General features: G+C 38.3%; 6 protein-coding genes and 1 long non-coding RNA gene across 13 annotated transcripts in view; 5 read left to right on the top strand and 2 right to left on the bottom strand.

The window, feature by feature from the left end:
• Positions 1-4,441: 4,441 nt before the first annotated feature.
• LOC133743920 (DNA mismatch repair protein MSH4) lies at positions 4,442-14,278 on the top strand. 2 transcript variants are annotated; one of them, XM_062171995.1, is made up of 24 exons: positions 4,442-4,572; positions 5,497-5,700; positions 5,811-5,846; positions 5,943-6,055; positions 6,323-6,368; positions 6,641-6,687; positions 6,908-7,015; positions 7,155-7,230; positions 7,802-7,874; positions 7,974-8,119; positions 8,200-8,285; positions 9,069-9,208; positions 9,332-9,471; positions 9,581-9,631; positions 10,280-10,343; positions 11,174-11,317; positions 11,405-11,472; positions 11,619-11,677; positions 11,806-11,962; positions 12,054-12,106; positions 12,181-12,279; positions 12,713-12,827; positions 12,920-13,042; positions 13,450-14,278. In XM_062171995.1, the coding sequence occupies exons 1-24, from the start codon at positions 4,507-4,509 to the stop codon at positions 13,612-13,614; spliced, it is 2,379 nt and encodes a 792-aa protein (XP_062027979.1). In that variant the 5' UTR covers positions 4,442-4,506; the 3' UTR covers positions 13,615-14,278. The 2 variants fall into 2 exon arrangements, with proteins under 2 accessions (XP_062027979.1, XP_062027978.1); XM_062171994.1 differs by having other exon boundaries at positions 6,908-7,024.
• Positions 14,279-14,405: 127 nt separating this feature from the next.
• LOC133743921 (large ribosomal subunit protein eL15z) lies at positions 14,406-16,329 on the bottom strand. The gene is made up of 4 exons (XM_062171996.1): positions 16,190-16,329; positions 15,791-15,957; positions 14,931-15,128; positions 14,406-14,820 (listed from the first exon to the last, which is right to left on the bottom strand). The coding sequence occupies exons 1-4, from the start codon at positions 16,191-16,193 to the stop codon at positions 14,575-14,577; spliced, it is 615 nt and encodes a 204-aa protein (XP_062027980.1). The 5' UTR covers positions 16,194-16,329; the 3' UTR covers positions 14,406-14,574.
• Positions 16,330-21,129: 4,800 nt separating this feature from the next.
• On the top strand, positions 21,130-23,555 carry LOC133744818 (uncharacterized). Its single transcript, XM_062172861.1, has 3 exons — positions 21,130-22,977; positions 23,276-23,422; positions 23,523-23,555. Exons 1-3 carry the CDS (start codon positions 21,130-21,132, stop codon positions 23,553-23,555), a joined length of 2,028 nt encoding a protein of 675 aa, XP_062028845.1.
• Positions 23,556-24,548: 993 nt separating this feature from the next.
• LOC133746087 (uncharacterized) lies at positions 24,549-28,805 on the top strand. Of its 3 annotated transcripts, none has more exons than XR_009863941.1 (4): positions 24,549-25,380; positions 25,914-25,975; positions 27,036-27,122; positions 27,238-28,805. It is a non-coding gene; the product is annotated as an uncharacterized LOC133746087 (long non-coding RNA). The 3 variants fall into 3 exon arrangements; XR_009863940.1 differs by lacking the exon at positions 27,238-28,805 and having other exon boundaries at positions 24,555-24,782; positions 24,890-25,380; positions 27,036-27,203; XR_009863939.1 differs by lacking the exon at positions 27,238-28,805 and having other exon boundaries at positions 24,575-25,380; positions 27,036-27,203.
• A 692-nt stretch (positions 28,806-29,497) lies between these two features.
• LOC133743142 (3-isopropylmalate dehydratase small subunit 1-like) lies at positions 29,498-30,536 on the top strand. Its single transcript, XM_062170959.1, has one exon. The coding sequence runs from the start codon at positions 29,582-29,584 to the stop codon at positions 30,356-30,358; it is 777 nt and encodes a 258-aa protein (XP_062026943.1). The 5' UTR covers positions 29,498-29,581; the 3' UTR covers positions 30,359-30,536.
• A 21,447-nt stretch (positions 30,537-51,983) lies between these two features.
• LOC133706792 (E3 ubiquitin ligase PARAQUAT TOLERANCE 3) lies at positions 51,984-58,749 on the bottom strand. Of its 4 annotated transcripts, none has more exons than XM_062132334.1 (15): positions 57,832-58,749; positions 57,220-57,316; positions 56,901-56,976; positions 56,653-56,816; positions 56,479-56,555; positions 56,300-56,368; positions 56,045-56,201; positions 55,791-55,939; positions 55,419-55,583; positions 55,028-55,327; positions 54,850-54,891; positions 54,486-54,738; positions 53,962-54,099; positions 53,798-53,876; positions 51,984-52,972 (listed from the first exon to the last, which is right to left on the bottom strand). In XM_062132334.1, exons 1-15 carry the CDS (start codon positions 57,995-57,997, stop codon positions 52,226-52,228), a joined length of 2,679 nt encoding a protein of 892 aa, XP_061988318.1. In that variant the 5' UTR covers positions 57,998-58,749; the 3' UTR covers positions 51,984-52,225. The 4 variants fall into 4 exon arrangements, with proteins under 4 accessions (XP_061988318.1, XP_061988319.1, XP_061988320.1 ...); XM_062132335.1 differs by having other exon boundaries at positions 53,798-53,873; XM_062132336.1 differs by having other exon boundaries at positions 56,300-56,359.
• A 491-nt stretch (positions 58,750-59,240) lies between these two features.
• The window catches only part of LOC133744817 (cyclin-dependent kinase F-3-like), a 972-nt gene continuing 630 nt past the window's right edge, over positions 59,241-59,582 (top strand). The window contains exon 1 of the mRNA XM_062172860.1: positions 59,241-59,582. This exon is cut by the window's right edge and continues 630 nt beyond it. Coding sequence (XP_062028844.1) covers positions 59,241-59,582 — 342 coding nt within the window.

The following is a 59,582-nucleotide window of genomic DNA, read 5'->3' as shown; positions in this document are numbered from 1 at the left end:
CTCCCATCATCACTTTCCGGCTATCACGACGGAGGTCGAACGAGAACAAGAACCGATCTGGGGCTCTTTGCTGCACGGTAAAGCCTTGGTTCAATACCCAAACACGCCTGAAATGGCGCCTCAAGTCCATGGCTGTTGTCGGTTTCGAAGTGAGCGGCCTTGCAAGGAGATAGGACTGAGAGGTTCGCAGCGCGCCTCCCTCTGACATGGCAGAGATGTCAACCACATCATTGCTCGCAATGGCAAGCGACGTAGCAAAGCTTCTGGTGACAGAGTCAATATTAGACATTGTAGGCAGTGAGGTCGACGGAATTCCAGTAGCCTTGGTTGCAAAGAAGCCGACACAGAGGTCGGAGATAGGTGCTAGGGTTTCTAGGTTGTGCGGCGTGAGAGCCTTTAGGGTTGACAGACTAGTTTAATGAGCATGCATTACCCAAATCCTAACAATAATTGTTTGCAAATTATATGAGTGAGGTTATTTGAGGAAATTCAGTGAGGTTTAGTGAGTAAATTCAATATTTGAAAATTTAATAGGAGGTGTAAAAAGCATAGGAGGTCCAGTGAGTAAATTTGGAGGTTCCAATAGAAAAACTCAATTTTTTATGTGTAAATCACTTACAAGAAAATTTGGTAACCTTTGGCCCAATCAATGAAACGCCACATTAAGAAAAATATTTCGCTATTTGGTATTGCTAATAATTCGTTTTTGACGGAATTTTTTGTTGGTCTAAAATACCCTTTACGTTTCAAATGGTACGAATTAAATTTCATTTTTGAAGGCTGAATTAATTATAAAATAGGGTAGAAAGTGAACATGCTAGGGGTAGTCGTTGTCATAGCAGAAATATACCTGCATGCGTTGGATAACTTTCCATGTATGCCTAGATGCACCAGGCTAAATTAGTCGTATAAGAGAAGGCCAGATAAACCATGAAAATGCACCTACTTGCTCATCTAGATCTTCTCCAACAGACCATAGTGAGCTACACTCTCCCTCGTCTTGTTTGTTTTATTTGTTCTTTGCTTTTAGCTACTGAACTTGGTTAACATATATGTCATGGCATAATTTGTTAATCCTTTTGTTTTTGTGTGCAGGTAAAAGAAGTTCTGATCTTCCACTACGAATTGTGAATGGATTCAGAATCTGAAACGAATCCTTCATGGTGGTATGACTATGAGCCCTTTATTAACATGACTGAAGATCTAAATGATGAACAATCAGGAAACAACGAAACCCAAATTATTGAAGCACATGATGAGGCTTTAAACGCTGTGCCGGCAATGGGGTGGTGAGTTTGCTGTTTCATATTTATATTGTAGGTGCTAGTTAAGGCCCGTGATCAGTAATATTTTATGGTTTATATTATAGGAAGCTGATTTCTCTTTGGTGAACTATAGGAAGCTGATTTCAGTAGTTCTCATTTTTACCATATTTCATTTTTGTTTTTCTTTTTTAAGTTGTTGGATTTGCAAATATATCACCAAGCGAGCAACTGAGCGATTATCTAATTCTCCAAAGAAGAATCTAAAGAGAGTTGCAGATGTTGAGCAGGTACACGCAATCTATCAGTCATTGAAATATATACTTTCTTTTCGATTTGTTTGACACATGATTAGAATAAAGGTTGTGTATTGATTTGCTGAATTTTTATGTTTTTGACGGCCTATCAAAATGGTTTTTATTTTTAAATCTCAATATTGGTGAGAGGAAAGTTCTATAGTACATACTAGTATGTCATACCCACATTTACAAATTTGACAACAAATTTGTTGTCATTGTGGTAACTTGAGTCCTATTTTGTGTAATCTTAGTTCTATTAATAGTAATTACATCACCTACGACCTTGTTACAAATTTTTGAACAAATTTGTTGTCAATATTATAATTTTGGTTTAACTACATGTAAATAGTGTAAACGAATGTAGTAATAACTTTGTTCTCAATATTGTAATTTTGATTCATATAAATTGTAATTTTTGTTCAAATAGATGTAAAATCAATGTATGATAAACATCACAGTATCATAGCTTGTCTCGAGATGAGATTGTGTAGGTGATAACTCTTTCTATGATGCTGCTTGATCTAGGGGTGTGATATTATTTGCAATTTCACTCATTCTTAATACAATTGACATTTCATTTCAAAAAGAGATGCTCTACCCAAAGATTTTTAATTTTAATTTTAATTTTTTATGTATGTCTTAGGGCATCTCCAACACACTAGCTATTTCAATACAAAGTTAAAAATTTGGCTAATTTGAGATAGTTTAGCACTTCAGGCGCCAAATAGTTATATGAAATTCAAATTTGACTTTTGCTAAAATCTCTAGCTAAATTTAGCTAGGGAGGAGCGAGAAAATAACAAAAAGCTAAACACCCCACGTTCAATATTTTTTAGTTTAGCTAACACTGCTGGAGTAAAAGCTAAAAATTTACTAACTAATAAATTTAACTTTTAGATGATTTAGCTAAAAAAATAGTAACATATCCCCACAAGTAATTTGAAAAGAACAAAACGGATTGGTGCCATACAGTGTAATATCTCAAAAACCGTATGTTTTGGTTTAAGTAATAAATAATAATTGACAAAATAAAAAATTGATTTGATGATTTTGGCAAGATGGTACACAACTAAACGACCATAAATCAATCCTTGATGACTTGAAACCAGTACAGCAGTACTAACATGAAATTGTTATTTGACGTGTTAAAGCCACAAGCAGCTAAGCTGCAGCGTATTTCAGAAACAGACCACCCCACCAAATCGACGGAGAGCGTTCAAGTACCTGAGACTGAGGAGGCTTCCAAGGAAGGTATGCATAATGCAATCCCAAAGTAACTCCTAGATTTTGGTTATTTGTAATGGATTATATATGTGTGCGCGTAGTCATTAACTAGTATTGGATGATTTGCAGCTGAGTCTGTTGCACTTATGGCAGAGACAGATAGGCTGAGTGCGATCGATACGGCGCAGCAGCTGCAAAAAAATGGAAGTAGGATCCGCAACGATGGAGATGTCGACCATCCTATATATTCTGAATTGCCGGAAATTACTGCTCTGCCCAGCTCGAAGAAATAGATTGCTGATGCATGGGAGAAGAGTTTAAGAAAATAAAAACGTCTTTCGTTATGTGCAACTTATGTTGTTCTGTTCTTAACAATGCCTTAATAAGGATCGGCAGGAGCCTGATCCCAAAGGTGTTTTTGCTTCTTTGTTAATCGGTTTATGCTTTTAGTTTGAATTTCGGCAAGATAATCTTCTTCCCTCCTTTGAGTTGTACTAGTGCAAAGCCGCGTGATGCTGCGGGTTTCTTTGCTTACTGAATTTAATACATAATAAATTGTAATTGGATATGCAATCCAACAGAAGCTCTTATTATTTTATAGATTGCTGAATTTCCATATTTCAAAAACGGAAATTCTAAGTAGAGGTTAGTATTCTAACCAGACTTGTGTATCTACATTATTCAAAATGAATATTCTAACCAAAGTTGTTGTTTATATACAGATTACAAACCTGCTTAGTTCTAACAAAAAATCCTACTTCTTCAATTTGTACCAACTATTTTACATTAGTTCTTCTCATGTCCCATTAGTTGGTTCGTCTGCTAATGCTTCTTCACCTCATTTGTTATTTGATGCTAAGAGCTGTCACTAGAATGTGTAAAACATAAGTGAGGAATGTTGGATAGTAACAAATAGGCTACAATATGATAATAAAAGAAGAAGAAAAATGGATAAAGCTGTAGGTGTAATATGGTCTGTTAGCTGCTCAATTGTTTCTGCTAAATGGTTTTCCAGTTTGTCAACATATTGTATAATTGAGAAAACTGCATTCTGATTGCTTATAAAGAAAGCAAACAAACTGGACCAAGGAAGTGTTGGATATCATGTGAGATATCGGCCCACTAATCTCTTAACTACACTGATTCAACTACAATCGTATAAAGATGAACACAGATGCACAGAATAAAAGAGGCAAGAGAGAGAAAGTTGAGAGAACGGCTAAACGTTGCAGCCTTGTTCTATTCCTCAATTTCAGATCTCTACAATCTCTTGTTGGTGGTGGCTTAAGGATATAACTCTGATGCAACACCCTAAATGCAATCTCAGCCATACATGTGACATTTGATCAGACTACACACGTGTTTCATCCCTAATGCTCGATCAAATAATACACCACATTCGATCTATCTTTGCCAATTGCACCAGTACAGCTACTTCGAGTTACCATTTCCTCAAAAAATCACATAATACACACACACACACACAAAAAAAACAAACAGGATGCTCTTAAAATTTGTGTCTAAATTTACTTGTAGGAGCTTCTTTGTTTTTTTTTTTTTCCTATGAAAAGCTTTGTTTCTTTGGGCCTTGGTTTCTGCCTTTCTAGGCCCAGGCTCAGTCACATATAAATAGTAACAACACACTTCACTGAACCTGGCGCGGAATACAAAACTGGTTGAAGCAGAGTGACAGAGAGAGAGAGAGAGTGTGTTGGTAGCAAATGGAAGACGACGGAGGAGAGAGATCGAGCTTCGTCATCGGTCTCATCGAGAACAGAGCCAAGGAGGTACTCACACTCTTCCATCTCTCACATTTTCCACCTCCGAATTTCCTCTATCTTTTCCTTTCCCCCCAAAAAATACAGAAATGAAAGAAAATGGTAAAGAACTCAAACTTCCTGAGCTTAATTGCCTCACAATTTATATTCACTTTGTTAATCCGGAGATCGAAACCAGAAAACGCTGGATTTCGAGCTCTGTAGAAGCAATTGCATTGCTGGACTTGTGTTGATCAGGCTTCTAGTTTTTGTAGTTTTGGTTTTCAATTTCGTACAATTTCTAGGGTTAGGTTGAGGTTGAACTCTTTGATTTTCAATCACTGTTTGTATTTGAGCTGAAATTGTACTGGTACTTCTTTTTTTGCTCTCTCTATTTGTGGATGAAACTTGTAGGCTGTAGTGGTGGTAAATGTTAAGCTACTAAAAGAATGTTTTCGCGGTCTCGAAATAAGCTTTGATCGTTGGTTAAAAATTTGGTGTAGATGTGATATACGTTGATTAAGCGAGAGGATGTTCTGTTAAATTGATTAATCAAGTGTAACGAAGACTTACGTTTGTGCCGATTGGTATAATGAACTAGTGAGGCTTGATTTACTGGCCAAGTCAAGCTTTTGTCAGGCAAATGCGAATAGCAGAACCGATTCGGATAAACTTTGTCAATAGAAAGGAAAAAAAATTCTGTTTCTAAATGCAGGAACTTCTATCACATGCATCTCCCTATGGTTAAATACATAGTTCTCATTTATAAACGGTAGCAATTCAACAAAGTTTCTTTAGTTATATTTTCTAAATGGCTTGTTCTGTATGTTTGTGAACTGTGACTACTGAGAGTCGGAAATCATCTTTTACTTTGATTTATGTTGACATCTTAGTAAGGAATTTTCTAGGACCAAATAATTTGGAATACCTAACTGATGCCTTACATCCTGACAGGTTGGAGTGGCAGCATTTGATTTAAGGTCGGCTTCTCTACATCTATCTCAATATATTGAGACTAGTAGTTCATATCAGAATACAAAAACTTTGCTGCAATTCTACGATCCTATGGTGATTATTGTTTCCCCCAACAAACTGGCACCTGATGGGATGGTTGGAGTTTCAGAATTGGCAGATAGATTTTATGCTACAGTCAAGAAGGTCACGTTCCTTGTTTGTGGATGTACCTAAGCTACTGGATTTCTATGATGCTTGGTCACATATGATGTTCACTTGTTCTATCAACTGAATCCTTGTGCTGGTGTCTGCAGGTTGTAATGGCTCGTGGTTGCTTTGATGACACTACGGTAAATGTTGGATATTGCCAGTTATCTAGTGTTTGCATCAAAATGGGCGCCAACTCTTGAACCTCATAGCTTAGAATGTCATTCTTGGGTTTCCAGGGTGCTGTGTTGATTAAAAATCTAGCAGCCAAGGAACCTTCAGCACTAGGATTGGATACTTATTACAAGCAGTACTATCTCTGCTTGGCCGCTGCAGCAGCTACAATTAAGTGGTACTTTCAGAACTGAGATTTCTAACATTATGATGTAGGACGTTCACCATACTTGGGAATTGGGTTTTAAGAGTTTTCTTTAGGAAATAATTCAAAGAACATGACATGACTTATTACTGTCTTTGATGTTGTTTGGTCTTATTTTAGGTCTATCGAGTAAGATCACTTTTCACTCTTATATTGAATTTCTTATGAAACTTTTACTGTTATAGCATCTGTTGTCCTTGCCTTTTTCTTATGGTAATGATGCAGAGGTATGATGTGCAGGATAGAAGCAGAGAAAGGGGTCATTGTTACAAACCACTCATTGTCGGTACGAGTTCAATGATGCATGTTTCTTCACAAAATTCAACATGATTGTGGAAAAAAGTAGGCAGTTGTATATTACTAATATCGTGTCACTTAAACAAAGATATAAGTCGATGCCTCTAGGCAGAATGGCAGAGACAGAGAACAACAATATTATTCTTCTTTTGGCCTTTCTATTGGAGCTAAGTACTATCAGTCTGTGTCTACAATTGAACCCTGCTTTTGTTTTTCTGAGGAATTGAACATTTACTTCAATATTTATTCCTCCCTTGCCAGGTCACTTTTAATGGATCATTTGCCCATATGAATATCGATGCCACTAGGTACTTTTGCTTTCCTTTGAATTTATTTAGCAATGAGATCCCTTCATGGATCAAATACATGATGTTTTAGTAATGGTTTTACATGCTTGTTTAAGTACTTATGCATGCATACACATTAAGACAAGTTTAAAACATGTTGAGTTACATTTATAATGGCTAAGTTCATTTTTATTTTTAAAACTATGTGGTAATAACCTTTACAGTTGAAATTTTATGGCAGTGTTCAAAATTTGGAAATCGTTGACTCGCTTCATTCTACACTGGGGAGTACAAGCAATAAGAAGAGAAGTTTGTTGCATATGCTGAAGACGACAAAAACTGTAGGAGGGTATGTGTGGTAAATTCATCTTATCAATTATCAAGTTTGTCATATATTTTTATAGTTTTGATAGTCTCCAAATTTTCTACTGAACTTTTATATGTACTTGGTCCATAGATATCTAATATGCAGCAATTTATGACTTCAGGTCTAGGCTTCTTCGTGCCAATCTATTGCAGCCTTTAAAAGATATTGAAACTATAAATGCTCGTCTAGATTGCCTGGTTAGTTTTGAATTATTATTCTCAAATATCTCTTTTAGAGCTATGTAGAATTATATTAAGATACTTCTGAGGTTGTGAAATTTTGTTTCTTCCATTAATCCTTGAATCAATTTTTTCAATTATTTAAACTTTTAAAGACGAAAGTTTATGCTATGGGCTAATTTTTGTTATTGTTTAAAACATTGAAACAAGGCATTCCTAATAATAGCGGCATAATCCTGTTCATACATAAGACTTTGGTCTGTAAGTTTCGATGTCTGTAACAATTTGAATCTGTAAGACTTTATTTGAATGTAGTTTAGAGGTCTGGCTTAACAGCACCACATCTATTTTTAAGGATATAGCTGGATGTATTGACATGTTGGGTTGTCATAGACCATGAGTGGATTCTTTTAGCATCATTACAAATGTCAAAATAAAAATTTCAATGGTATTTGATGAATGTCACTTTGGGAAGTGATGTGTATGCTTTGGGACTTACAAGGCCCTGAATATTGAAGTTCCAGAACATGATACTGCATTTTGCAGCTATATCGCTTTTTATCCTCAGACCCCTTTTATTTTACTATAGGATGAGCTAATGAGCAACGAACAGCTATTCTTTGGACTCTCTCAGGTTCTGCGCAAATTCCCAAAAGAGAGTGGTAAGAGCGAAGAATAAATCAAAACAAAATTGAATCTCATTGGAATTAACTCATCTATTTATGACATAAACATCGACCTTGTTTATGCTTTTCATGCAGATAGAGTACTTTGCCACTTCTGCTTCAAGCCAAAGAAAATTACAAATAAAGTTATGGGTGTTGATAATGCTAGAAAAAGCCAGCTGTTGGTATCAAGCATTATTCTCCTCAAAACTGCTCTAGACGCTTTGCCTTTACTCTCAACGGTAAATTTATTTTCCTTGTATTCAGTTAAGGTTACTGTGCTACCTCTTCCAAAGTATAATTTGTTTTGTTGAATTCTCAGGCTCTCAAAGATGCAAAAAGTTCTCTTCTTGCTAATGTTTACAAGTCCGTGTGTGAAAATGAGAAATATGCTTCTATTAGGAAAAGGTTTGTTCCCAATTGGTAGTGCTGGTTGTTTCTATCCACATCCCTAACTAATTTTTAGTTTGCAATGGAATCTGGGTTTGTTGAGTTTTCTTATCCCAAGTGTTGTTAACTTTTTTCTTTTTGGCTAATTAATTGTTGAATTATCTGACCACGAAATGTTCGGGCATAACCTCAGAGCAACAAACCTAGCAGTCTGCCCTTAACACCCCCTTTAACAATACAGAAGTACAACTGATCTGCCCCTATTAAAAAAAAAAATAAGGAAAAAAATCCTTTATGCCGCTAATAAAGATATTGCCTCCTTTCTCCAATATTTTTTCTTTTAAGCTTTTCCTCTTGTATATGAATTATGAAGCATATTTTACTGGAATGACTTTTCAGATAGCCATATAGTCATTCACTGTGTATAATTGATCCAGATACCGGAGCTTAGTTTCTGGTTGACTACCCGATGTGGAACTTATTCTTAATCACTTAAAATTTTAAGAGAAATGCAACCAACCCGAAGTGGTAGGATTTAAATTACCTGATGAAATTGATCCAAAACTCCAAAAGTCTATGAGTAAAGTAGTTATCTTATTTAGGTTGAAGTACATATGATGTCAAAGTCAAAGCAATCGTTATTGTTTTTCATTTTAGTTTCAGTATCATCATATCACAAATTTCATGTTCTTAGTTTCTTACTGGCTGTGTTGAATATCACATACACATTATTTGTCAAAATAGTTTTTAATGAACTATGATGATACTGCTGATTCATACGGGAAGCTGTTTTTGCTTCAGGATTGGAGAGGTGATTGATGAAGATGTGCTTCATGCAAGGGTACCTTTTGTAGCCCGCACCCAGCAGTGTTTTGCTGTAAAGGCCGGAATCGATGGACTTTTGGATATTGCACGGAGATCATTTTGTGATACTAGTGAAGGTTTGTCTCCACTGCATAGTTAGTTTAATATGATGGTGTTTTTCCATTTTGTAATGTTCTGTTTGCCTTCTGTTCTCATATATTTGAGATAAAGTAATAAGCTTCTCAATGTCAAATTGACAGCTATACATAATCTTGCTAACAAGTACCGCGAAGATTTCAAGTTCCCCAATTTGAAGCTCACATTTAACAATAGGCAAGGTTTTTACTTCAGCATTCCACATAAGAGCATTCAGGGGAGGCTTCCTAGCCAGTTCATTCAGGTACAGGATCAACTTGCTCTAGAAGTAGTAAACATCTTACAACCAAAAAGAGAAAAAGCAGTAACATCTCTTTTCAGTTATCTCTGATTTTATTATAATTTTTATGTAGGTGTTGAAACACGGGAACAATATACATTGCTCAACTTTGGAGCTTGCTTCTGTGAGTACTCTGACGTCCAATTTGTAATGTACCAGTTAACTACTGAGTGTAATGATTGTTCTATCATTAAAACCAGTTCATCATCTTTTAGTGTAAATGTCTAATTTCAAGGTTCTATTTGCCTGCCTTTATTGTCTTTAGACTGAAGGAATGGCATGATCTCAACTACAGTGAGTGAATTTATGATTGTTTTCATATCAATTTTAGAACAGGGTGAACATGGTCATACATTTGATCGAGTTTGTAAGAACTTCAACTGTGAAGTAAACTGACTTACCAACATAAACCTTGGACTAGAGTTGCGTGAAGCAGTTTCATGGAGATTATCCTCAGATACAACCATTCCTTTTAGGAGGTGTAACTTCAGGGGATACATCTCTTGAAAGTACATAGCTACTCCAAGGGGAATGATCGGTAATATCATAGGAGACTAACTCAAACAACAATCTTAGATATAGGTTCCCTCTTTATGAAGGATGTTATTGGTGCTTATAATTGTTTTATGAATAAAACATGTGTGCATTATAATTTGCAAGGAGAAAGATATTTTGTCCCAAATAGATTTTCGTAAGTCAATTAATTGTGGCTTTCTGTTTAAAAGAAATCATGTCCTGACATTTATCTTGCTCCATTTCATTAAATTTGCAGCTAAACGTTAGAAATAAGTCTGCAGCTGCAGAATGCTACATACGGACTGAAGTTTGCCTGGAAGGTTTTGCTAACTTTATGATAAGCATTTTACATTTTCTGTACATATGCTTGTAATGTTTACTTTTCCTTACATCTGAATTGAGCATTTGGGTGACTCTGTGGTGATTAGGTGCTTAAATCTTAACCTCAATGAGCATGTTTTGTATATCAAGAAACTGCAATATTAGTGTTTTTGAGTGTGCTAATGATTTGGTAGAATGACATGTTGGTAGTTCAGTTATCACAGTTTATTGGCTAACCATCTTCCTTGTCAGGTATAAGTTTTTTTTATCTCCGAATAAGGTTTATTAGATCTCACTATCTCAGTAGTTAAGTGACCATCTTTTATGATGGTCTTCCAACCATGAGTACCAATTTTGCTAATAATATTTATACCTTGTAATTGGATGTCAGGAAAAAAAAAATATTCATTGCATGTTTTATATTGGGTTGTACCATGAAAAAGTACATCAATGTTAACTAATTCATGAAACCCCAAGTAACTTTTCAATAAATTATATTTTTATACAGGAAAGTTTTTCTTGTGCTGCTTTTTGTGGTACTTTGACATATGGAAGGTTCTTAGGATGGTCGCAGTTGTAAAAATCATTATTTCTTTATTTATTTACCACTGTTATGGATGGGTGACAGTATATTTAGACCAGCTTAGTGCTGTTGGCGCTCATTTTAAAAGTTATATTGATCATGCTGAACTTTGTGATCTTATTTCTCCATTGGCTTTAATCCCTTCTATAAGCTTGAGTATGTGATCATGTTCCTTTTGCCTGTTATGTTTCAACAGTTGCAATTCTGATGTAAAAATAGATCACTGATGTTGATATATTATTGCAGAATTAGTAGACGCCATACGAGAGGATGTTTCTGCACTCACACTACTTGCAGAGGCCTTGTGCCTTCTAGATATGATTGTTAACTCATTTGCACATACCATTTCCAATAAGCCTGCTGATCATTATACTAGACCAGAGTTTACAGGTAAGTTAATCTCTATTCAGGCATTTGTTCTCATGAATCAGGTTGTTCAATAAAGTAAAATGCTTGATTTCTGTCATGTACTTACAGATGATGGCCCAATGGCAATTGAAGCTGGAAGACACCCTATCCTTGAGAGCATACACAATGATTTTGTTGTACGTAATGATTTATTTTCTAGAATGCTGCTTATACAAGATTATATCATTAGGTCACATGTGTGAACCGCCGTTGTACTCTCTCCTCATGAAGTTGAAACTTTACAGATCATTAGAGCTAATATGTTTCCCTTTTTCCTTTTCAGCCCAACAACGTCTTTTTATCGGAGGCATCAAACATGGTGCTGATTGTGGGCCCAAACATGTAAGAAATGCTTTGTTCAAAATGGATCCTAATACGTGCAAATGTTGTTTTTTATGCATTGTGGGTTTCCTTGATATCCAGTCAAGGTAATCATTTTTCTTAGTTTAACTATTGACTGTTTCTGTCAGGAGTGGAAAGAGCACTTACCTTCAGCAAGTATGTCTTATAGTTATTCTTGCTCAGATCGGTTGTTATGTTCCTGCTCGCTTCTCAACTTTGAGGGTTGTTGATCGGATATTTACAAGGATGGGTACAGTGGACAATCTTGAATCCAACTCTAGTACGGTAAATTTTCTAAATTCAATGTCAGAAATATTGAGCTCTGATACAATATACAGCTTATTGCTATTTGATATGAATTTATCATCTGAAACAGTTCATGACAGAAATGAAAGAAACAGCTTTCATCATGCAAAATGTTTCCCAAAGGTAGTACACAAAATTTGTTTAACCTTTCAAATATAAAGATATATCCAGTAATATTTGGTTTACATTGGACATAGGAGTCTGGTTGTCATGGATGAACTTGGGAGGGCTACATCTTCCTCTGATGGATTTGCAATTGCATGGAGCTGCTGCGAATATTTGTTATCACTGAAAGCGTAACCTCTTTGCCAATTTTCATTTATCAAGATTCCAGTAGGTTTCCCGAGAGTAGATTTTTTAAGTTTTGAAAACTTGAGATGTGATTTTTAACAATTGGTTCATTTATACTTACGGTTTTCATTGTCTGAAACATCCAAATCTATTGGCTTCAAACATGTTATATATGTACGAACGAATATTGAATATTCTTAATTTTTTTTTCCTTGTAAAGACTGTATAGAAGTTAGATGCATTATTTAGTTCTATCTAGTTATGAGTTGTAGGAACTTATGTTGAAGGTTATGTGTTGATCCTGCTGTTACTGCTTATCAATTGTGATTGCTTAGTTTACATTTCCCATGCTGCTTTCATGTGAAATATGTGGTACAAATCCTAATGGCCAAATTTTATATACAGAAGCTAACTTACCGTCTTACAAATCTTTCTCAGGTATACTATATTTGCTACTCATATGGAGAACCTCTCCGAATTAGTAACTGTCTATCCAAATGTGAAAATACTTCACTTCGATGTTGACATTAAAAATAACCGTCTAGATTTCAAGGTATGATTTCTGAGATTTGATTCAAAGATTCTTTCACTCTAATCTTGGTTTTAAGCGAGTATTTCTGACAGAAATCTTGAGTACTTGTGTAGTTTCAACTCAAGGAAGGACCAAGACATGTTCCACATTATGGGCTTCTATTAGCAGAAGTGGCAGGATTACCAAGCTCGGTGACTGAGACAGCCAGAAACATCACATCCAGGATCACAGAAAAGGTGAGTTCTTCCGAGTCACCAAGCATTTTAAGTTACTAGTATTTACTGGATACATCTCTCCCTGAATACATAGCCTTCTGTTTATATTGATAACTTTATTGAAAGCAACAGGCATAATGATAGGCCCACACCTATGAGACGTTGATTAGAGTTTTAAAACTTACCCTCCAATTTTCAACTCAGAGTATGAATCAAGATATGATAGACAATTTCAAGAACACTGCTACCCCATGTCAAAACACGGAAATTGATTAATCTCATTAAAATCCATATTCATTTAATTACACTTTTGGCTTTCATTTATCACTGAATCCAAATTAACTTAAGAGAGGACATCAGTCCTGTATGCAATGAGAGTCCCTTCCTGATGAACTGTCAAATTGACAATTTACAAATTCAATCTTTAGGAAGTGAAGAGGATGGAAGTAAACTGCCTGCGATATCATCCGATCCAGATGGCTTACCATGTTGCTCAGCGTCTCATATGTTTGAAATATTCCAGCCAGGATGAGGATTCAATCAGAGAAGCACTGCATAACCTGAAAGAGAGCTACATTCATGGCAGGCTGTGACTTATGTGCCTTGCAAATCAATATATGCCCTTGGTAAATAAAATACAGAACTGCTAGGCTGACGAACCCAGAGAGCCTTGAGGTAATAACCTGGTAGATTTTCAATTCAGGCACTTTTCTTGTGTGCTTGATATGTATAAACAGAAAACTAGAATGTCATGAACAGCACAGATATATATGAATGAGTGCAGTTGTAGGCAGAAAGATGTGCCAGGAGGTAGCAAAGGTAACAAATGTCATGAATCTGGTGGCCTTAGCATGCACTTCCTTATTTCATTGTTACCTTTGAATCTCAATCAGATACAACATTGAGAGTTTTAGGTGCATCAGCTTGTTTCGAACAATTAATGGACGCTGATCTCGCTAACATTGGCAATTGATGTCATCAAAAAAACATTGGCTATTGATACCTTCACCACGCCTTTCAGTATATTTGTCACTGGTTGTCATGTTCTCAACTTCTTATCAGGATCAAAGGACACTTCTCATCAAACCACTAGAATCTGCTGTTTGTTTCCTTGAGAATTAAAGTGAATCCAATACCAATTTTTAAAGTCCAGAATTTCAAGAGTTTACATGCTTCTAATGACTACATGCCTACAGTTCATTATCCAAATCTGTTTCTATGATGTTACGGAATTCTGACCAAGTAACCAAGTCTAAGATGCTTGAATGTTTTTAGTTGATAACCGTGATTATATTAACCTCCCAAACACTAAACTCGGGGTTTTGAAAACCCTGTATTATAATCAGCTAAGATATCACTTCTATTCTACCAAAGCAATAACCACTCGAAGAAAATCCAACAGATGATAGTAAATCCTTAAAATGGAACACGATCCAAGTGATTCGCATACATAATTAAAGTTTCGAACTGCAAAATCCCAACTCATAACAAAATATTGTCTTGCTCAAAATACCAATAAAATAAAACCAAGACCTAAGACCGAAGGACCAAAATCAACGGTAGCGACGAAGGGAGAGGGTGTTGTTTCTCTTCCAGGTTGCCCTGCGAGAAGGACGATTCTTGTGGTAATTGTGGCCCTTTCCACGCAGTCCCCTGTATTTCTTCCCAGCAGATGTGAGACCACGAAGCTCTCTGTGCTTGTGAACAGGATTGACAATCCAGTTGATTCTTGGGTCTTTCTTGATAACTGTGTGAGCAACATCAACGAGAATAACCTCGAAGTACTTGTAGGTAGAATCCTGCATCCAGGTTGGTACAAATGTAAGCAGCATTATATAAAAAAACATCAACACCACCTCAAACAAAAAATAAAAAAATAAAACAGTATAGATTTGGTTCTGCAACAAACCTCATTGATCCAGTAGGAATTGAGAACCCTAAGGCCACCCAACTTACGCCCAGCACGCTCCTCAGCAACAGACCTCTTGCTGCGTTGGAACTTTAGTTGAGTAACTCCCTGGTTGGTGGGCTTACCATACACGATACCCTTGGCAACTGGCCTCTTGCGACCACCACGCCTCACACGGACACGGTAGATAACATATCCCTGGAACAAAGTTTTACAAGAACAGTCAAGCAGATGAACATCACCTAGATGCCTACAAAATAACCAAGTACCAAAGGAACAACAGAAACAAGAAAAGCATAACAAGATCACAGGTAAAAGCAGAAATATAACTGTATTGGATCGGGACAGAGGCGAGAACCAGGGAAAGGAAACCCGCTTGGTACAAGATCGACTACTTGGTTTAGTGTAGCTGGTCTCAGTAAGCATTCAATCACTGAATGCAAGCACCCTTGACAGGATGCTTAATCATCAGAATGCTGCTTAACCAGCATATGCACTGGATAACAGAAACAATGCAGGCCCACCAAATCAACTGTATCAGACTGGGACAGAGGCAAGAACTAGATACAGTACTCGCTCGATAAGATGATCAACATTTAGCTTTACCCTAAACCCTCATGCATCAGAATGCCGCTATACCAACACATGCACTACTAAATAATAACAAAAGGCCACAATACTCTCGACAATGAGAATCAATGAAAGCGCATGTTCATCTAGACCGATATCAACCATATCATGTTCGAGATATGCAAACAAACAAATCAATTGACAGTATTTATGTCTACTTCACAACTCGAATAACATGATTTGAGCAAAACAATTGTGTACGGGATTATAAAAAAGAAATCGTTGTAAACCTGCTTGGCCTTGTAGCCGAGACGGCGAGCCTTGTCAGGGCGGGTGGGCCTTGTGACTCGGACAATCGAAGGATGCTGACGGTAGTCCCAGCAGCGAACCCTCTGGACGAATCCCATCACATCAGATTGCTTCTTCCGCCATAGCTCCGACACATACTTGTAAGCTCCTAAAAAAAACAAACAAATTTCACGAGTTATAAGAGAGTATAAGCACAATAGCCATTGGAACATGCCAGTAGGTCCAAACTCAATGATTTAGAAGGTTTTGATTCGAAGGAAAACACAGTGAAGAAGAAATCAAATGCATTAAAAAGAAGATTTTGCAGAAAGCAATGAAATTGTGAGATTGGAGAACTGAATCTAGGGGGTGAGAAGAGGGAGAGGGAGAGAGAGAGGTACCCATGGTTGCAGAAATGAGGTGCGGCGCACAAGCTACGGCAGCGGGGCTGAGGTTTTCGACTAACACTTAGGGTTTGTGAAGAAACTCGAGTTTTATAAGGTGAGAATTAACTCTGGGCCGTCTATTTTTCTTAGAAAACCCTAGTCCTAATCTGACGCTACACGTGTCTTCTTGGGTCAGTGAGGTTTTAGAGTTTAGACTAATTTTGAGGTCTTTTTATTTTTGGGCCAGTGAGGTTTTTCATTTATTATTTTTCGTGGTGAAAGAAATTCCTTTTTGATACAATTTTTTTTTTTTTTGGGAGATAGACTGTGGGACTGCCTTCAAGTCGATTTATAAGGATTTTTTTCTTTTTAATAAAAGGCTAGTGCAGTTGCTCTCAGTCCCATACAAATTTTACATGAATTTTTTTTTTGTTTTTTTTCAAAAGACTGGTGTAGCTCCTCTCAAAACTTGATTAATGAAACTGCCGAATACAAGATGGGACATTGAGCTTAAACCACTGATTATAATAAGCATTTAGAGAACATCCTGAAATGATTTCAGCACTCTTTACCAAATAACTACATTCAACTAAGCACTAATTAGCAAAGAGTGATCTACTGGCTACTCTTTTTGCTTTGACATAGCGGTAATATAAAGAAAGTTAACTCGATTACAACAAAGCATAATTACCAAAAGCACAGTTTCCCAACTATGTTGCCGTCGAGGAATAAATCGAACGACACTTAGTTTCACCCTACCACTAGGAGGTAGCAACAATTTGACGAAGTAAGGAACTCGCCTCATTTTCAGAGCAGACAAGACACTTTAAGTGCATATACAGGCAAAAAGCCCGGCCAACTAGCCCTACATTACAAATGTAGGGACTTATTACTCACAAAAAGCACAACAAACTAACTAACATAAAAAAGTAAAAACTTGAACTAAAAAAACAACCTGGGTAGGGCCCAGGAAGTGAGCCCAAGCTCAGGTAGTAATGAGACCACATGCAACCAGCCAAGCCCAACCCAATTTTGCCACATCTCCTGCCTCGGGTCGCCACCACCTATACCGGAGCCCCACCTACATCGGAACTTCACAGCCTGCCTCATATCACCCCCAATTGCATCGAACCTCCCCCTGCATACGCTGCATACGGTCAACACTACCAGCACTCCTCCAACCCAATTGTCGCAAGGCCAAGCTTTATCGGCCACTCTTTTCAGAATGGATGCGGGAACTATACCATCAGCACCAATCTAGAATAGAGTAACCGACACAAACCATCCCCGTCCAACACTAGTTTCGAATGACCACCATAAATTCTGCCTCCGTCTTCCCTCCCAACCCAAACCACTGACACCAACCTGGTTCACTAGCACCCATCCGACCCGCGACTTCAACATGTAAAAATCGAGCCACAATAGACCAACGACTCCGATCTCACCTACCACCTAACACCTAACACTGATCCTATGGATCAAGAGCAAAACCACTCTAATTAAGGGAGTCACTCTCACCTTGCAATAGAGCTCGTCCAACAACAGCGTCCATGGATGCACTGTCGGACGGAGGCTACCCTTTCTTCAAAAACCCTAGCGCAATTTTACATGGACTTGAATTTTATAATAATAATAATAATAATAATAATAATAATTATTATTATTATTATTTTTCCCGGAAAATTACCTGCTGAGATAGAGCTAATTCATATTTTGTTGATCACATCTAAAACCTGCCACATGTCCGGTAAACATTTGAGAAAGACATCTCTGGTTTTGTAATGGAACTAAAAGACTTTCCCTTCCATTGATTAAATAGACAACAGAGACTGTCTTTTATAACTGGAAATCAGTAGGGGGCTCGGTCCATCAAGTTGTATTTTTCACTGGAAACATAAGAGGTGGTAGCCTGGTTGATTGTATGTGCCACACATGAAAGTATTGAGGATTATAGAAAATTGAATGATAAAACTAATGGCCGAATCGAAGTATGTTTTGGTATGGACAAAATTTTGAAAGTTCTTCTAAGCACCAACAGTGTAAGTGACCTAACACCTATTAGGTGATCTCAGCCCTTGATAAATGTAGTCAAATATTTTTTGTAATAACTAAAAGATGCAGTTGATGTTATCCAGTCGTCCATTCCCGTTGGTGAAAGCGCACATCGGTGCTCTGAATCACTTCCCAGTTAGATTATTTCACTCAATAGCATTTTTTAGAAATGCACATATTAATTTTGTAAAAATAGTGAGTGCTTCTCTCATGTCATAGCCGGACAATCTTTTCTCGGGGACTTAATCTGAGAAGCCTATGCCAAAAAACTACTTATTTTAAAAACCCAAAAACTACTCCATATTAATCCATCAATCTCATAGACATGTTATTCCATACTAATCCATCAAGCACCTCATAAACATACTACTCCATCGATCATTAAACAATCTAAATCAGAGACATACTAATCCATTTATTAATATATCAAGCACTAAACAATCTGAATCTAAGACACACTAATCTGTCAAGCACTCCTATCAAAAAAAATAAAATTTGTCAAGCACTTAAAGAAAGTAATACAAGAAATCTAAAATATGTATATCTATAGATATAGTGATACACACACGGTGTGATATGGGCCTTCAATATTAGCACTATTCAATTTAGCCCGTCCATTTTTGTATCTATAAATGCATGAGGGGAGACCAGGCTGCCAGAAACAACATGAAGATCGATAATTGCCCACCCGTTTGTCTTGAAACGGGATCTAAATGAAACTTTCCGTCGAGCCTCTCCTCTCACTGTTAGACTGGTAGCGTTGGTTGATTTGAAAATTACCGACTTCTCTCAACCCTAGTAACGATTAAACGATAAGTCATTTCTCGTTTAATATTCTCAATGAAGCAAGCTAATTTAAAGCTTGTTTTATTGATTTGAAAGAGCCTCCTAAAATGTAACTGAAATCCTGAATAAACATAAATTGAAGACCATTAATCATAACAAAGGTGTCTATAAAAAAAAAACAAACCTAACTCTCTCGGAGTTCCAAACCGCCTTTGAACCCTAGCTGGCTTCCAAGCGTTGCTCATCCGGGGTAGCTAGCATCTCTGCCGTTGTTGCTGCCGAACGGGGATGTTTTTCTAGGGACTCACTTGTGGCCTTTGGGGTTTGGTTGATTTGAAGTTTGATGGCAGCGGCGTTAGATTTAGGTTCGTTGTTGTGTTGAGGTATGGAGATCGACGGTGGTGTTGCAGCGACGGAGGCGGCAATTCGAGGGACGTCCAGGCAATGGTAGTGTGGCTTTTTGTGCTGGGGATCTATATCACTCAGATGAGTATACCTTTAATTAATATTTAGTTATTCATGTCTGAAGGTTACAATTGCAACTGTGTTATTGACACATAACAACAAGTCTAACAACTTGAGTTTGCCCTTATCAAATCAAACTTGGTGGATGTAATAGCAAGATGATCATTTATGAAAGAATTTTTTGTAGTTTGCTATTATTATCATTTAAAAAAAAAAATTGGGTCAGTATGGCTACCCTCAAGTCTTGATCATTAATGAATTTGCGTAATACATTTTTTTTTTTAGGGGGGGGTGAGGGGAAGAGATAGTGCCTGAACCCCAGATTATAATAAGCATCAAGAGAATATCTTGAGATAATAAAAGAAGTCTCAACTAAAAATATGTATTCTAACAAGCACTAATTAGCGAAGAGTGCATAGCTGACTACTCTGCTTTACAATTGTGGCGACACACTAGAAAGATATTGCACATCGGAGCCATAATTTTCTAATATTATTAGGTTTCCCACTATGTTGACATCGGAAAAATAATCAGGTAGCACTTAGTTTCATCCTGTTACTGAGAGGTTGCGACCATTTGACGAAATAAAGAAACTCGCCGCCTAACCAGAGCAGACAAGGCAACAAGGTGCACAGTCAGAGACAAAGCCCATGTTGCCTTACCACCATACTGTAATGATTTATTTCCGGCATAAAGCCACATCTAACTAAAAATAAAACTCACATAAATAAAAAAATAATAAAATTAAAATCACCCCAATCTGAGCCCAACGTCTTAGTTCAGGTCCGCAGTCTAACCAAAAGAGTAAAGATGGAGAAGCCCGCTGGCCCAACCCCTGTCGCCACCTTAAACCACAACCGTTGTTCGACCATTGTCTCCAGCGCCCCACCATCGGAATCAGGGCCGGCCCATGACCAAGGCAGACAAGGCAGTGGCCTTGGGCCTCAGTTTGGGGAAGGCCTCATCTCAAAATGCTCATTATATATATATAAGTTAAAAAAAAAAAACCCCAAAATAAATAAAAAGCAGAACGCAGTCTTCTACACTGAAGACGACGCGTGAGACCGATGAAGAAAGACCCGTGACTATATGAGGCCTCCAAATTTCCTCCTTTTCTTTTGTATTGGTAAGTGTTATTGGGTTAAACACCCCAAAATTTCCTCTTTCTTCATCATTCTGGGATTAGAAAAGAAGTTAACCAAAAACTGAACAAGGCTTCACCAATTTGGGCAAAGATGGAACGTTGGCTGTTGATTCAGAAATTTCTGATTCCCCTCTGCTTCTTTCAAAGACAAACGGTAATATTTCTTCATTTTATGTCTATTTAAACCATTGACAAACCGTCATAGATGCACAGAAGCAATATTTCTCTTCCTCAATTTCTGAGTTCCATTCTCTGTTCTAATTTTGTAATCAGAAAGGTGATACAATTGTAACAAGTTGTCGAGGCCTCAAGTCACAAAGTTTGTGGTTAATAAAACCAGGTTCTATTGTTCTTTATCTTTTTGGAAATGTTGAATTGTTCTCTTTATTTTTGGTTTGAATTTGCTTGTTTTGGTTGGAATCTGAAATGCTTGTTCGTTTTGTTTTTTATTGGAAGCCTTGAATAGTTGAATAGTTGTTTGATTTGTTTAATTGTTTTAGTACTAAATATGTCTACTAGGAAGTTTGAATGTGGATTTGATTTAAGGAGAAGGATAGAAAAGCTAATTCAATCCAAAAAAGGAGCACTAGATAAGTATGTTACTGTCAAAGAAAAAGCCACAGGATCAGTAGAAGAGACAGTAGCAAGTCCAGTAGAGAATTCAGTGCCAATTGTAGAAGAAGATGTAGTTGAAAATGTAAATGTAGCAGAGAGTGTTGAACCAAGTGTGGTAGAAAATCTAGCAGAGAGTGTTGAACCAAATGTAGTGGAAAATCTAGCAGAGAGTGTTGAACCAAGTGTGGAAGAAAATCTGGCAGAGAGTGTTGAACCAAATCTAGTAGAAAGGGTGCCACAATTCAACGATGTTAACACAAATATTTTTGATCCCAGCCAATGGAAAAACATTGATGCAAACTTAAGAAATTTATTAGTAGAAAAAGGTCCTATTAGGCACAAGGACTTAGATTTTCCCAAAGATGAAAAGTCTAGACATTTTGCTTCAAAACACTATACTTGCAGATCATTGAATGGTGAAATTCGTGAAAGAATATGGCTAGTCTATTCAAAAGATCTAGATAGAGTATTCTGTTTTTGTTGCAAGTTATTTAATGCAAAGAATAGTAGAAGTCAGTTAGCTAATGAAGGATTTAGAGATTGGCAAAATCTTAGTGACAGGCTTAAAGGTCATGAAAGAAGTATTCAACATGTCACTAATATGTGTAGTTGGTTTGAGTTAGAAGAGAGACTCTTAAAAAATAAGACGATTGATAGAGCTCTACAACAACAAGTTAACAAAGAAAAAGTTCATTGGAGAAAAGTATTGAAAAGAATTATTGCTGTTGTTAAAGGTCTTTCTAAAAACAATTTGGCATTTCGGGGAACAAATGAGAAGATAGGTGAGGACAACAATGAAATTTTTCTGAGTTTTATTGAGACAATTGGAGAGTTTGATCCAATAATGAAAGAACATCTTCAGCGTATAAAAGATGATGAAATTCATAGTCATTATCTTGGACCTAAAATACAAAATGAATTGATAGATCTCTTAGCTTCTGAAATTAAAACTGAAATCTTAAGAATAGTAAAAGAGGCAAAGTATTTTTCTATCATTCTTGATTGTACTCCTGACATTAGTAAAAGAGAACAAATGACTTTGATTTTGAGATGTGTGAATATATCAAAAACCCCAGCAAAATTAGAAGAATATTTCTTAGAGTTTTTAAGAGTAGATGACACCACTGGAAAAGGACTTTTTGATGAACTTATAAGTGTTATAGCCAAACTAGAACTTGATATTAATGATGCTAGAGGGCAGGGGTATGATAATGGTTCTAACATGAAGGGAAAACATCAAGGTGTCCAGAAAAGGTTGTTAGAAATTAATCCAAGAGCATTCTACACACCATGTGGCTCTCATAATCTGAACCTTGTGCTTTCTGACATGGCTAACTCTTGTCCTAAAGCTAAAACTTTTTTTGGAATTGTACAGAAAATATATGTATTATTTTCTTCTTCAACAAAGAGGTGGAAAATTTTAGAAGATAATGTAAGTGATTTAACTATCAAAGCATTGGCTACAACACGGTGGGAAAGTCGGGTAGAAAGTGTCAAGGCTATTAGATATCAAGCTCCACAAATTAGAGCTGCTTTACAACAATTAGCAAATGTAGATGACTTAGATGGTGCACTAAAATGTGAAGTTGAAATGTCAGCAGACTATGCTTTTGCAAACTTTGAATTTTTATTAGGCATGATTATCTTGTATGATATGCTATATGCTGTTGACTTGGTTAGTAAAAAGCTACAATCTAAAGACATGGATATTGGTGATGCTATTAAATTGTTAGAAGGCTTGGTTTTTTTTTTATGAAGTATAGAGAATATGGATTTACATCTGCTATGATTTCAGCTAGAGAGATTGCACTTGAAATGGAAATAGAACCTATATTTCGTGAAAAATGTAGGACTTGTAGAAAAAAGCAGTTTGATGAGAATGCAAATGATGAACCAACATATCTGTTGAAGATACTTTTAGGACTGAGTATTTTTTATATATAGTAGATCAAGCCATATCTTCCCTTCACAGTAGATTTGAACAATTTCAATTATATGAAAGTGTTTTTGGTTTTTTATGTGATGTGAAACAATTAAAGTCATTAGTTGATACTGATTTGAAAGTAAAGTGTCTCAAACTTGAAGAGTTTCTTACTCATGATAATGTTTCTGATATAGATGGTTCAGAGCTGCATTTAGAATTAAGATTGTTAACTGAAATGCTAAACAAAGATTTAGATCAAAAAGTAGAAACACCAATTGAAGTTCTGCACTTTGTTCAAAGATGTGATTGTTTCTCAAATACCATGATTGCTTATAGAATACTATTAACTATTCCTGTTACAGTTGCTTCTGCTGAAAGAAGCTTTTCAAAATTGAAACTAATAAAATCATATTTACGATCAACCATGTCACAAGAAAGATTGAATGGATTAGCCATGTTATCTATTGAAAGAAAATTGTTCAAAAAGTTTAAATACACTAACTTAATCAACATTTTTGCATCCCAAAAAGTAAGAAGAGTGACCTTCAAATGAAAATTTCTCTTCTTGTTTTTGTCGACATTATTACCTTTTAGCTTTTTTTTTTTGGAAGGAAAACCTCTCTAACTTTTGCCTTAGGCCTCACTTTGTCACGGGACGGCCCTGACTGGCATGTCCCACCTAACCAGATATGGAGCGTCCCACTCCCACCAGAGCCACGGACAAGGCAGGAATCAGAGTAGCTAGGCTTGGGCTCGGGTCGGGTCGGGCCTGAAATTTGGTGAGACTGAGACAGAGCCCGAATCAATCGGTCCAGGCCGGTTCAGGCTTTTTCAAAAATGGAAACCGATAGAAACCGACCCTAAATGGGCCGGTTCGGTCTTCGGGCTTTTCGGGCCCAAAATCTAGTTTCCCAGCTTTATGCAAGCTATACACAAAATTGGGTGAGAGGTGAGGTTTGAACCCCCGACCTCCTACACGAAAGCCTTGCTCCTAACCACTGAAGCACGAGATGCTGTCAATATAAATTGTGCAAAGTTTATATTTATTTCATCCTAGGCGGGAGAAATGAAGCAAAACAGAACCCCAGAAGTCCAAAATCCTCTTTCACTTTTTAGTTTCTACTCTCTCCAAGGCCCATATACAATTAAGAGGGAAGGAGACTTCCATCTAACTCCATGAATGGAGATAGAAAAAGGAAAGAAACACCCAGAAACAAAAACAAAATCAACAGACCACCGCCTGGTCCACAGTTTCACCAAAGGAGAAGCCCCACTACATAGCTGTATATTCAAACCCAACTCCAGCTTCCAATTTGTTCCCACTTGTCCTTTGTTCCTGCCTTACAAAACTCCAACCAAGAAGCAGCTTTATCTAATAATTCAACACCTTGCATCCCCCTTTGACCAAAAAGACTTTTGTTTCTATTATGTCACAAAAACCACGGCACCACTCCAAACCATTCGAATTCTTCTTCTTTGACCACAGAAGCAACATGATTAAACAAAACTAAACTCTTTTCCTTCCATGCCTTCTGCAGCTGATAGCAAAGACAGAGCCCAGCAGCGCAGCAGAGATGTTACATCCCGTATCTCAATTTACCAGTTTACTAGTCATTTGGACGGTAAACGACAATTACTTTCACTTTTTACTTTGTTTCGATACTTTTAGTGGCCCTAAAAGTTGACTTTTTGTTCGGGTCAAAATTTGAGAAAATTTCCTGCATGAAAGTTGTAGAGAACGTTAAACCGAGCGCGTGCATATGTGGTACGTAAAAATCGGAGTTCGTATGCGATAGTTATGGGCGAAAAACAAAAGTTATTGTAGATGGTAGAAAGTATAAATTCGATTTTCTACTGTGGCCGGGTAACTTTCTTTTCCTCTCTCTCTCTCTCTCTTCTCTCCCCTGCGTTTCCTCTCTGTCTCTCTTTTCTCCAGTTACTGTTCATCATCATCAAGCTCGCGTCCGGCCACCTGGGAGCGAGCTGCAACCACCATTGGATTCATCTCTCCGTCCTCGACTCGTCTGTGGTGGTGGAACGCAGTGTTGTGGCCGGAAAACGACGAATCGAACTGTTGAAGTTTACTGTAGCAGTGTGCCATTTTCCAGATTTCGGCCATTTCCGGCGGCTTTCCTGGACTTAATCGACTCGCCTGGCAACGGGGGTGGCATTCCTCCAAGCCTTGTTCCACGAATCGAAGGAAAAATCGACGAATCAAAGGTTTGAATTTCTTGACACTGTTCACGTTTCGGGTATAATCTTCTCCTTAATTATTGAGGTAGTTCTAGGCATTTTCTGGCTTTGATGTAGTTGAGAGAATTATTGGGCTAGATGAGTAGGTGGTGCTGCCTAAATTTGGTGGCCATCGGAGCTGGTGGAGGTGGCACGTGAATCCCACGCGCCGCCACTGTAACAGGCGCGTGGCGGCGCCTCCGGCTGCCATTTGACTTCAGTTTTTAGTCAATTTAATCCTATAATTTCTGTAGAGTTTGTATATGAAATTTGGTGAATTTTGGAGAAGCTTGGAATTAATTATGAATTTTTGAAGTTTAGGGTTTCGATTATCGAATTACGAGAATCCGACCGTCGGATATCTCTCGGTTCTGCCTTGGAACCTTTAAATTAACGAATTGGTATTAGTGGTATAATTTGGGTTGAATCCGAGAAGAAGTGGAGATGTAATTATAAGGAATTGATTTTAGGAATCATATTAATTTGTTGAATAGTTATTCACGGAATATAATTGTGTACAGGGTGACGTACCGAGCGATTGCTCGACGAAGGAACTCGTATGCGTGATCACCTGAATAGTACTGTGAGTGGACTTTTATTTTTAAAGAATGATGCATGCATTTATTTTTTCCCGAAATAATAATTCATTTATCATTTTATTATCGAGCATAATATTTTGCCTTGGATTAAAATTTTGGCATTGTTTTTCCATATGAATTTCAGATACGAATCTATTATGCTCAGATTTGGATTTTATGATTTGTTTTCGGAATATGATTAAATTTTCGGAGATTAATTATAATTTATTTTCAATTATGATTCGGGAATGGATTTTGAGCCTTTGATAAGTATCTCCGATATATGGCTTTTATTTGAAATCATGATTTAAGTGATTTTCGACGAATTACTTTCCGGAATTTATTAATATATTTTATTCGTCGATATTGAGATTTTTTGGAATATTTTTCGAAAATGGGATTTTCGATTGAATTATTTTATCGATTATTTCTCGCCTAATGGTTTATGAATTCTAGAATATTTTGGCGTGCGGGGCCACGTCATTGGAGTATATATTTTCTTGAGATTTTCCGAGTATGGATGGGATTCATACTCGTGTTTTGTTGCGAGGTTGGGGAAGCCTTACTGATTTACTGGTTTTCGATTGTTTTTCCTCACCATATTCGGGTCATTCGATTAGGTCTCCTCCTCACTTACTTTGTGTTTGTGAGTGGCAGTTGAGGTAGCTTATTCTCCTCCTCACGTGGGTGGCAGTCGAGGTTATTAGTTCTCCTCCTCACACAATCTATGTGTGAGTGGCAATCGAGGGTAGATAGAGCCTGAGGGGCTCCTTTACCAGTATGGTGAAATCTCTTCCCTATATCCTTTTATTGGTTACTTGACTAGCGGGGCTAGTCCAATTCTCTTAGCCAGCGGGGACTGATATGTTTTCACGAGACTTCGAGTTTTAAAAACATACGTTTTATAAACGTTGCATGCATCGAAGTTTTAAATAATTTAAATTCGTGGGGAAGTAATACAACTTGTTTTATTTAAATTATTTATTTAGTCGATTATTTTTGTCCACTCACTCTAACGTGTTTTTCAATTACTTTCCCCTGGGCCCTTCGGTTTCAAATGCCCAGTTTGCAGGCGAAATTAGTTGAGGTCGGGCGTACATTGGAGTTGAGGCATAGTCAACAGCATGGCTTCCGCATTTTTATTTGATTTAGGTTTTCCTTGATTTCCCTTGCTGTTAGAATTGCTCTGATTACCTAAGCAAATTAATGTTATTTAAGTTGTGATTTGTGTTATGTGATTTCTGGTTGATGTTGATTTGAGGAGCAGGGTGGCTCCAGGAGAATAAGGATGGGGGATTTAGAAGTGTAAATATGCTTTCTACAGGTTTTGGGTAGTCCATTTTAGGGGAAGTTCCGCCAAATTTTTGGTAGAATTTCTTCTAAGGTGGGCCCCGCAGGGCCACTTCGGATTTGGGGTGAAATCCGGGGCGGGTCCTGTCAAGAGAAGAACATGCCCAACACAACATGACAACAATCCCCCCCCCCCCAGTGACGGCGATGGGAGAATTGAAACGGCGGAGGAAAACTTCTGGAGCTTCGCATCTAATCAAGGACTCACTGGCGGAGGAGGATTTCGGAGACAGAGAGTGGTGCAGGAGTTGGTAATGGACAGAAAGAGAGAGAGAGAAGGGTGAGATCGTGAGGGAGGGACTGAGGGACATTTCAGCTGGTAATCTGGGGCTGAGAGCCTGAGATGGTATCGAGAAAGAGGGAGGTATGTGGCAACTAATACAAGATTCGGGTCTGTTCGGGCTTTCGGTCCCTCAAAATTTGAAGCTCGAGACCGAACCGATTATATGCATTCAGGTTGGGCTTTAGACCGAACCGAGAATTTCTATATCAAAACCGAACTGAATCGGGCTTTTTTCCTCGGTTCGGGTCGGGTCCTCGGTCTTTCGAGTCCGGACGCCCAGCCCTAAGAGTAGCCATAGCCACTGCGTCCCCAACCATAGACCATAACGAATCAGAACTTCGATCTTCCTCCACTGCGTCCCACTCCCACCAAAGCCATCGATCTAGACCTTCTCCTTGTGGGGCCCCAGATCAGATCAAATCGAAAAACCGATCCAAAAGATCACCACGCCCCCAATCTCACAACCGCCGCGGTGACAAAGTAACAACGATCCGTTCGGGCTACCACCAGTTGCCACTGCAACCCTCAAACCCATGCTTAGAACCTTGGACTTCTCATTGATGTTTTATGTGAAATTTGCTTATAGTGCTGGCTTGAGACATATCCCCTTCCCACCTCTAAATGGTAATTCATTTGGCATCTTCGGGTTCCTCCAAAAGATCAAGATTTTTTTTGCTTGTTTTCTCAATGTAAAATTTTTACCGATGAGCAAAGAAAAAGAAGAAATTTAACTAATGATTATTCATCCCCTTTTTGCATCGATCCTCTGGAGTCTTCACTTCACACCCTCTACAGTTGCCCTTAAGCAACGTTGACATAGAGCAGCATTCCCTCCCCTCCATTGCTCGCCATTCTTTTTCTTTCAACTTTGAGGATTCGTTATTTACAAATATGAGTTTGAAACCTGAATTCGAACTCTAATCTGTGGAAGGGCATATTTACTTATGCTTGTTGCATGTCTAAATGGAGATGTTTTGATGCTCAATTCGATCAAAACTCCTTTCAATACATAAAAAAATTTGAAGATTAGTTTTCGTGCCAATTAGTAGACATCCACGAGATCAAGTTGTTATGGCATGGCCTCCCCCTTGTGTTAGAGTCGCCAAAATTAATGTTGATGGTTTTCGACTTTTAGATTAGCTTCTTTTGGTGGAATTGAAGTTGGGGGATTACTCCAAAATAGTCATGGCATGGGGATTGGATATTAGGTTTCTCTAGGGCTAGGTACATGATAAATTTGGCAATGGAGCCATGGGCATTGTATTTTGGTTTAAGATCTCCGGTTTTAATTTTAATTGATTCATTGTGGAATCTAATTCTTCTCCTAGGACGAATTTGATGAAAATGCAGTGAGATGAGACTCATCCTCCTCATAGCTTATTATTGATTTACAAGACTAATTTTATTCAAGAAACCTAAAATTCAAATAAAACATGTATGCACGAAATGTAATATGGATTTCTATGCACATATTTTTCGTTAATCACTCAGTCAGCAGTGTCTAAAATTTACATTGGACCTGAACTAATTCCATCATCGTCAAAATTGTTAGCTCTAAACCTGAAATTCCACTGATAAGTGGAAGTTCAAGAAGAATTTCATCATAGAAGACATTAAGGCTCTTTTGTTCACCATGGACTCCTAATCCTAAAAGTATAACTATATACACGGACTTCCTAATCCTAAAAGTTTAACTCATTGTTTTGCTAAGTTCGCTCTCAATGAGCACCTGTATTGAATTTGTGTCAAAATGGATAAACAATAGTTATGATTTTCAATCAAAAAAAAAAAAAAAAAAAAATCACATAGGTCGTCGTTTAGATAGCGCACGACTTGTCAACCTGTATCAAGCAAAATCCAACCTAACCACTTCCGTCCAAACGACAAGTATTTTACAGAAGCTCACCCAGTGAGTGAGTCAGTACCCCTCATTCCACTTCCTCCAGCCGCCTCCATTTCCTCATTCTCAAAATTCCCGATGGCCGCCACCTCCCTCTCCATCTCCCCAAACCCTAGCTTCACCACCACCACCTCTCACAAACCCTCTCCCTCTCTCTCAACCCCAACCCACCTCAAATTCCCAACCACCACCACCACCTCTCCCATCCCCACCAAATCCTTATCCACCCAACACCTCTCCCAAACCCCAACCCCACGCGCCACCTTCTCCACACGCGCCTCCGCCGCAGCCTCCACCACTCCCTCCACCTCCTTCCACGGCCTCTGCTACGTCGTCGGCGACAACATCGACACTGACCAGATCATCCCCGCCGAGTACCTCACCCTCGTCCCCTCCAACCCCTCCGAGTACGAGAAGCTCGGCTCCTACGCCCTCTGCGGCCTCCCGGCGTCCTACTCCACGCGCTTCGTCGACCCCAACGAGACCAAGTCCAAGTACTCCATCGTCATCGGCGGCGCCAACTTCGGCTGCGGCTCGTCCCGCGAGCACGCGCCGGTGGCTCTCGGCGCGGCGGGAGTGGCGGCGGTGGTGGCGGAGTCGTACGCGCGCATCTTCTTCAGGAACTCGGTGGCCACCGGCGAGGTGTACCCGCTGGAATCGGAGACGAGGATTTGCGAGGAGTGCAGGACCGGTGATGTGGTGAGCATTGAGCTGAGCGAGAGCCGTCTGATCAATCACACGACTGGGAAAGAGTATGTGTTGAAGCCGATCGGGGATGCCGGTCCGGTTATCAGAGCCGGTGGCATATTTGCTTATGCCAGAGAGGCTGGGATGATTCCAACTTTGTCTGGTTAGATTTTTAACAATTTCGGTTATGTTATGATTCTCCTATGAATATTGATAGAATGCAATTCTCTTTGTGTTTAGGCTGCTTTTGTTTGCTCTATCACTTCTATGGTTTGTATCCTGGTGACTGTTGTATTATGCTATTTAAGAAATAAAAGGCAAATAGATTTTGCAAGTGCTTTTGATCTGTTTGTTGCAAATCTTGCTATCATGGCTGCAATGGTAACAGTTTCAATGTTTGAACTCGTTATGGGTTGGAAATGAATGGTGACAATATGTTACTTGAAAATCAGAAGATCATAACCGTGTATCATGAGCTCTAGCTCTTATTCTTTTTGTTGCCAGACCATGTTTTGGAATGATCTTATGTGATTATAGGCCATGGCAGTTATCTTCTATACCAATTTTGGGAAGCAGATGAGATATATAGGCAAAATACCACATGAGTATGCTACCAGTTCGGATGTACAAGATAGGTTTTAATTTTATTGAGATGAAGGTGACTTTGTTATATTGAAATTTGAAACTGTTAGTTATTCGGATTTGTACAAGAGTGAACCCGAAAGCTGAAAGCCGTCCCTAGATTGTAGTTCTAGAAGTTTTGATGTTCATGGTTGTTGAAAGGCAGACTTGGACGGAATGGTCCTATAGTTGGATATCTATAGATGATAACAATGCCACTGTTCTTAGAAGTGTCACTAGTATGCCTTACTGCTATTGTCTTGTTGAAATTGTGATTCACTACTGGCTTATCAGATGCATATTGGCATTGCATAGATAAAATATTTTACCTCCCTTCTTAGCAAGTATTCCCAAGTCTATCCTTTAAACTTCTACTCTGTAGTAGTCTTGTGCCTAGCTAGAGATCTGATGTGAAAAGAAAGTGATGGCAAGCGGGTCGAGTAGGTTAACCCTTGAAAGAGAGATTGCGATTGACTATTAGCTGATCATCTTAATTGACTGTTATGGAACTTTGAACCTAATTTTCATTTATGACTATTTTGCTCGTTGCATCAAAGTAAATGAGGTAGTTTATGGCATCACATTAGCCGGCCATCAATTTGAGGTCGGCTACTTTAATTCAGAGTCTGTTACCATCTAACATACAATATAACTGACTCAGTGACTATATCCAACATCTAGTTGATATGCAATGCCTTATCTCCTTTTTCTTATCTAATTAAGCTGAGGGCTCGGACTTCTCTTCTGCACATTGTAATTGCCAAGGAGTATATCATGTTATGGTAGCTGGATAAAAGTCTGGTTTGGCAATCGTGGGTTTCATTACTTTTCTTCAACTCCATCCTCCCAGAAGATTATGATTCACCAGCTTAACTCCCAAAGGACAAATATTGTGGTGTTCTAACATATGATTATGATTCACCAACTTCAAATCATTAATTTTAAAATGATTGAGGTTATTTTTAATACTTATGTGATACACATTTTATCAACTAACATTAAGTTGTACCTACTATAAATAAATGAATTTAGAAAAATGGAGCTCATTTACTATACTCAATCCTATCATGAAAAAGAATAGATGAAACCAAGTCTTATACCGTAAACTAGGTCTCTCTCTCTCTCTCTCTCTCCCTCCCTCCCTCCCTCCCTCCCCCCTCCCTCCCTCCTCCCTCCCTCCCTCCCTCCCTCCCTCCCTCTCTCTCTCTCCCTCTCTCTCTCTCTCTCTCTCTCTCTCTCTCTCTCTCCCTCCCTTTAAGAGAAACCCTAACTCGGCGGCGGCCAAAGTGCAAATCTCTCGCCCTCCCTCCCTCCCTCCCTTTAAGAGAAACCCTAACTCGGCGGCGGCCAAAGTGCAAATCTCTCGTCCGGCGGCGGCCCTGGCATCTCGGCTAGCCTTGGCCTCGCCGACGTCACGTGGTTCTGCTGCCGAACGGGGACTGAATGGGTCTGTTCGGGTAGTCTTTTTGTGATTGGGTTGCTCAAGTTTTCTAGCAGGTGAATTTGGTTTCGAGTTTCTAGCAGGAGATCTCTGGGAGGTGGCCGATCTCGTGTTGATGGAGGTTTGGATAGACAGCGCGATTTGAATTCGGTGGCGGCGTCGATCAGGGACGGTGAAATCGAGACGGGTTCGTGGTGATGCAGCTTGTGGCAGCGTGGTTCGTCGTGTTTTCTTGTGGCGGCGTGGTTCATCAGGTTTTCGGTCGTGGCGGATTGTGGTGGACTCGTGGCGGCGGGGACATGGCTGAACAGGCACAGGGGTGGAGCTGCGTTGGAAGTTGGGTGGTCTGGAGGTGGTGACTGAACCTAGGCCAAGCCAAGCCTGCTGGACCTTGAGTGGGCCTTCTTCTTGGGCTACTTTGGACTGCACAATTTTGGGCTAGGGTTTTTAGCCCTAGGCCCATCTTTATGTTTTTAATTAGTCTAATTACAATAATTTTCTTGTATTAGGAAGCTAAGCATTTGTGCGCACTTTATGTTTCTCTAGCGCCTCTGGAGTAGTACCAAAGGAGGATTCCCGCAATATCTACGTACATGAATAATTAATGATTAGGTCTATTTTTATGTACCACTGTGAGTACTACCACTATCTTCTTGTCTGTCTGTTGATGGCAACGGAATGGTATGTAACGACTTTTTCTGACTTTAGATGAATATATTACCACCCATATTTGAGTTCAAAAAAGAATAGATAAAACTAGAAATACTTTCATGTATAATTAGTAAAAAAGAATAGACCCAGAAGAAAATGAAAAGAGAAGTTTTATATACACACCCCTAATTATTTTTGGGTCCGGATCAAGGGACACCATATTTTACACAAATTTTGACACACTTTGTGAGCCATTAGATTTTAAAATGTTCAATAGTTCAGATTTATTGTTTGAATGATGTCAACACAACACCAAGTGATATGGAAATGACATGACATTATGTATTTCTGATATAAAATTAAACTTTTCTTCATTCAAAGAAAAAACACAATTAAAATTTAGAAAATCAAAATCAACAAAAACTAAAAAGAAATAAAAGAGGAAGACGAATAATAGAAAACTTTCGGCAAATCTTCTACCTCAGGGTTGAAAACTTTGATTTTTCTTATCCTCTATTGACCAATATTTGCGGCTGTGAACTGGAAGAATATGTTTAATTGCTCTTACCATCAAGAATCAAACATGCTTGAAATTAATTGTGTAATTCACTACTTCATAGATAGAAGGATATAGGCTCTAGAAGAGTCGGTGGGTCTCGTCTGCAGTGTGGGGCAGAAAAAAACAATGCCCCACTTTTTTAGATTTCATGTTAATTGATAGAAAAAATATGTCAATGGTGATAAGAACAATAAGTTCTTTTATCTCACTAGTCTTGTGAGAATGAGGAGAAATATTAGGGCTGGGAATTGCATACCGGAAAACCGAGACCGAATCCGACCGATCCGGGCCGATACCGATCGGCTCGGTCTGCAACTTCAATTCCACAGAATACCGACCCGACCCGAACCGAATAGCAGCTAAACGGGTCGGCCTCGGTATGGGTCAAATACATACCGTTTTGACCGACCCGACCCGATTTTCTTATGCGACGCACGACTTGTCGTTGATTTCAGCCCTAAAAGGCTAAACGCGTTCTACTTCTGGTCTTCTGCCGTTCTCAAACTCACCCAAACCCTAAAATCCTAAATCGAGCCTCTCTCCTCCATCGAAGACTCCCAGCCTCTCAGCCTCTCACTCTCGCAGTCTCACGCCTCTCTGCTCTCCTCCATCGAAGACTCTCAGCCTGTCAGCCTCTCACTCTCACAGTCTCACTCCTCTCTGCTTACCTCCATCGAAGACTCTCAGCCTCTCGAAGAACTGAGACCGAAACAACAGCTCTACCTACTCGATCCAAGTCTCCTCCATCGAAGACTCGAAGGCTCTCGCTCTTCTCTCACTCCTCTACTCCATCGAAGATCGGAAGCTGTGGCTCTTCTCTCACTCCTCTCTGCCCTCCTCGAAGATTCGAAGGCTCTCACTCCTCTCTGCCCTCCATCGAGGAATCGATTCTTCAACTCGTTTCTTCAAGCCTCCCACTCCGAATCGATGGGAAAACTGGGAGTAAGTCTCTCACTTTCTCAGATTTTTTTTTTGAATTTGTGGGGCTGATTTTGAAATCGGTTCTGTTTTTTTTTTCATTGGATTTGGGTGTGGAGTTATGTAAAGTTGGTGGCTTTGTGTATTTTGGGGTTTGTTTAATGATGGGTTTTGCTTGGACTATGTTTTGGGGATCGAAAGTTTGTTGCTTTTGTGGTTTATTTGGTTAATGTGACTACTGACTAGGAAATTTGGATTATGAGCGTTTTGGAGCTATGTAAAGTTGGTTGGTTTGCGTATTTTGCTTACCGGACTGTGTTTTGGTGCTATAAAGTTGGTTGCTTTGGGGATTATAAGTATTTTGGAGCTTTATGATGTTGCTTACTTGACTGTGTTTTGGCTAGAAAAGTTGGCTGATTTGAATTTGGGATTGATTTGAATTTGGGATTGTGTAGCAGCATGATTGTGTAGCTTGATTTGAATTTGGGGTTCTGTTTTCATGTAGTACATTGATTGTGTAGCAGTATGATTGTGTAGCTTGATTGTGTAGCTTGATTTTAGTAGTGAAATTTTAGTTCATTATATGCAAACTGCAAAGAGATTTGCATGTTTATATGTAATCGAGTAACCTGACTGTTGTGTAATTTACTTGTTTCAGTTTAAAAACAGTAAGAAGAATAAGAAAGCTCAAGGACAGAAAGAAGGAGATTCTAGTCTAGTTGTTTCTTCAACTGGTACCTCTCCCTCAATCCCTGACAGAGCTGAAGAAGATGTCACGGATGGAGGAGCTCCAGCTTCCGCATCTGACAAGGTTAGTAACAATCCTCGAGCTGATAGAAAACGTAGTTGGGTGTGGGAGCACTTTAAGGAATATAAAGATGTAAAAGTCACTAAAGTAAAGGGTCAAGAAGATATTGTAGAAGAATTTAGGAGGGCTAAGTGTATATATTGTCCTAAGGGTCCTCTAGGAGACTATGCTTGTGATCCTTACAAAAATGGGACTCAAGGGATGATTAGGCACATAAACAAATCATGTAAGTATTATCCCGGAAGGAGAGCGATAGATAAAAATCAGAAAGTGCTTGCTGGTGATAAAAGTAAGGGTAATTCTATGAAAATGGTTGCATTTAATCCTCTTGAAGTTATGAAAGCATGTGTTGAAATGGTTGTAGTTGATGAGCTTCCTTTTAGCTTCGTTGAAAAGCAAGGGTTTAGGCATTTTTGTCATGTTGCAGTGCCAATGTTTAAGGTCCCTTGTAGGAAAACTTTGGTTAAAAATTTTCTTACATTGTATGATAACACAAAGAAGAAGTTGAAAATTGATTTAGCACACTATAGGGTCTGCCTAACCACTGACACTTGGACAAGTGTTCAAAATTTCAACTACATGGTGCTAACAGCCCACTTTATTGATGATAAGTGGGAAATGCATAAGAGGATAATCAATTTTTGCACTATTTGTAATCATAGTGGGAATTCCATAGGTCTTTTGATTGAGTCATGTTTGCTTCAGTGGGGGATTAGCAAGGTTTTAACCATCACAGTAGATAATGCAGCAGCCAATAAGTGTGCTATTGAGTTTGTTAGGTCCAAACTTAACAAAAGAGAAAAACCAGAATCAATCTTAGAGGGTAAGTACATGCATGTTAGGTGTACTGCCCATATTTGTAATTTGATTGTTGGTAGTGGGTTGAAGAGACTAACTAGATCAGTGTTGGCCATTAGAAATGCGGTGAAGTTTGTTAGGTCTTCACCAGCAAGGTTAGATAGTTTTAAGGCATGTGTAGAACTGGAACAGATCCCTTGCAGAGGATTGGTTGTTATGGATGTTCCCACGAGGTGGAATTCAACATTCTTAATGTTGGAAGCTGCCTTGAAGTTCAAAGCAGCCTTTGCAAGGATGGAGGAGCAACCGGACAGCGGCTTTTCAGCCTATTTCAAAGAGCCTGAGGAAGAGTATGATGAGGATGGAAATTTGGTTCCAAGTAAAAGCAAGAGGCCTAGAGTGGGGCCTCCATCCGAGGATGAATGGGATAAGGCGGAAGTGTTTGTGCAGTTTCTTAGGGTATTCTATGAAGTAACTCTAAGAGTTAGTGCAAGTAATAGGCCCACAATCCATACCACTTTTCATGATGTGTTGTCAATCGAATCGGAGATTAGCAAGCTCTTCATAGAACCTGAAATTGCAACAGGTTTGGACACCTAGAAGGTTTTGAGTGATATGGCAGAAAATATGAGGTCCAAATTCATCAAGTATTATGGTGGCTTTCGGGAATTGAATCCCTTGGTGTTTATGGGGCTGATCCTTGATCCTAGATTCAAGCTAAGGCATGTAACTCATCTTTTGACAAATGAAGGGTTTGCATTGGCAGATGTGCAGGCTAAAACGAAGGAGTTACGTGATGTGTTGATGTCCTTGTATGAAGAGTATGCACCAAAGGAGGCCCCTGCAAAGAAGAGAGGTCAAATAGAGGTTGAAAGCTCATCTTCACAAAGCACTGTAACAAGCACACGCAGCAGAGGAAGACAATCTTACATCAATGATTGGAGGAAAGTAGTTTCTGAGCTTGATGAGGCTGTGGTTTCACATGAAGTAGACAAATACTTGTTGGACCCTCTTGAATTCACAAATGAGAAGGAAGGGTTTGAGTTCCCGATTTTGTTATGGTGGAAGATCAATGGAGCCAAGTACCCTATACTTCAAGCAATAGCCAAAGATGTGTTGGCTGTTCAAGTTTCGACAGTTGCATCGGAGTCCGCTTTTAGCACCGGAGGGAGAGTAATCGACAACTTTAGGAGTTCATTGACTCCTAAATCTGTCGAAGCATTGATTTGTCTACAAAGTTGGTTGAGGGGGAATGATATTAGCTGCATAGAAGATGAACCATGCATCAAAGATTATGAGTTCTATGAAAAGTGTGAGAAAGGTGCAGATTTTTAACTTTCTGTGTTTGTTTTTTTAGTTTTTAGTTTTCGCTTTTTACATTTCAGTTTCTGCATTTATTTTTTACATTCTGACTATAGTTTCTTGTGTTTTGTACTTTGGTATGTAGATCATGTAACCTCAGCCTCTTCAACCTCTTGTCCTCCTCCAAAAGCTAAGGGAAAGAATGGTATTGGAACTGATGATGAAGTTGTTCAACTCAGTGAAGATGACTCCGAGGGTGAAATGGTGTCTGATGATTCAGAAAACAGTTGATGCCTATTGCCTTGATGTGATCAGTTTCTGACTTTCTGGTTTATGCCGCAAGGATGGACTCTTTCAGTTTTCATTTTTCAACTTGATTGTTTCATACTTTCATATTTTCATGAACTGATTTCAATTGCTAGTTTGCTACTGTGGTTTAATTGGTTTCTGAACATTTCCATGTAATATTAAGCTGATAGGCTTAGAACATGTAATATTAAGTTGAACTTGCTACTGTGGTTTAACTTGTAGTTCCAAGTTCTGCTTTGATTTGCATTTTGGACAGAAATGTGCATGAAGTTCATTGGAGAACTAATTAGAGATGTTTGAAAATTTACAATGCTGCATTTTTTCAGGTTTCTGGAAATTTTACTATTCAAAGCAGGTGGTACCGATTGGTACCGAACCGATCGGTATCGGGCCTAATCGGTATTGCAGCTGAGTTTCCGGCGTCCCGAACCGAACCGAGCCGAGTATAAACTCGGTATCGGTATCGGTATAGGCATGTTCCCGAGCCGAGCCAAACCGATCCCAGGCCTAAGAAATATAATTGAAGGCCTGCAAAATTGTGATTGGAACTGAGAACTCTTGTAGTCTTGTTCTCTGCTCGTTCTTCTTCTTTTATTTCTTTTTAGTTTTTGTTGATTTTGATTTTTCAAATTTTATTTTCTTTTTCTTTTAATGAAGAAAAGTTTAATTTTAGATTAGAAGTATGTAATGTCATGTCATTTCCACATCATTTGGTGTTGTGTTGACATCATTCAAATAATAAATCTAAATCATTAGACATTTTAAAATCTAATGGCTCACAAGGAGTGTCAAAATTTGTGTAAAATATGGTGTCCTTTGATCTGGACCCATTATTTAATGCACATCCCTATATTTTTTTTGTCTCACTTTTTCCTTAGACTTTCATTTATGCCCTTCCTCATTAAATAAATAAATGAGAAAAATGGTGGCTCCTACACCGGCGGCAAGGGAGCTTGCGCTCAATAGTCCCTTTTTAGGGTTTCAGGAAAATCAGTTCAAGGATGGTTTGTTTCACTTCCAAGGGCTTACCACCCCCATTCTTCCACCTGTGGGAAGATCTCTTTTTGGAGGTGCTGAGACAAGTAAGGTACGTAAACCTATTGTTCTTCGTCATGCAGAAAAACCACAAGCTAATGAAGACAATGCATTGGCCTTAGTGTCGGGTGTAACTGACCAACCTACCAAGAGAGTTCGGCCCTTCCCATCTCCAAAAAAGATGCAATTCTTGATGTCTGATTTACTGGAGGGCAAAACAAGCCCTATTGCTCCCTCCAAGAAGGTAAAAATGCCTGAATTCCCTACTAAATTCAATGCCAAATCTCTGGGACTGGTGGAGACACCAGGTGGTATGCTTGTGCCTGCAAAGGTCAGAATGCCTAAACCTTTACAAGTTGAGCTGCCTGGGGGAAAGAAGAAGAGAGGTAGGCCATTGGGAGCCAAGAATAAAAATCCTCCCAAAGCAAAAAAGGTTCCCGCTGAAGATGTCCTGAGTGTTCTGTATTCAGGTAAGCCTCCAAGCCCTAGTCTAAAGGGCAAGGAGAAGATATAGGGTTTTTCTTTATGTTTAGCCTATAAACTATGTAACTGTCTGGCATAGTTATAGGCTCACTGTCATAAGTGGGCGATAAGTTCAAATATAGTTGGTCTATCCTATGTATCACAGTGGCTCCTCCACGAAGTCTTGTCTGGCCATTGTTATGTGTCAGCGGATGGATATGTAATGGCCTTCTTGGCATGCGCTATTATCAATGGAATTACCATTTATTCAAAAAAAATAAATAAATAAATAAATGAGAAAAATAAAAAATAGAATAAAAGGCTATGTATCATACATATCTATTTAATAAATTCTTTCAATATAATTGTGGAATTAATTGCTGATTAATTTCGACTCATCAATATGGTAATATAACTAACTATCTTTCTTCTTTCTCACTTAGCCTCTTTTAAGACATCACTAAAAGATTGAATAGCTTAACTTCCTTACCTTTATTTTATTTTTATTTTTTTAATTGAAAAACTTAAAATGTTTAAAGACTCGATATATGCCATAACCTTTAGGATCCATATAGTCTTGATCAATATTATAATCGGTAAAAACTATGTCAGGGTAGTTTTTTGCAAACCAGGTGATTGACGATGATGTATCTAAAAATATTTGATTGCTTTATAATCTCTTTGAATATGTTCATCGTGAGGAAGTCATGATAAAATGAATTCATAAATTGTCAATAGAAAATTGACTAGAAATTTCAACCAATTAATTTGATTTCTCTGCTAATTCTTCATGTGAATTAAAATTTCATTTGTCATTAACGTTCATGTAGGATTTTGAAGAGATATAATCATTATAGAAACGGGGAGAAAATTTAACCCTAATTAGAAAATCTTTAATTAACATTTTGATATGGAAAGTTTTTATTTCTTATTTTATTTTTATGGAATTTATTTATCTATTTTTTTATTAATAAGAAGCGGCTAGACCAGGGGTAGTGGGCCTGGGTCTGGGATGGATTTGTTTGTGGGTCCAGATGAGGGGTTGTTGGACCTTGGGCCGGGTGTAGCTGAAAAGTCTGCTGGGCTAGATGGGCCTGCATCTGGGGGGTTAGTCTCCCATGATGTTGTACATGGGCATGAAGCTGCTTACCCAAGAGTTTTGGGGGTGCGCAAATGGTGTCATAAGGGGAGCATGGAGAAGCGGCTAAAGCTTGGCTTGGCAGTGATACCTCGTGAATTTCATCTTGGAGAATTGGTGGAGGTCCTGGTTACTGTTAAGAAGACTCTGAAGAAGAAGGATCGCCCTAGGGTTCGCAGGAACAAGCCCAAGGTTCATAATGGAGAATTGGAAAGTAAGAGGACCAACATGATGTCGAGGTTGCTGGATGCTGAAGACTCTGAGCCAGGTACTAGCTCCGACCCTAAGGGGAAGGAGAGTACTTAGGGTTCAACAAAACAAGACATTCTGGACTCAAGCCTTTGCAATAGGGTAATTTCTATATGCTTTTTTAAGACATTTCTAGTTGATATTTGTATCATAATTGCGTGTTTGGCAGATTAGACTAGATGAATATTTTTTTTCCTTAGAGGGCAAGATCTTAATGAGTTTAGTTGTGGCTTAGATAAGTTATCCGGTTTGTCCCGGAACCTTATGTAAGTTATGTTAGATTTTGGCCTATTCAAAAAAAAAAAAAGAAAAAAAAAAGAAAAAAAAAAGAGGCATAGATGAAAGTTTGATGGAAAAAATGAGGAAAAATATACAGGGGATGTGTATTAAGTAATTAGGGGTGTGTATATAAAATTTCTCAAATGAAAATTAGTTAAAGAAGAAAGAAATAAAAGGAAATAAAAGGAAGAACTGAAAAAAAAAAAAAGGAAAATTACACAGTAGCAGCAGACCAAAGATGTAAACACAGAAAACCTACCATCAAATAGATTTATACAAATAAAGACACGAGCCTAGGCCCAAAACCAAATTAGGAATCAGTCCTGGCTCCGAATTTTAATGAAAAATGACCAAAATGCTCAATTTTCATCAAAATTTACGTGCATGCCACTGACCCAATACCCAACACCCCAAAACGTAAACCCCAAAACCCCCAGCGACGGAGCCAACACAATAGTAGAGTAAGTCTTTCTTCAATTTTGAACTTGGTTCATGAATTTTTCTTCGATTCCATGTAAAAGTAGTAGCAATATGTTAAACCGAGCTCAAATTTCAGATTTCACAGGCCTAAATCTGCAAAATCTCCAAAGCAGTAGCAGTTAGAATTCGAATCCGTGCTCAGCTCGAATCTAGCTTCAATGAAGGTCGATAAGGTAAGCCCTTACTCCAATTTCGCTGCCTTCATTTTATGTTCGTTTCGGTTTCTAGAAATTACAAGAGGAACATGTTAAGCTTTAACAAGGGTCGGGTTTATGTGGGTTTTGTGGGTTCTGCTTGTTTTTACAACTTTGCTTATTTTCACAGACCATGTCACTTTGTACTCTGACATGGTTCTCTTGTTTGCTGAAAATGCCTTCTAAATTTTAGATGCTTATGCTATATTATATAAATGTCTCCTTGTGTCTGTGTTTTGTTTCTCCAGTTACTAATGCATTGATATTGTTGTGCAGGCGTCAGAGTTGGATTTACTTTTACTTTGATATCCTTTTGTTTCATTGCTTTTATATTATCTTTGTCAATCTCTATAAATCTCTTTTGATAAGCTACTGTAGGTAGATTGTATAAATCAAAACTAATATGATTTATATTATCTTTGTCAATCTCTATCAATCTCTTTCAGGCCAAATTCATGGAGGAGCAAGAAAGAGGAGTAACATAGTAACATTGTGTCTATTCCATTACATCTATACACCATCATTCTATCATAACCAAATCCTAAACCTTTTGGTTCAAAACCAACTCCATCCCTTTTTCCTATTTCCCACACCATCTCAACTCTTCACATTACCCAAAAGTCCACTCTTATCATCACAAAAATCTGCCATGTTTTAGGGTGTAATCATCATCTTTTCTTCATCATTACCTGCCATAATCTACCTCATCACTCCCTTACCTTTTTCCTTTGGTTATGGGATCTATTATCACTCTCATACTCCACCTCTTTGCTCCATTCAACAAGCTAGTGTAAAATATTATTTGGACCTAATATTATCTACATTAAGTAAATAACAAATTGATTAAGCTTATTACAATAAATAGGAAATATATGAATTATCTACCTAGACACCTAATGAGCTTTGGTATGTCACTCATATGGTTAGGAATCCATTTTGATAAAGATAAATATCTAATTAGTTGATATGATAATTATAGCATATATGATAACTCATTGGCTAGAATCAAGGATTCTTTTATGGGAAGACCTATCTAGCTTGTATATATAGGTGCTTGAAGTCCCTATTCACTGTGTGAAAAAAACATTCAGTCCTGCCCCATAGAGAGGAGTTAAACACATAGTTGAGTAGAAGATTTCTTGCGTGTGGCTGCTTGAAGTTTTGGAGCTCGGATTATTTGTGTTGAATAGCTGTGTTGCTGCTACTGCTTTTGAAGGAATGGTTGTTGTGCATGAAGCAGGTGATGCATCTCCTCTTGTTGTATTCTAGTTCATATTGTATTGATCATTTGGTTGTGTTTATGCATTTTGTGAAACGATCTTGGTTTGCTCATTAAGTTAACAAATGGTATCAAAGCAAATTTCACAATTCATAAATCATTTTTAGAAGATCAATTCATTGTATTTTGAACTAGAGTTTTGTGTTATGTTGAATTGCAAAACGTTTTGGGAAATTAGGGTTTTGGTTAACAGGCCAAGAAAAAAAAAAAAAAAAAAAAAAAAAACTCGAAGTGGATTCAAAAACCACATCATTCGATTCAGATTAAGATCGCTTTTGGGAATTATTGCTTCCGCTAAAATTGTTGCAGAATTGCAGTCGCAAAGGTTAGGCCTTCTGAGAACCATGTTTCGATTCAAAGCTTTAATTCGTTTTCTGTTGAATTACAAGAACACTAGAAGCATTCCCGGCGTGCACCTAGGCTAGAGTAGATGGTGACCGGATGAAATTTAAGTTTTGGTGTGCTTGTGTCTCTGAATTGAATTGAGTTGAATTAAAACAATTTTGTGCTTTCTCTGTGATTGCTTATGGATGGTTGTGCTTAATATTTTGCATTCTGCTAACATATATCTGTGATTGAACAATGATTATATGATAAATTGATGAATGTTTGAGTTAAGAAGTTCACTGTCTCCCTGTAAATGTTGTCATATATATTTTCATTGAGAAAATTGCAGATTGAGTAAAGTTTCTTTTCAAGTGCCTTGATGTCTTGAATTGAATTTAGTTAAACTTTATTTAGGTCACAGGTTGTTGCAAATAAAAATAGGCATGTTGCACAAAGCAATTTCTGTTATTATTTGCATTTGATCATTAAGATAAAAATGACCTGAAAACTTGTGTTAATTGTTTTCAAACTGTGCTTACTCGTGTCTTCCAAAGATGTGTTAATATAGCATAGTTTGGTGACAAACAGCTTCACACATGATTTTGAATTCATATTTTGATACTTAAAGACTCTTCTACTGTCATAAGATGTTGATTGTCTTTTTGGATAACTTGAGTTCTCTAATTATGGGGAGAAGATTCAGAAACTTAAGTACATTATGTCTACTGCTACAAAAGTGTTGCCTAATGTGAAATTCAGATTTGGGGTATTTTCATTGACATAGTATCTTGTGGTACTTGTTGCCATTATGGTTGATATTTTGTTTTGGTATTTTATGTGTTTTTGAACTGCTTTTGGAACTAACACATAAATCTGCATAAATATTGCTAAATTGAAACTTTGTATTTTTTTTGAGTTTTGAAACTGAAACTTACATAATTTTTTCTTTTTTACTTTGCTCATTAGGAAGTATTTACATGAATCTCAACAATGTTTTGATGCTCACTGGAACAAACTTTAGAGCCTGGAGAGATTCGGTAGAGCGTTATATGATGATGCATGAGAATATAGACCTAGTCTTTCATGAGGATGAACCTGAGGCATTAACTAAAGATAGTTCAGCTGAGGAGGTTAAGGCATTTAAAGCCTGGCACAGGTCAAATAGAATGGCCAAGAACACCATTAGGAACACTATGTCTGACACTGTAAGAGGTAGTGTAGAAGAACCTGACTTGGCTACTGACTATATGGAGGCCATTGAGAGAAAATTTAAAGAGAGTGAGAAAGCAGAGGCTGCAAAATTGTCTAAGGCTTTCCATGAGCTAAAGTATGAAGGATCTGGGGGAGTTAGAGAGCACATAATGAAGCTGATCCACATTAATGCTAGGCTCAGGGAGTTACTGATGAGAGTGAATGATAGCCAAGTGGTGCATGTTGCACTGCATTCTTTGCCAAATACCTTCAGTGGGCTTAGAACTAGCTACAATGCTCTAAAGGGTACCTGGACCATAGATGAGCTCATATCTATCTGTGCTGATGAAGAAGATAGAATTAAGAAAGAGAGAGAGCCTGCAACCTCTGTGAACCTGGTGGAAAAGCCAAAGAAAAAGAAGAACAAGCTTAAAGTCACCAAAACCATCACTAAGCCATCTGGAAACACTGCAGCACCTAACACCACCAAAGCTTTTAAGTTCAAGTGCTACTTTTGTAAGAAAGTAGGACATATGAAGAAGGACTGCTCAGTCTTTAAGGCTTGGTTGGTGAAGAAGGGTAAGAATTTCTTAAGTACTACAGAAACTTTTTCTTTAGAAATTAATTTTGTCAATATTGAACCTCACACTTATTGGTTAGATTCTGGCTCACCTTTGCATATTACGAATTCTTTACAGGGATTCACAAAGAAGAGGGCACCAAGAAGTGAGGAAACCAATGTCTGTGTGGGAAATGGCATGAAGGTTGCAGTGAAGGCTATAGGAACCTTAATACTAGATCTAGGTTTTGGAAATTTTTTAGTTTTGGATGAAGTTTATTACATTCCCTCGATTAAGAGAGGAATTTGCTTTCTATGTCTCTTTTGGTTAAGACTGGTTGCTGTTTTTACATTGATTGGGATGGAATAAAAATTTCTAAATGTTCCTTGTTATATGGTTCTGGTGTTATTTTGGATAATTATATGAAATTGAATTGTTCAATACCTCAACAAGTAATCTCACTTGTTGAAGACAGAAATAACACATTAAGTAACAACACCATCACAGGTGTTAAAAAGGACCTTGTTCAATGATAAATCAGCTTACTTGTGGCATAGGAGACTAGGCCACATTTCAAAAGAAAGACTGCAAATATTAGTAAAGAACAAAACACTTCCAGAACTAGACTTTTCAGACCTAGCAGACTGCATTGAATGTTTTAAGGGTAAAATGACAAACTTAAGAAAAAAGACTGCTAGCAGAAGTGAAAAACTGCTAGAGTTAATTCATACAGATATATGTGGTCCCTTCAGGCATAGAACAATATGTGGAAATGTTTATTTCATTACATTCATAGATGACTATTCAAGGTACTGTTACATCTACCTATTGTCAGAAAAATCACAGTCACTTGAGGCATTTAAAATTTTCAAAACTGAAGTTGAACATCAACTAGAAATGAAAATTAAGACTGTGAGGTCTGATAGGGGGGGGTGAATTTTATGGTAAATATACTGAGCAAGGACAACAAAAGGGTCCATTTGCTTTATATCTGCAGGATGTAGGTATAAAAGCTCAATATACAACACTATACAATCCCCAACAGAATGGTGTTGCAGAGAGAAAGAATAGAACTCTGTTGAATAAGGGAAGAAGTATGATGTGTACTTCTGGGTTGCCAAAAATGTTTTGGGGAGAAGCTTTAAGAACTGCAAACTATCTTTGCAATAGGTCCCCAAGCAAGTCTGTGGATAAAACACCATTTGAGTCTTGGTGTGGTAGGCAACCTAGTCTGCATCATTGCCATGTATGGGGTTGTAAAGCTGAGGCAAGAATTTACAATCCCAATTTAGGAAAACTTGACCCTAAATCTGTAACTTGTCATTTTATAGGCTATTGTGAAAAATCTAAAGGTTATAAACTCTATGCACCTCACTACTCACCTAGAATTTTTGAAACTCATCAGGTTAAATTTCTGGGGGAGAGTATTTGCAATACAAAATTTGAAGATTTAACTGATGATTTTGAGGAAATTGCAGAAAGTGAGGATACAGAAATAGAAATGCCAAACTTTAAAAATAATGTAGAAACTGAAAGTGAAGTTCACAATGCAGTAGGTGGTGACTTATAACTTGAAAACCAAAATGTTGAAGTGGCTGAACCTATACGAGACCAAAATATTACTGAACCTCAACAAAATGCAGTTGAACCTAGAAGATCACAAAGAACTAGGAAGCCAACTTTTGGAGGTGAAAATGATATTTATGAGGTTTATCTGCAAGAAGTTGAGAGCACTTTAGCAGATGATAATGACCCTGTAAATTTTAAGCAAGCTGCAGAAAGTAATGAGTCAAAACAATGGAAGAAAGCCATGAATGCAAAGCTTGAATCCATGTATAATAATGAAGTGTGGGAGCTTGTGAAGCCATATCCAAATCACAAGCCTATAGGCAGCAAGTGGGTGTTCAAAACTAAGAGAGATGCCAAGGGAAACATTGAGAGACACAAAGCAAGACTTGTAGCTAAAGGGTTCACACAAAAGGAGGGTATAGATTTTACAGAAACATTTTCACCAGTTTCAACTAAGGACACTTTTAGAATCATAATGGCTCTTGTAGCTCACTATGATATGGAGTTACATCAAATAGATGTAAAAACAGCCTTCTTAAATGGTGAACTGGAGGAAGTGATATACATGTCACAACCAGAAGGCTATATTGAAACTGGAAAAGAAAACTTAGTTTGTAAGCTTAAGAAATCTATATATGGACTTAAACAGGCATCTAGACAATGGTATAGAAAATTTGATTCTGTGGTTGCATCTTTTGGTTTTACAAAAAATCTAGTAGATGAATGTGTTTACCTTAAAGTTGTTGGAAACCAGTTTGTTTTTCTTATCCTATATGTAGATGAGATTCTCCTTGTTAGCAGTAACATTAGATACCAAAATATTTCTATCGAAAAATTTTGATATGAAGGATCTAGGAGAGGTTTCTTATGTATTAGGAATTGAGATAAAGAGAGACAGAGCACAAGGTTTATTGGGATTATCTCAACAAGCCTACATTTCAAAAATACTACAGTGATTTGATATGGCTACTTGTGCTCATGGGGAGATTCCAATATCTCATGGGGAGATTCCAATATCTAAGGGAGATAAATTAAATAAGGATCAATGCCCTAAAACAAGTGTTGAGAAAAGGGAAATGGAGTCTGTACCATATGCTAGATTAGTTGGCAGTCTCATGTATGCACAAGTGTGCACTAGGCCAGATTTATCCTTTGCAGTTGGCATGTTGTCTAGATTTCAATCTAATCCTAGACACAAGCATTGGACTGCTGTCAAAAAGGTATTGAGATACCTACAGAGGACTAAGAGTCACATGCTTGTGTATAAGCGTGTGAAGAAACTTGAACTTGTAGGCTTCACAGACTCAAATTTTGCAGGAAATTATCCTGCATCAATGAAGTCTACTTGTGGCTATGTATATATGTTGGTAGGTGGTGCAGTGGCTTGGAAAACAATGAAACAATCATTGATAGCCACATCCACCATGCAAGCAGAAATTATAGCCATATATGAAGGTGTATGTGAAGGCCCATAGATCAGAAATTTTCTTTTGGAAACAAAGATTTTAAGTAATCTTGTTGATGGAAAGCTGAAAGTTTATTGTGATAATGAAGCTGCTGTGTTCTTCAGTAAGAATAACAAAAGGTTCAATAATTCAAAACATATAGACTTGAAGTTCTACAGTGTGAGAAAGAGGGTAAAAGATGGAGAGATTGAAATAGCTGCCATTAGCACAGATGCACAGCTTGCAGACCCTTTTACCAAGGCATTACCAGTTTCAATTTTCAAGAAGCATGTTGAAGACATGGGAATTCTCTCTAGTTTAGATTCCTGAGTTCAGAAAGAGCAAAAGTCATAAAGATTATGTTTTCAGTTTCTTAGTTTGAAAGTTTCAATTTTATTTCAGTTTGCAGTTCATGTCAGAAACAATATGTATTCATATTTTGGTCAAATGAATAAAGCTTGAGGTATTTCCAGATATATTGTTTCACAGCTTGATCTTATTTTGAAAATATTTGATTGCTGCTATTTTAGTTTTGTTGATTATCAGGTGGATGGAAATATGCATATATTCAGTAAGAGGCAAACATGCAATCCACTGGTGCTTAAGTAAATAATGTTTGCATTATGATTTTGATATTCAAAATTTTTAGTTGGAATATAATCAAGTGTTTACTGCAGAATGACATACTTTACCACTTGATTTCATCATATCAGTTTTGTAGTTCATGTGAGATGCAGAGGTTATTATTGGTGATTTGGAACAAATATGTTTACATAAGCATGTTTATTTCCAAGTTCTATTTTAGCTGCTGCGTTCTTGACAGAACTTAATGGATCTTGAGAAACCATATATTTCAGTACACACTTTGGCTATTTTCTGGAATGAGTTTTGGTTCAGTTGTTATGTAGACAATATTGGTCCAAAGGGGAGATTGTAAAATATTATTTGGACCTAATATTATCTACATTAAGTAAATAACAAATTGATTAAGCTTATTACAATAAATAGGAAATATATGAATTATCTACCTAGACACCTAATGAGCTTTGGTATGTCACTCATATGGTTAGGAATCCATTTTGATAAAGATAAATATCTAATTAGTTGATATGATAATTATAGCATATATGATAACTCATTGGCTAGAATCAAGGATTCTTTTATGGGAAGACTTATCTAGCTTGTATATATAGGTGCTTGAAGTCCCTATTCACTGTGTGAAAAAAACATTCAGTCCTGCCCCATAGAGAGGAGTTAAACACATAGTTGAGTAGAAGATTTATTGCGTGTGGCTGCTTGAAGTTTTGGAGCTCGGATTATTTGTGTTGAATAGCTGTGTTGCTGCTACTGCTTTTGAAGGAATGGTTGTTGTGCATGAAGCAGGTGATGCATCTCCTCTTGTTGTATTCTAGTTCATATTGTATTGATCATTTGGTTGTGTTTATGCATTTTGTGAAACGATATTGGTTTGCTCATTAAGTTAACAGCTAGCTGCTCCATTTGCTTTCCATAATCATTTCACACCTCTCTCTTCCCTATTTAAGGACCTCATCTCCCTATAAGCAAAACCATCACTCATATCACCTCATTATATCTCCTTTTTATCTCCATCTCCATCACAAAACCTCCATCTCCACCTCCTAAAATCCAAACTGATAATACCCATACTACTCAATCTCATTCATTACCACTATCACAACTACCATCTTCCACCACCATAAATTAACTCCATCACCACCTCTTTTACTCTATCACTACCACTCAAGGTTAGCCAAAGGAGCATCATATCTTCTGTTGTAAAAAATATGGGATGGAATTCATGTAAAATTAAAATAAATAATATGGAAATATCTTGGGAAATAAGAATAAAAATATAGATAAGGAAATGAAATAAAGTAAGAAGATAATATAGCATATAGATTTTTATATAGGAAAACTTATCGAGTCGAGGCGTGCAAACACACTGTCCTAAGAGAAGATTCAAAATGCACAGGGTTGAATGACAAACTTCTCCCAAGATACAACAACTCTTCGAGCTCCGTCGTGCAGCTAAGAAGCCCCATTGAACCTTAATCACCCGTGCACTCAAAACAGTGTATATTTAAAATAGATATATGTATAATATGGAAGAGGACTTTAGATAGATAGGGTGTTGTGCTAGAGGGGTTGCATGATGGTGGAGTGCCTTTTCTTCTCACGATATCCCTCATATGTATCCGACCATCTCGACATTTCATATCTAACAATATGTCCAACAACACATGCCTTCCAACCATATACCTTCCAACTCTAGCTATGTACCCTTATATAGGCCACACTTACCATGACCATCAATAGCCTCATTAACCGTATAATGGTCAAATAATAATCATATATTTAAAACATAAAATCGTTAAACCATAAATAGAGTAATAAACACAAAACGAAATTACCCCCAAAATAAATAAATAAAGAAATAAATAAAATATATTTTAATTTTAAATCATAAAATTTCCAACATCTTCATCACCATTCCATTCATCATTAACAAGAAGTTCATCATCCATCCAAATGTTCCACCATCAAGGAGGATTTAAGGAGCATTGAAGGAGAAAAACGAAGGAGAAGCTACCGATTGATTTGTCAATCTTCAACTAGTTCATTCTTTCATTAACTCTTTAATTTACGTTGATATACTTTATAGATTTAATGCTAATTTGTATGATTATGAGTGAGTAGTTACTTTGTTGGGGCTAGGGTTGAAAGCCCTAGCCAAACTTGTATAAATTGATGTTTTAATTTACAGTTGATGCTATTTGTGATTTTCATCTTCATATGCTAATTCAAGAAGTGAATGCATTCATTCAGACTTAACTACTTTGAATGTGTGTGTTTTTCATCTCATGAAAAATGTTTAGGGAGTAGTTAACCTTGAGCGTTGATAGCATGATAGCATCCTTTATGTGCTTGTGAAAGTCGTGAGTTAAAATCACCTATATCTAGGATTGATTTGTTTCCCTGATTATCTAAACTCAAAGCTTTGTGCATCTAGGAACAATGAATTGAAACTTAACCAATAATAGGAATTGTTCTTAGGTATTTATAGTCTTATCTGGATGCAAAGAGGGTAATTGGGAAATTAGAATAACATCATCTATATTTGAACTTCAATACTTGCAAGGGAGGTTAGTGGTATACAATCCAACCTCAAACTTTATCCATTATAATACTAGTTTAGTTTACAATTGAGCATTTATTTTAATTTTATTCACCATCTTGTCAAACAAACAATTTCACTACCACCATAGTGCACATACTCATCATGAGCCTAGATTTCCTTGTGAATTTAGGTTTGTGATTGTACATTTTCATATTCTAGCTCTCCTTAGGTTAACACCCTAGCTAGTGGAAGGAATCCAATCCTCGTGGGTTCGACAACCTTTCTTAAATCCATATACTATTACTTGTACCCCTTATACTTGAGGGTGGCTACTTGGCTAACAGCAACAGCATTTCAAATGGGCTGGACCGATTAATTCGGTTGCACCGTTTTCAGTGCGGTGCGGTTCAGTTTCGGGTTAGACCCGATTACTGTTTTTTACTTTTTAAGTCCAGAAAATGAAGCCCAAAAGACCAGACCCAATTTGACCCAACTTGTAAAATAGCTACATTCTGCTACATAACTTGTAAAATTTCCAAGTTTTAATCTTTTTCTAACTGTCCATACTCGAGAGCGAGGCGAGAGAGGAGAGTTTTAGAAGAGAATGACTGAATGAGAAATGAGTTCGTGGTATTAGGGTTACTAGTGATCAAGGGCACTCAAGCCTACATAAGCTTGGAATAGTAACAAATCAGAAAAAGAAGATATATTAAAAATAATACAAAAATACAATAAAATAAAATGTGGGGCGTCGCTGTTTAAATTGGGTGGTCAGGACCAAAAACCAAATCCCCACTGTATTCAACCAGGTCCATGCGGTTTGGTATGAAAGTGATGTTTTGTTTCGGTTTAGTTTCCAACCCACCGCAAAACGATGCAGTACCACATTTTCGGTGCATAATGCCCACTCTTAGTCATAAGTCGGATACTGTTTATCTAACTGACAACATAAAAAAGGCGCCCATATGAGACACACCCAGAAAAATGAGAGAGAGAGAGAGAGAGAGAGAGGATAAAACAAAATATAAACAAGTTTCAATTAAACTTGGAACAGATAACTTTTTATTCGTACTCGTAATTCTACCATCTTTAATAATTCAAAAACATCAAATTCCAGAAACGTTCCCAAAACAAAGAACAAAGAAACATAGCCACAGCCCATGAGCCCAGTTACATATACATCAATACAATCAAATAAAGCCCCAAGGCCCAACAGAGAGAGTATCAGGCAGCAGCAGCAGAATGCATGGACAATTATGCCCTTGATGCTTAATCTAATATCTATCTCTGCCGCCTATGGTCCCGCTCTCGATCCCTGGAACCTCTAGAGTGCCTTGACGGCTCCTCCTCTTGCTGCACCGCCGGTGGCGAAGCCTCTGCGTACCTTGACGACTTCTTCTTCCTCTTAAAGTGTCTATCGTCGTCGCTGGACTCATAGTCCACAGCAGGAGAACTCACAGCACTGGTAGTCTTCCTGCTACTACTCACAGCCGCAGCAGCAGTAGCAACCTTAGTGGACTTGCCATACTCATGGTCGTGGAAGCCATTCGCCAGCTCTTTCGAACCACCCGCCGCCTCCTTCTCCGCAGGAGAGCTCTTCCTCTTCTTGTTCGCTTCCCCTTCAGGGAAGCTAATCCTCGAGAACACGCTGGCCTTGCTTTTGGCTGACGCAGTTTCAGCAGCGAGCTTTGCAGAGCTGGGCTTGGAGGGTGGTGCAGTTTCGGTGGCGGCAGGTTTCGAAGAGGAAGACTCGGAACGGTGACGTTTCTGACGGGGCTTCTCGTCGTCGTAGTAGTCGTAGTCCTTGGCGCTTTCGCGCTGGGGCTCTCGGTCGCGGTCGCGGTCGTGGTGGTGCTCGGATTTTCTCTTAGGAGGGCGCGGTGGCGGGAGAGGCTCGACGAGGTCACGTGAGGGTCTTCGGTCTCGGTCTCGGTCTCTGGGTTCTGGAGAGGACCTCTCGTATCGGTGCTGGCGATGGTGATCGCGATCCCTGTAGTCTGGGCTTGGAGATCGGGCTAGAGACGACTTCTGCACACCAACCACAAATAAGTTAAATTTCAAAAAATATTAATGATGCATATTGACACATGGCAAGCTGCCCTGACACGTAGTCAAAGTAGTTCCTACTCCCTATGTAAAAAATTACCACGTTTTTCGTTTTTCAACTATTGGATACAACTACAGATTTTTACTTTGGGATATTTCATTCTTTTTCTTTTCGTTGAAAAAACAAGCATGCTAAAATCAATTACAGAAATAAATTTCTATTGTAGAAAGCACCAAATTAAGAACATCTAGGACCAGTGCAAAATTCGAACATAACCCAGAATTGAAGTGAAACATTTTTGGGGAAATTGGTTTTTTTTTTTTCTCCTTTTTTTGGGTCAAATTTTGAGTCGTGGCAAATATTTAGTTGGAATTTGGGATTCACAACAGAACTCTAATTTGACCTCGGTTTCTGGACAAGCTAGGCCAGTTTCCCTGTGCTCCAATCAGGCAATTAAATTACCGCACATTTGGACAAGACAAACTAAAACATGTTCTCTCCGCATGATCAAATGGAACATCATAGCAAAATAGAAAAATAAAAATAAAGATTGAAAGTAAATGATAAACTGATAAGAAAAAAAATGGTTTAATAAATCCTAGACCATTTTCCCCTAACTGCAGCAACAATACAAATTTTATCTTTCTTTTTTCGCCAAGAAAAGAGAGGGGCATTATCTGGCCAAATTGGTGGTCTATTGCCAACTTGGTGTCTCCTTGCAAAATTGTTGATAAAAACCTTAACGACCTGCTGCTGCAGTATACAAATGATAAGAAGAGATGGAAATTGGCACAATAAAGACGTACTGATTTGGACTTCATTGGAGGCACATCGCCATCACCACTCGCATCCCTTCCATATTCCCGATCTTTGGAGAACTCCCTGTTGAAAAATAAATCATGTAAATAAAGATATCTACCGAGCTCCACAGTTCCCAAGTCCAAAACAAAATCAAATTTTTCAAACATACCTTTGGCCCCGTCTCTCATTTTCACGCTTCCTCCTCAAATCAGCTTTCCGAGCCTCAAATTCCTCTCTGCTCATGATAGGAGGAGGTCCGACATTCATTCCATTCATTCCCATACCCATACCAAAGTCCGCGAGATCCCTGTAAAACATTAAAAGATTAGACGCACGTTAGCCCACAGGTTTGAAAGGACACCATGGAAAATGAAAAAGTATATATAAAAAAATAATAATAATAAATAAAAGGCATTTAATTGCTACTTGCAATCATAGTAGCACTCTATTTTATTTGGTCAATGTAAAACGGCATTTTTAGGGCATTGGCTCCACCAATAACCCACAGTGTTATACACACACCCTCCCATCTAGGAAATGTTCGGAGCACAATCTTGTAGACCAAAAGAATGGGAAAAAAAAGAAAGAAGAAAAAAAAAAGAGAGAAGAGCAGACAATTCTCAACACAAACCTACGAACACCATTATCATATCCAGTGTGAAAGTGGAAGACAGAATAGAGGCGGTTACATACCTCTGAGGTGGAACCATAGGCATCATATAACCTTGACCACCAAATGAGTCCGGTGGGAAAGGACCCCCAAATGGCATGTCCATAGGACCTAGTCCATACCCCATATACGGCATAGGAGCACCATATGGTGGCATATATCCATCCATGCCCATGCCAGGTTGCATGCCATTCCAGTATGGATTATAAGCAGAGGGCCCCATATGCATCATGTAGTTTTCAGCTGCAAGGTCTTGAGGTGTCTTCCATTGCATTTCTGTAATGAAAAAAGCACAAGGATGAAAATGCTTAATTACCAATTTATACGGTAAGAGAGATTCAATAGGACACAAAACCAAGCTGTTTACAAAAAAGAGAGAAGTCATACCGTTTGCAGGCATGCGAACTTTCTTCTTTTTCCTTTTCTTTCCTGAAATATACAAACAAAAAACCATTAAATAACCACAACAGCTCTCTAATATACATCCATCCAACTCCTATAAGTCAAGCACACAGAACAGACAGGGAATTGGATACACACAAATAATACCCGACATATACATTACCTGCCTCCACAGAGGCCAGCCTCTGCTGCACTTCTTCATCAACCAGGGGAGCACTCCCTTGGGATGCAGGTTCCTTTACACTCATTGACTCATGGGTAGCTTCAGATGCATCGGCTAATTTTGTATTCCTCACATTCTCTAACATCTGCTGTGGGGCAAGAACAGGTTTTACCTCATCTACGGTCTCCCGTGTCTTCAGAGCTTCTTCATGCAAAGGTAAAGGCTTATTTTCTCCCTTTGATGCAGCAGATAAAGTAGGCGAAGGAATCTTGGGTTGTGGGCAGCGTGCAGACTCCATATCTAAATATTACAAAACAAAATTGTAACAATGACGGTATATGACTAGTTTGAATGGAAACAGAAATAAAAAGCACATCATTGAAGAACAAACCTTGAACTTGGAAAGCACTCCCAGCGTTATCAGTACTACTGTTACCAGACTCCAAGATTCGATTGATGGTATCCCTGAGAGTCTTATTTGGCAGTAGATCATCTGCAAGTGTATTTGTAGCCCCACAGACACACACTGACTTTGAGGTAATGTAATTCCTGATACCTGATTATAAATGTGAGCTAGAGTAAATCCAAACGAAACTGATATGATAAATAAAGAAGCATAAAACAATTAGATGCTTTAAATGCTAGAATGAGCCAGATGAGGGTAACGACAAATATTTTTTTTTGTGAGAAAAGTTGAAGTTCTTCCATTAAAAAGGGAAAACCTAACCTCAAGAGAGGCAATGAAAGTTGCACTATAACTTACACTTATCACAAAAGCTCTTAAAGCAACATTTGCTCGTTAAAACAGCATCTTTCATCACTTCCTTGCACAAGGGGCAGTGTAGCTCAGGTGGTAAATCACCAACAGAACGTGTAGACGGTAAACCTTCGATCTCTTTCTCAAAAGCAGCCCTGTGATCATATATCAATTATTATAGTAAGTTTTCATACCAGCAACTGATTACACAAGCAGTCAAGCATAAAAAGTATGAACTCTAGACCACAAAATAAGCTTACTCATTCGGCCTCAATACAGCTACTGCACCACTCGGCAGTGCATATGAGCCATCTGGGGTTGCTATCAACATGGACTTGGGAATGCCAGTGGGTGGCTTCACTCTTTTGATGTCATAGTTTGGATCACCATTTGTAGGGCAGTGCTGAATATAATGACCTGAATACAAAAGTGCCAAATATAAGCACCATCCTGAAATAACCATTGATCAACAAAACAAGCTATTCTCTTTAAAAAAGGAGGTCAGATGAACATACCAGGAACCTTACACCTGTGACATATATAGCCCTGTGGAGGTGTTTTTTTCTCAAACACTCCTGTTCGACCTCAATCAAGCATAAGAAACAAAAAAAAAATCAATTCCATCATTTAAAATTGGGAGAGTGGGAGAGAGAATTTTTATAAATGAAAGTATATATAACCATAAAAGACTCACCAAAACCACGTCCACCCATTCTCCCATTCATACCACGGCCAAAACCTCTACCAGGACCATAGCCGTCAGCGCCTTGACTGCAAATACAGCACAGAAATCATTCAATACGAGTGACAAAAACCCCCAACCATTATGATATCACACAGCACAGTAATAGGACTGAAAATGACATACTGTTGCCAGTCTAATACTGGAGTGTCGATTAAAGCCTTAAGCTTGCTATCTTCATCAGCTTTGTTTGATGGTGGAATATCCGGAACCGCATAACTTGGCTGCACTGGCAAAACTTCAGGAATTTCGTACAAATCACCCCCAAGATCATCCCAGTCTGGCTCAGGCTGTAATGTCAAAATAAACAATCACTAAAATTTCCCTCTGATTGCACAAAGCAAACTCATAGGCTCTAATATACTAAAGCTTACATTCACAGAGGAACCAGCTCCCAGAAAGCTAGTCCTTTCGGGTTCAATGTTCTCCACCATATCTTCTACTTTATGCCTGCAATGAAATAGATATAAATGGCCAACTCAGCCAACGCTAAAAATAGGTTCTAATGGTCATAAGAAACACCCAAACCCTATATGAGGTACTACTTGGGCACACTCCAAAGGGATTACCCATAACACAGGTTTTTGAAACCCAATGACAAACTATCCTGCCAACTTGAAAATTCAAAATGAACCTTACAGCAACATAAGTAAAGTCAAGTATTAAAAGGAATAAAAGGATCTGAGATAGTACTCTGAATCAGTAACAATGGGCATGCGAGGGCGTCCAGGTACACGGCGAATTAAAACGGAGGTATTTTTTGGAATCAACGTTGCTTCATCAAGATACTCTGAAATTCCACAACATAGAACAGGAAGTCTATAAAAACACTGCATTTACATTAATCTATGAAAACAAAAGCTACCAAAATGCGTTTCCCAAAGGCGTAATCCACTGTTCCTAGAGAGTTAAAGTCAGATAAAAAATTTCAGCATAACCCAGATTTCAATCTCACAGAACCTGTCCCTCAATGATCCAACTCACCACAGAAGTTTTGATAGCCAAATTTTGTGCATTCCATACCAGCCAACAACACTTTGTTCATTCAATATAAATTGTAAAGACATCCATACGAAGTCAATCTAAATTCAAGGCACATGGTGGCAACTAGTGAACTAAATGTGAACTCAAGTTTAGCAATATAACATCCTTCTTGAAATCTAGATAAGTATAGCTATATATACTTAAGATCACTTAAAATTTAAGACAACCCCAAAATCATACCAATCAACTCACACTCCCAGGACCCATATTTCAATTAGAAGAAAGTTAAGAAGGGAATAACTAAAACTAAATCGAACCAACCTTCATTGGTCTGGGCATTGGTGACCACAAGGTCGAAATCAGTACCCCTCCCTAAATGCTTGGATTCAAATATTTTTTCTTTGAGTATACCAACTGAGATGAAAGGACCGTCCATAGCAATAGAATCATAATCTCTTGCACTCTTAAATTTATAGTACACCGCCATGGTAAATATTCTTTTTTTTTCTTTTCCTTCCAAATAAGAAATTAGGTATAACACCACAACAAGAACAAACACCCAACGATAATCAAAGGCCTTTTAAAAAATATAAAGGCCTTATATTAAACTCCAAAGAAAAAATAATCAAACAGTACAAAAATTCAAGCTCTTATTTTCTTTTTTCTTTTTTTTTCTCCGATTACTCTACTGAGATCAATCAATTCAAACCGCCGCAGAAGGTCTCCAATCTCCCTTGAACGCCGAACCCTAACTCTTCTCCGATCACCGATTCGATACCTCGCACCAGATAAAGACTTCTGCAACCCTCCGCCGATGAGTCGTCGCAATTCGAATCGAATCTGAGAAATCTCAGAGGCAATAGCAAAACCCCTCTGTAATTGCAACGAACAAAGCCTTCGTTATTCTTGAAGCAATCTGAAAGAATCAGAGAACTCTAGGGCTGCGGAATCGATCCGGTGGATTCAATTGACAGCGAAACGACGTCGGATCGTGGAAGCGGAACCGCCGATCGGGTTGGGCCGCGCGGATATCTCCGGGAACAATCGCAAACTGTGTTCGTCTCCGATGACCCCAAATCGAGAGAAATCGAAACCTTCAGAAATCGAAACCTGCGGGATTGAAAATCAAGCCTTCGGGGGTTTATATAGGTTAAGAATCATGGCTGAACGGCCGCTAGGGTTTCGTTTGGGGGAAATTTGGGGATGATAATCCCAAAAGAGAGAAGGTAAAATGATAAAAGGGGGTCGGATTTTCTCGTATTATAGACGCGAGTGAAGCGCGTTCTCGCCACTCGCTAGAAAGCGCGTTTTGGCAACAGGCGCGGGCTTAAGACATTAAGACATGAAGAGTTGAAGACAACCTGTTGAGTTCGAGAGAAACGGTGTCGCTTTGTTGGGCAGTTCCTCGTGAGATCAGATCAGGACGCGTTGATTTCAAGCTTTGGGCTCACGCAAGTAAAGCAAATGACTGAAATGCCCTTGCCGAAACTCAAGTCCGCAGGTGAGTAGGAAAAGGGAGTGATGGGAAATTATAAATAGGATCCGAGGACTCCACGAATGAATCCACTGCTCTTCTTCCCAATTTCGGTGGAGAGTACTGTTAAGTGTGCGCTAGGGTTTCTAATTCTTCTGAGGATGAGTAGCTAGTGGTGCGAAATCAACACTGATTTCGTAGTCCAAGACTACTTGAGAGGTTTTCAATTCTTTGATTTGCGTCTGGGTTTTGTTCCATGGATAGATACGAGATAGTAAGGCGGGTTGGTGAGGGGAGTTTTGGGTGGGTGTATCAGGCCATCGACAACGACTCCCGTCAGCTTGTGGCGATCAAACTGCTGAAGGCAGACGGCGATCCGTCGGCATGTGAACCGGAAATCCGTGCTCTCCAAAATTTGGAGCACCCCAATATAGTGAGCCTCAAGGGTGTTGAATACGAAGACGACGACGTCTTCTTTGTTTTTGAGTACATGGAGGGGAGCCTTGGTGATCTTATTAATGAGAGGCTGAGCAGGAATTCCCCTTTCTCGGAGGCCGAAATCCGATCATTGAGCCGTCAGGTGTTGCAAGGCCTTGAA

Source organism: Rosa rugosa, chromosome 4, assembly GCF_958449725.1.
Source record: "Rosa rugosa chromosome 4, drRosRugo1.1, whole genome shotgun sequence".
Classification (NCBI taxonomy): Eukaryota; Viridiplantae; Streptophyta; class Magnoliopsida; order Rosales; family Rosaceae; genus Rosa; species Rosa rugosa.
Note: the sequence above shows the minus strand (reverse complement) of the source record. Positions and strands in the feature narration are given on the sequence as shown.

Bases quoted from the DNA above. Each gene is read 5' to 3' on its own strand.
- LOC133743921 (XM_062171996.1), bottom strand. The intron at 15,129-15,790 runs GTTTACAACGAT...ACTTTGTTCCAG, and splicing joins TCGGCTACAAGGCCAAGCAG to GGATATGTTATCTACCGTGT. The intron at 14,821-14,930 runs GTTTGTTGCAGA...ACCTGGATGCAG, and splicing joins ATTCCTACTGGATCAATGAG to GATTCTACCTACAAGTACTT.
- LOC133706792 (XM_062132334.1), bottom strand. From the start codon at position 57,997: ATGGCGGTGTACTATAAATTTAAGAGTGCAAGAGATTATGATTCTATT. The intron at 56,817-56,900 runs GTAAGCTTTAGT...TTGACATTACAG, and splicing joins GAGCTGGTTCCTCTGTGAAT to CCTGAGCCAGACTGGGATGA. The intron at 54,739-54,849 runs GTATGACTTCTC...TTTTCATTACAG, and splicing joins AGTTCGCATGCCTGCAAACG to AAATGCAATGGAAGACACCT.
- LOC133743142 (XM_062170959.1), top strand. From the start codon at position 29,582: ATGGCCGCCACCTCCCTCTCCATCTCCCCAAACCCTAGCTTCACCACC.
- LOC133743920 (XM_062171994.1), top strand. From the start codon at position 4,507: ATGGAAGACGACGGAGGAGAGAGATCGAGCTTCGTCATCGGTCTCATC. The intron at 7,231-7,801 runs GTTAGTTTTGAA...ATTTTACTATAG, and splicing joins ATGCTCGTCTAGATTGCCTG to GATGAGCTAATGAGCAACGA. The intron at 11,963-12,053 runs GTAAATTTTCTA...CATCTGAAACAG, and splicing joins TTGAATCCAACTCTAGTACG to TTCATGACAGAAATGAAAGA.
- LOC133744818 (XM_062172861.1), top strand. From the start codon at position 21,130: ATGTCTACTAGGAAGTTTGAATGTGGATTTGATTTAAGGAGAAGGATA. The intron at 22,978-23,275 runs GTTTTTTTTTTA...AAACAATTAAAG, and splicing joins TTAAATTGTTAGAAGGCTTG to TCATTAGTTGATACTGATTT. The intron at 23,423-23,522 runs GTAGAAACACCA...TTCCTGTTACAG, and splicing joins ACAAAGATTTAGATCAAAAA to TTGCTTCTGCTGAAAGAAGC.